General features: G+C 42.3%; 2 non-coding genes across 2 annotated transcripts; one reads left to right on the top strand and one right to left on the bottom strand.

The window, feature by feature from the left end:
* Positions 1-45,094: 45,094 nt before the first annotated feature.
* trnas-aga (transfer RNA serine (anticodon AGA)) lies at positions 45,095-45,176 on the bottom strand. The gene has a single exon. It is a non-coding gene; the product is annotated as a tRNA-Ser (tRNA).
* A 22,466-nt stretch (positions 45,177-67,642) lies between these two features.
* Positions 67,643-67,716, top strand: trnat-ugu (transfer RNA threonine (anticodon UGU)). The gene has a single exon. It is a non-coding gene; the product is annotated as a tRNA-Thr (tRNA).
* Positions 67,717-72,089: the final 4,373 nt, after the last annotated feature.

The raw sequence follows: 72,089 nt of genomic DNA, 5'->3' as shown, positions 1-72,089 counted from the left end.
TGTTTGAGGGCAAATCAACAACTGACATGTGGGGGGCTTTCAAACATCAGTTGATAAGAATTCAGGACCGGCATGTTCCTGCTAGGATGAAGGATAAGCATGGTACGTTTCAGGAACCTTGGATAGCGAAGGATATTGCGAGATTAGTCAAAGAGAAAATGGAAGTATTCGTAAGGGCTAGAAGGCTGAGAACAGATGAAGCCCGTGGAGAATATAAAGAAAGTAAGAAGAAACTTAAGCAAGAATTCAGGAGGGCTAAAAGGGGTCATGAAAATTCACTGGCAACCAGGATTAAGGAGAATCCCAAGGCCTTTTATACATATTTAAAAAGCAAGAGGGTAGCCAGGGAAAGGGTAGGTCCACTCAGGGACAGAGGTGGGATTCTGTGTGTGGAGCCAGAAGAAATGGGAGAGATACTAAATGAATACTTCTCATCAGTATTCACCAAAGGAAAGGACTTAGCGATCGATTTGTCTAGGGAAGAGTGTATAGATAGCGTGGATCATGTTGAGATCAAAAAGAGGAGGTGTTAGGCATCTTGAAGAATATTAAGGTGGATAAGTCCCCTGGGCCAGATGGGATTTACCCCAGAGTAATGCGGGAAGCAAGGGAGGAGATTGCTTGGGCCTTGACAGAAATCTTTGTATCCTCACTGGCTACGGGTGAGGTCCCAGAGGACTGGAGAATGGCCAATGTTCCATTGTTTAAGAAGGGTAGCAGGGATAATGAAGGAAATTACAGGCCGATGACCCTTATGTCAGTGATAGGGAAATTATTGGAGAAGATTCTTCGTGACAGGATTTACTACCATTTGGAAGCAAATGAGCGTATTAGTGAGAGGCAGCATGGTTTTGTGAATGGGAGGTCGTGTCTCACTAACGTGATCGAGTTTTTCGAGGAAGTGACGATGATCGACGATGGAAGGGTAGTGGATGTTATATGCATGGATTTCAGTAAGGCCTTTGACAAGGTCCCTCATGGCAGACTGGTACAGAAGGTAAAGTCGCACGGGATCAGATGTGAGCTGGCAATATGGATACAGAATTGGCTTGGTCACAGAAGACAGAGGGTAACAGTGGAAGGGTGCTTTTCTGAATGGAGAGCTGTGACTAGTGGAGTTCGGCAGGGATCAGTGCTGGGACCTTTTTTGTTTGTAGTATACATAAATGATTTGGAGGAAAGAGTATCTGGGCGAATTAGTAAGTTTGCAGACGACACTAAGGTTGGAGGAGTTTCAGATAGTGAAGAGGATTGTCAAAGGATACAACGGGATATAGATCGGTTGGAGACTTGGTCGGAGAAATGGAAGATGGAGTTTAATCCGAACAAATGCGAGGTAATGCACTTTGGAAGGTCTAATACAGGCAGGAATTGTCCAGTAAATGGCAGAACCCTTAAGTGCATTGACGGGCAGAGGGATCTGGGTGTACAGGTCCACATGTCACTGAAAATGGCAACACAGGTGGATAAGGTAGTCAGAAAGGCATATGGCATGCTTGCCTTCATTGGCAGGGGTATTGAGTATAAAAGCTGGGAAGTCATGCTGCAGCTGTATAAAACGTTAGTTAGGCCACACTTGGAATATTGCGTGCAATTCTGGTCGCCACATTACCAGAAGGATATGGAGGCGTTGGAGAGGGTGCAGAGGAGGTTTACCAGGATGCTGCCTGGTCTGGAGGTTATTAGTTATGATGAGAGGTTGGAGAAACTCGGATTGTTCTCACTAGAGCAACGGAGATTGAGGGGCGACTTGATAGAATTTAGAAAATTATGAATGGCATGGACAGAGTAGATAGTCAGATGCTTTTTCCCAGGGTGGAAGAGTCAATTACTAGGGGACATAGATTTAAGGTGAGAGGAGAGAAAACTATAGAGATGTGTGGGGCAAGTTTTTTACGCAGAGGCTAGTGAGTGTCTGGAATTCGCTGCCAGAGGAGGTGGTGGAAACAGGTACGATAGTGGTGTTTAAGAGGCAGCTTGACAAATACATGAATAGGATGGCAAAAGACGGATAAGGACCCTGGAAGTGCAAAATGTTTCAGTTGACGGGCAATATGATCGGTGGAGGGTTTGAGGGCCGAAGGGCCTGTTCCTGTGCTGTACTTTTCTTTGTTCTTTGTTCTTTGTGAAGAGGGCCAATTAAACCAGTTTACTCTCGGCACAGAGGCCGAGATCAAGGCGCTTTAATGCAGTGCGCACAAGTTCAATTCAACCTGTTACATTCACTGTGGATAGACCTAGCTCCATCCTGTTAACTTCTGTGTGGACAGCGTCCAGTTGAAACTGGTGACATTCCGTGTGGACAGATATAGTTCCAGCCAGTGACATCCAATGAGCACAGATCCAGTCCATTATTATTATTAGTAATAGTAGTAGTACTAGTAGTAATAGTAGTAGTATCATTATTATTATAATACTTCTTCTTCATAATAATAATAATGATTATTATATTATTATTATATATTTTAATGGGATGCGGGCTTCGCTGGAAAGGCCAGTATTTGTTGCCCTCCCTTAATTTCCCTTGAAATGAGCGTCTTACTAGGCCACTCCCGAGGGCTGTTTAGAGTCAACCACATTACTGTGGATCTGGAGTCTCACATAGGCCAAACTAAGTGAGGGCAGCGGATAATTTTCATGGGATATGGGCGTCAGTGGTTAGGCCAGCATTTGTTGTCCACCCCTAATTACCCTTGTGAAGATGGTTGTGAGCTGCATTCTTGAATGACTACAGTCCACCTGATGCCGTTACACCTAAACTGATATGTGAAGGGAGTTCCAGGAATTTGACCCAGTGGCAGTGAAGGAATGACGACATAGTTCCAAGTCAAAATGGTTTAAACTTGCAGGAGCACTTGCAGGTGATTGTGCTCCCAAGCGCCTGTGGCCCTTGTCCTTCTATTTGACAGATGTTGCAGGTTTAGAGTGAGCTGGCCAAGGCCGGTAAGGTTAACTGATTGGGCAAAGCCTTTGGCAGATGGGCCATAGTGTGAAAAGTGTGAGGTTGTCCACTTTTTGGAGAGAAGAGTAAAACATGATGCAGAAAATGAAATGCTGTGGAAGCTTTTCGTCTTTCAATAATCAGGTACCAGATTGAATGCGGGGTCATGGCTTCCCTGATCAGGTTATATCTCACAATCTCATGAGTGGGCCCCAGGCTGCCACTATCTGTTTTTAAAAGTGCCCAGTCTACCTCAGGTCACGCCGGAAGGGTAAGCTGTCTCGTAGATTAGAACAGCAGGTGAAGCTCGCCGTTTCACGCTGAAGCTAGCCGTTTCGCGCAGTACTTTTTTTGTTGATGCTTTTCTTCTTGTACTCATCAGAACAATTCACAAGAAAATAGCAATGTCAGGGGATATAATATTTTAATATTGTATGCGAAGGAAGTCCTAATTAATTGGTAAGTGGGCTCTGATTGGTAGAGGCGTTGCCATGGAAAATGCACCAATCGATGGTGACTGACAGTTAACTGCCAAACGTTGTTTGAAATTTAAACCAGGCAGCTTGACTCTGATTGGTTAGGACATTGCCCTGGGAAATGAATGAGCGAACAGCTGTTACTTGTTTTCTTTAGCTGAAACAGGCGAAATTTCTGTACAGGTTCTTTCTGTGCAAAGAACTATGCAGCAGTAACAGTAGTGTTGTTTACCACTAACAGGATGCTGCCATCAAGCCAAAAAGACGTTATGCCTACCACACAAATGAGAAAGGTGGTATATGAATTTCAGTGGCTGTGTGATGCTAGTTATGTAGGTCATAAGTCCAAACAAAAGAGGGATCTCATCAAATAGCACGTCCCTTAGGCTGTCCTCAAAGTAATGATAGCACTCAACAAATCCATGCTTGCAAAACGCAGAACGTAGTTTACAACGTTAGACTGATTCTACAATTTTAAAACACTTGCGAAACAATCCTGAATGTGCTGAGAATTACACTCTCAATCAATTTAAGATTATCAGTCGGACTCACAATGTGGCTCACTTGCAGCTTCCTTTCTGGCCTGAGAAAAAGAAAGCTCCCTGAGTTTCCAACTGCCCCTTCTCCGCCCTAACTACTTACCTTCCTTTGAGCTTCCCACTTTCTATCCTTCCCGGATTTACAAGGTTGACTAAAAAAAAGGTTTGTACCTATGAACTAACTCATATTCATTCACGATCTCTGCCCCTTGCCTTGTCTCTTTAACCCTCTGTTGCTCTACATGAGTTCTCACTACCGAAGGACTTGAGTCTTTAAATTCTTCCAAGAGAAGTAATTCTTTAAGAGCTGCATATATTGTTTCTCCCTTTGATGCCGGTATCTAAAGGTCAAAATTACTTTGTTTTACTCTCTCAAACTCAGTATAAGTTTGCCCAGGCTATTTCCTTATATTCCTAAATTTCTCCCTGTATGCCTCAGGAATCAACTCAACTGCACTCAAAATAACCTTTTTTATTGCACCATGATCCACTGACACTTCTTCTGACAGTGAAGCATAAACCTCATGAGATCGCCCTACCAACCTGGACTGTGAAAACAATGTCTGGGTTTCTTGTATTAATTCTATCTGCTTAGCTATCCTCTAAATTAAAATGAAGAACGTCCCAACATCGCTTTCTTCAAGCTTTGGAAAAGCTTGACCAAATTTAAACATCTCCCCACTAGGTTTTGGATTATAAATGGTTATTTCATTCTCAGAACCTCCCTCCGCCTCTGAGATCTCTTTTTTAACTTCCAGCTTTTTAATCCGATTTTCTCTCACCCTCTGCTTCCCTTTTACCTCCCTTGTTCCTGTCCCCAGTGCTAATTCCCTTTTCTGTTATGTTTCTCCCTCCTGCCTTTCTGCTTACTTCCTTTGAAATGCAATTTCACTTTCCTTTTCGCGTTCCTCTGCCTCTAACATTTCCCATTCCAGTTTTTTTTCATTTGCATTGCTTGTTCATGTTGAAGATTCTTCATTGGTAACTGAAGTCTCACTACCTCCAGCTGTGAATCGGAAGTTTTAGGTATTCCTTCCAATTTCAAATGACACGCTACCACTTCAATATGTCTTCTTTCTTTGTCCCCACAGTTAACCTCAACTTCAGCTTATCTGTCAATTCTGCTAACTTACCCTTAGATACATTTTGTAAACAAATCACGATTATATATCTTACTCTAGAAAAAGCCTTAGGTATGGATAACACCACTTTTGCAGTCTGGCCACTTTAAAACCTCTCACGCCAACTCTTGAATTCAATGTGCTTCTCATGTCCGTAAACATATGATCTACCAACTCCAAACCAATCAAGGAATTTCAAAATTCCTGCAAAGAGCCTCCAGTTTGTTATGGCATGGCAGATGGTGTGTGCCATGCGGTCTAAATACACAAGGGAAGCTTGGCTACGCTATCACAATAGTTTTGCAATTTGTATTCGTTATGAGATGTGTGCATTGAAGTCAGAGCTAATGAGTCCAATAAGACATTTAGAAATTATGAAAATTAAATTAAAATGATTATTAAAATAATAAAAGATTTCAAGAACATACATCAGGTTGCAGTTATTTTCGAGCTAAACAAATCCAAAAATTCTCAATTAACCTATCTCCCAACTACCTACCACCTTTAAGGCGACAGTCCAAAATAGATTATAGATTTAAAAAGCAAGCCAGCACGTTACCACAACACCCACACGACAATGGAGTTCCAAATGGCTTTTCTCCAGCTTTAGTTACGGGGCACAGCAGGCTTTTGCAAAAAAATGGCTGGAGGCTTCGCAAAGGCTGGTTCATGCACGCCTGTTAGGTCTTACATTTCCCTGCTCCAACCCCAACATAGCCTTTCATTCCTCTTTTTATATATTTCCCTCTCTTTAATCTGTAACTTCCAATGTTCCATATGCCTTTACAAACTTACTTTTCCCATAAAATAAATATCTTTCTTGATGCTAATAAAACCACTTTATTTTTGGGAAAAATAAACACACTGCTTGGTCTTGCTTATCGCGCCACTTATAAAAATACCACCATCTCTTTGAAATCTAAACAAATCATTTACTTATCTAAAAATGAAAATTTCCTTCGCACGTTATATGCTAAGGCCTCATCCATATTTACTCATTAGCAATTCAAATAAATCACACACAGACAGAATCACCCAGGCTCACATCTATATGTCTACTTTACAGTAAATCACAATAACATTATGAAAAATTATTATAGTTTTTAACAAGATGGATGCTTTGTGGAAAATATTTTGGCAATATGTTGGTATTCTGTATAGATGGATGTGTATCTGTGTGTGAGTGTCTGTAATTAGTTAAGCTGGGGGTAGGTTCATAGAGGCAGCTAGCATATATGAGTTGAGGGATATAAGTGTAAAGGTGCGAGTTGAATATATTTGGAATGAGCGGCTATAGTGAAGTTAGATTTACAAGTAAATAGGGTGGGTTTTTAAAATTCGCATTTGGAGATCGGTAGGGACTTGACCTTGCAGGTGTTAAATTTCAAAACAGAGTTTCAGGGACTTTTACAACTTACAATTGTTTCATCAGATAAAAAGGTGAAGATTGTTACATTTTATTTGGCCCCAAATTGGAGGCAATAGGAAAACATCAATGATTTTTATATTTTGGAAAACTTCAATTCAAGGAGGTGCTGAGGAAAATAGAGTCTAAGATGAGAGTGGAAAAGGATATTTAAGGGAAGATATTCAGCTGAAATAAAAACAGAAAACGCTGGATCTGTTATTTTTTTCCTGTTTTTATTTCAGCTGTCCAGCATCCACAGTATTTTGCTAGTATCAAGATGCCGAGCTCAGTTGTGGTGGTTGTGCGGGGGAGATGTCCTGAGACCAGCTCTATTCTGAGACAATGTATGAAATCTGAAACAGCCTTCCAGCCAAACAAGAAAAAGGTTGTCTTTTATCCAGAAAGCAGTTTGTGATCCGAACTTTCTTGGATTTCCACAGCAGAGCGTATGTGTTTGAAGAGTCATGAGGTAAATCCATTCAAATTATCAGCAGCTTTGACTTGAGGGAATATTATTGGATATTTATAGTTAAAAATCTGTAAGATTGTTGTTGCCAAGCAGTTTACTTGTGTATCCTGACCATTTGGGGTTCTGGGGGCATGGAGGTGGCAATGTTTTGTGCAACTGTTTCAACAATGTAACTTTAATCTTAAGTGGTCACTGTTTTCCTTCCTGTTAATAAATCTTTTGACGTTTTAAAATCGTAAAGGTCTTATGGAACTCTATGCTTCTAGGATCAGTAGCTTTTTTTCTTGTTTTCAAAATACAAATGAAAAGGTTATGCACAGGAAGACAGGTTTACATTTAGGATTTGGCTTGCTCAGCAAATAACATCGGCTGTGGTTGTAACAAATTTGGGGGCTCTTTGCCTGGTTTAAAATTATTTGCTTGAATTGCAATTTGTAAACCTAAAAAGATACGAGTTAGAGGAGAGTACTAAAGTCAGGGGTTTGTGTTGATGCACTGTAAAGTGGTTGGATTGCAAAATGCAGCTGCTAAGACTTTTCTGGGAGTGCAAAATGTAACTTTGGAGTATTTGAAATCTCTGATTATAGCTCAGCTGGAAGAGTTATCAGATGAAGCCCAGGTGGAAATAAAAGCTGATTTTTATAAGGCTCATATGGTTGAAGTGCTTACTCAGCATTTAAAGTTAGAGGAGGAGACACTTGAGAATAGTGCTTCATAGCTGGAATTATTAGGTCTTCAGTTGCAGATGAAGAAGTTTGAACTTGAACAAGAAATGGAACTGAAGGGACTTGAATCAGAAGTTAAATGAGAAATGAGAAAACCTGAATTCGAAAACAGTGAGGAAGAGGAAGATAAGGACAGATTAAAATAAATAGAAATAAAAACGCTTGCATGGAGAGGGAGGAAGAAGAGCAAGATGAGGAAAAGGCAAAAGTTTCAAGAGGTCATTTAGGACAGAGATGAGAGGAATTGTTTTCTCAGAGAGGGTTGTGCGACTTTGGAATTCTCTGCCTCATAAGGTATTGAAGGCGGCTTCATTGAATACTATTAAGGCAGAGATAGATAGACCCTTGTTAGGCAAGGGACTCAAAGGTTTTCGGGGTTAGGTGGAAATGTGGATTTTGAAACACCAGAAAACGTTATTGAATGATGGAGCAGGCTCGAGGGGCTGAATGATCGACCCCTGTTACTATTTCTTATGTCCCTATGTTCTTAATAAATAGAAATGCGAAAGCTCGAACTTCAACTATAGAGACAGAAGGTAGCAATTGAGGAAAGAGAGAAGTAGAGAGATACAGAATTTCAGAGAGAGAAAGAAGTCAGGCAGTATGAATTGTCTAAAGTAAAACTTAGAGTAAAGGAGGAAAAGGGAGTTGGTGATTCAGGTGGTGATTTTGATTTCTTTGAGGAATTTGATTTAACAAAACATCTTAAGTTAGTGCCTAATTTTACGGAGGATGGAATTGAAAGATATTGCACCTTATTTGAAAAGGTAGCGATGAAATAGAATTGGCCAAGAGATACTTCGACTATAATGCTATTAAGAGTTTTCCCAGGTACAGCAACGAATCTGTAAACGAGCTTATCAGAGGAACCAATTTCAGGCTACGAGGAAGCTAAAAGGGCAGTACTAAGTGGTTATGAATTTGTCCTTGAAGCTTATCAGTTGAAGGTTAGGGCTGTAAGAAATAGACCTAATCAACCATTTGTAGAGTTTTCAAGAAAAATAAATAAATTCTTCGAGAAACAAGTTTTAGGTCTTTGAAGTAAGACAAGACTTATGAAAATTTAAGAAACATTATGATTATGGAATAATTCAGAAATACTATTCCAGCAACCATCAAGATATATTTAAATGAAAAACCATCAAAAACTCCAGGGAAACTGCCGTTTTATCCGATAATTTTGATATTTCACATAAATAGTTGAGTGTTGGAAAAGGATCATACGGGGCCCAGCAAGAAAATCAGAGGTAAAGAAAACCTACTGATTATTAAAGTATTAGTAACAAGGAACAAGTTGAACAATACCAGTCTTCTAAAAATGAACACATGCAAGGCAGGCTAATATCCCGAGTACAGGTGAAAACGGAACAGTCGGTATTCGCCAGAGAGGTGGGGATGTTTTCACAACCTGCCGAAGGAAGTCCTGAAGGGCAAGTTACAGAGACACTTAAATAGTTCATATGCGAAGGGAAAGTGTATCCATGCTTTCCGAGCAGGGCACGAAGGACTGTTAAGAACCTAAGAGATACAGGGGCTATGCACACGTTAATGCTATGCGATAGTGCCATCTGCTGTCCAGAAGAGTTACTGCAGGAGAATATGTTAGTTCGTGGAATTCATGGCGGTTCAAGCCAGTTTAGTTATACAAAATCTAAATTTAAAAAGTGATTTGAAAACAGGAGAGGTGATTGTTGGAGTGGTGTAGAAATTTCCCAGTGCAGGGGTTCTATTTATTCTAGGGATTGATATAGCTGGACCACAAATATTGATTACAGCTTTGGTTCAAACAATGGGCAAAGGAGCTAAACTCCCAAGGTGACGTGACAGTGACGGCCCTTGACAGCAAGGCAGAATTGGACCAAATGTGGGATCAAGGGGCCTTGGTAAAACTGAAGTCATTTCAGGGGGAAAAGTCTCGGTTGGTTAAAGCTATACCTAGCAGAAAGGAAAATTCTTGTGGATGTAGGAGGTCAGTCATCTCAACTCCAAGGCATCACTGCAGGAGATCCTTAGGGTAGTATTCTCGGCCCAACCATCTTCAGCTGCTTCATCAATTACCTTCCTTCATCATAAGGTGCGGAAGTTTGTTGATGATTGCACAATGTTTAGCAACATTTGTGACTCCTCAGATTCTGAAGCAGTCCATGTCCAATTGCTGCAAGACCCGGACAATGTCCAGGGTTGGGTTGAGAAGTGGCAATTAATATTCGCGCCACACAAAAGTCAGGTATTGACCATCTGCAAAAAGAGAGAACCCACCACTGTCCCCTGATGTTCAATGACATTACCATCGCTGAATCCCCCACGATCAACTTCCCGGGTGACTGTGGCTGCAAGAGAAGTTCAGAGGCTAGGAATGCTGCGACGAGTAAGTCACCTCTTGACTCCCCAAAGCCTGCCCACCATCTACAAGGCACAAGTAAGGAGTGTGATAGAATACTCCCCACTTTACTGGCTAAGTGCAGCTTCCATAATTCTCAAGGAGCTTGACACCATCCAGGAAAAAACAGCCCTTTTGATTGGCACCACATCCACAAACTCTCACTCCCCCCACCACCGACGCACAGTATAAGAAGTGTGTACCATCTACAGGATGCGCTGCAGTAATTCACCGTGTATCCTTCGATAGCACCTTCCAAAACCACGACCACACCCATCTAGAAGCTCATCGGTGGCAGATAGATGGGAATACTGCCAACTGGAAGTTCCCCTCCAAGTCACTCGCCATCCTGACTTGGCCGTTCCTTCACTGTCGCTGGGCCAATATCCTCGAAGTCCCTTCCGATTAGCCTAGACCACATGGACATCAGTGTGGCAATTGGGCAGCTCACCATCAGCAACAGGGAATAGGGATGGGCAATAAATGCTGGCCAGAGAAGCCCACGTCCCATGAATGATTTAAAAAATGTGAATCTGGATCATTCTGAATCTGAATTATTCTGAAACAGAATCTGGATCATTCTGAATTAGAACCTGAATCAATCTCAATCTGAATTTGAATCATTCTGAACTTGAATAAAGCTGAATCTGATTCTGAAACAATCCGAATTAGAATATGATCCGACCTTAATATGAATCGGCAACAATCTGATTCTATTTTTTTCTGAATGGGAATCTGCATCATTCTGAATATGAATGTGAATAGTTCTCAATGTGAAACGTAAACAACTTGAATATTAATCTAAATCATTCTGAATGTGAATCTGAATCAATCAGAATGTGAACCTCACACGTTCTGAATGTTCACTTGATTCAATTACGATCCTTAACTAGATGGTGCTAAATTTGAATCTGAATATTTCTCAATGTGATTCTGAATCAAGGTGAATCCGAATCTGAATCATTCTCTTTGTCAATGAGAATATTTCGGATTTTGAATCTGAATTATTCCGAATGTGAATCTGAATTGCTCTGAATGTGAATCGGAAAAAATCAGAATCTGAAGCGGAATTATTCTGAACGTGAATCAGAATCATTCTGATTCCTAATCAGTATCATTCTGAATGAGGAAATGAATCATTATGAATTGAATTCGGAATTATTTTGAGTCCGAAACGTTCTGCATGTGAATCTGTATACTGTTCAATGTGATTTTGGATCAATATGAATGTGAACCTGGATCATTCAGAGGGTGAATCTGAATTATTATGAACGTGAATTTGAGTCATTCTGAATGTTAACTTGACTCGATTTGAAAAAGAAGCTCAACAATTCTGATTGGGAGCCCAAATCAACCTCAACCTTCAAAAGATTATTTCTGGCTGTGAACCAGAATCATTCTGAGCGTGAATCTGAATCATTATGAATGTGAATCTGAATTGCTCCGAATGTGAATGGAAACAATATGAATCTTAATTGGAGTCATTATAAATGTGAATCTGAATCTTTCTCAATCAGAATCTGCATCAATTTGAATCCGAAAATGAATCATTCTGAATTTGAATCGAAATCGTTCTGAGTCTGAATCTTTCTGCATTTGAATCTGAATAATTCCAAACGTGAACCTCAATCAATATGAATGTGAACATTAAACATTCAGAGCGTGAACCTGAATCATTATGAATGTGAATCTGAATCATTATGAATTCAAATCAGAATTATTCTGAATGTGAATTCGAGTCAATCGGAATTTCAATATGAATCGTTCTGAACATAATTATAAAACACTTTGAATGAGAATCTGATTCAATCTGAACCAGAAGCTCCAAAATTCTGAACTTGAGTCGGAATAAATCTGAACCACCAAGTGATCATTTCAGAACATGAACCAGAATCATTTTGAATGTGAATTTGAATTATTACAAAGGTGAATCTGAATCATTCTCATTCCAAATCTGAATCATTCAAAATATAATCAACCTGAATAGGAAACAGAATCATAAGAACATGGGAACATAAGAAACAGGGACACAGGTAGGCCATTCGGCCCCTCAAGCCTGCCCCGTCATTCTATAAGAACATGGCTGACCTGTCCCGGGCCTCAACTCTTCTTTCGTACCAGCTCCTCATAGCCCTCAACTCCCTGACATTTCAAAAAAAAAACTATCTATCTCTTCCTTAAATGCTTGCAGTGATCTAACCCCCACAATCCTCTGGGATAGAGAATTCGAGTCATTCCCTACCCTCTGAGAGAAGAAATTCCTTCTCATCTCATTTTTAAATGAGTGCCACTTATTCTGCAACTATGTCCCCTAGTTCTAGGTTCCCGCTAGTGGAAACATCTTCTCAACATCTACCCTGTGAAGCCCCCTCAGAATCTTGCACTTTTCAATAAGATCACCCCTCATTCTTCTAAACTCTGATGAATAAATTCCAAATCTGTTTAGCCGTTCTTGATAAGTCAAGCCCACCATCCCAGCAATCGGCATAGTGAACCTCTTTAAAAAGCCTCCAATGCCATAATGTCATTTCTTAAATTCGGGGCCCAAAACTGTATAGAGAACTCCAGGTGTGGCCTCATCAACACCCAGTACAGTTGTAAGAAGACTTTGCTATTTTTGAACAACCCCCTAGCAATACAGCCCACAATTCAATTTGCCTTCTTAATTACTTGCTGCACCGGCATGCTAACTTTTTTGTGTCCCAAGAGCACAAGAGCACCCAGATCCCTCTGTGCTTCACTTTTCTAGAGTTCCTCTCCATTTAAATAAAGGTCTGCCTTTTGATTTTTCCTGCCATGCATGAACTCACACTTTCCTACATTAAACACCAACGTCTAATTTTTTGCCCAGTCACTCAACCTATCTATATCCCCCTGAAGATTCCTTATGTCCTCATCACAACATGCCCTCTATTGTTGTTTCATCAGCAAATTTGGAAACATTACACTCTTCCCACTCCTCCAAGTCATTAATATAGATAGCAAATAATAAAGGACTTGGGAATTATCCTTGTGGCATGCCACTAGTTACATCTTGCCAACCAAGACCCATTCATCCCGACGCGTTGTCTTCTGTGTATTACCCAATCCTGAACCCATGCTAGTATATTACCCCCCAACACCTTGAGATCCTATATTGTGCAATAACCTTTTTACACGGTACCTTATCAAATGCATTTTAACGAGAATCTGAATCAATCTGAATCCGATCATGAATAACTCTAAATGCTAGTATTAGTCATTCTGAATGTGAATCTAATTCATTTTGAATGTGAATTAGAACCTGAAACAAAATGAATCCTAATGAGTCAATCTCAACATGAATTGGAATCATTCTAACTTTCAATCTGAGTTATCCAGAATGTGAATCAGTATCATTGCGAATGTGATTATGTATCTTTCTAGATGTGAACCTGATTAAATGTGAATGTGAATCTGAATTAATCTGAATGCGAAGGTGGGTCATTCTGAATATAAATCCAGATCCTTTTGATGGGAAACGGATTCAGGACATGAATCAATCCGAATCTAATCATGAAAAAATCTCAATGTGAATCAATAACATTCAGAAGATCAATCTGAATCAATCTGAATCCGAATGTGAATTAATCTGAATGTGAATCGGTATTATTCTGTAGGTTGATGTCAATTAATCAGAATCCAATACTGAATCATTCTGAATGTGAATCTTAACCGTTCAAAATGCGAATCCGAATCATTCAGAATCAGAAACGGAATCAATCTGAATCTGAAACATTCTAAATGTAATTCTGAAGCATTTTGAATATTAGTCTAAATCATTGTGAATGTGAATTCTAACTTGATTCAACCGGAATCCTAATATGAGTCCATCTCAATCTGAACCTGAATCATTCAGACATTGAATCAGAATCATTCAGAATGTGAATCTGAATCAAAATCTGAATCACTCTCTATGACAATCTGAATCATCCTGAATGTGAATCTGAATCATTGTGAATAGGAGTCTGAATCATTGTGAATTTGGCTCTCAATCTGATTATGAATCAACCGGAATATGAAGCGGAATAATTTCTAATGAGAACCTGAATCAATCTGAATCTGAATCTGATTCATTCTGAAAGTGGACCTGAATTATTCTGAATGTGAATCTGTAATAATTTGAATGTGAAGCTGACTCATTCTGAATATGAACCTAAATGCTTCTGATGAGAATCTGAATCGCTGGGACATGAATCAAACCGAATCTGAATATGAAACAATCTCAATGTGAATCTATAACATTCCGAAGCTGAACCTGAATCAATCTGAATCCGAATCTGAATTCATCTGAATGTGAATCGGAATCATTCTGTAGGTTAATATTAATTAATCAGAATCCGACTCTGAATCATTCTGAATGTGAATCTGAAACATACAAAATGTTTATCTGAGTCATTTTGAATCAGAATCTGGATCAATGTGAATCTTCCTGAATGTTATTCTGAATTATTCTGAATATGAATCTAAGTCATTGTGCATGTGAATTCGAACCTGATTCAACCTGAATCATAATATGAGACAATCTCAGTCTGAGTCTGAATCATAATGTGAATCAAAATCATTCTGAATGTGAAACTGAAGCATTCTGAATCTTCATGCGAGTCACTCAAAATCCGTAACTCAATTGTACAAATTTTAAGTCTGAATCATTCTGAACGTGAACCTGAATGATTCAGAATGTGAATTAATCTGAATCCAAATCTGAATCAGATCACATGGGAATCTGAATCATTCTGCATGTGAATCTTTATCATTCTGAATGTGAAAGTATGTCCTGCTGGATGTGAATTTGATCTCATTCTGAATGTGAATATGAATGTGATTCTGGTTCATTCTGAATGTGAATCTGGTTTAATATTAATCTGCATCTGAGTCACCCTGAATACGATACTAAATAATTCTGAATGTGAACCGGAAACCGAATCAACCTGAATCCTAACATGAATCGCACACATCCTGAATGTTCACATGAATAAATCACAATCCGTAACTCAATGGTGCTAATTTTAATTCTCTCTCGATGTGAATCTGAAACATTCAGAATGTGAATTTGACCAAACCTGAATCAATCTCCATGGGATCCTGAATCAACCAGCATGTTAATCAGTATCATTCTGAATGTGAATATGATTCATTCTGAATGTGAATGTGCAACATTCTGAATGCGAAAGTGTATCATTCTGAATGTGAATCTGAATCAATCTGATTGTGAATCTGAAACATTCTGAATATGAATCTAAATCCTCCTAAATGGGAATCTAAATAACTATGTACCTGAAAATATATCAGTCTGTATCTGAATATGAAACAATCTCAATGCAAATCTAAAACACGCCGAAGGTAATCCTGAATCAATCTGAATCATTCTGGACCTGAATAGGAAATATTATGGATGCGAACCCAAATCATTCTGAATGTTAATTTGAATCACCTTGAATCCGAATATGGATCAATCTGCATGTGAATATGAACCATTCTGTAGGTTAACCTGAATCGATCAGATTTCGATTCTGAATTTTTCTGAATGTGATTATGAACCATTCAAAATGCGAATCGAAATAATTCTGAATCCGAATCCGAATCAATCTGAATCTCACTCTGAAGCATTCAATAATCGAATCTGAGTCATTCTGAATGTGAAGCTGAGTCAATCTGAATCAAAATCTGAATCAATCCCTCTGAGAACTTGAATCATCCTGAATGTGAGTCTGAATCGTTACAATTAGGAATCTAAATCATTGTGAATCCGGATCTGAATCTGAATATGAATCAATATGAAAATGAAATGGAATCGTTTAAAATGAGAAACTGAATCCGAATTTGTATAATTCTGAATGTAAATCTGAATCATTTTGAATATGCCTTTAAATCATTGTGAATGTGAATCCAAACCTGCTTCAAACCAAACCTTATATTAGTGAATCTCAAGGTGAATCTGAATAATTCAGAATTTGAATTTGAATCATTCTGGAGGCAAAACTGACACGTTCTTAATGTTCACATGATTCAATCGCAATCAGCAACTTAATGTTGCTAATTTTAAATCTGAATAATTCAGAATTTGAAACTGAATGATTCATAATGTGAATCTGAGTCAATCTGAAACAAAATCTGAATCAATCCCCATGAGTTTCTGAATCATTCTGAATGTGAGTGTGTATCATTCTGAATGTGAATCTGAATAATTCTGAATGTGAGTCTGAGTCTATCTGATTCTGAATCACTCTGAATGTGAATCAGTATCATTCTAAATATGAATGTGACAGGTTTTGAATTTTCACATGACTCAATCACAATCTATATCTCAATGATGCCTATATTGAATCTAAATCAATCTCTATGGTAACCTGAAACATTCTCATTGCGAATATGAATCAGCTTGAATGTGTATCAGAACCATTATGAATATTTATCTAAATCATTCTGAATGGGAATCTGAATCATTGTGTATCCGAATTTGAAGCAATCCGAATCTAAATGTGAAACAATCTATAAATTAATCTGAAACATTCCAAACGTGAATCTGAATCAAACTGAAGCGTGATCTCAATCATTTTTAATATAAATTGGAATCATTCCGAATGTGAACGTCAATAATTCTGAATCTGAATCTGAATCAGTCTGAACACGATTCTGAATGAGTCTGAATCTGCATAGGAATGAGCCTGGTAGTGAATCTGAATCCGAAACTTAATCAGTCTGAATGTGAATCTGAATCAGCAGGAATGTGTGCCTGGATCATTCACAATCTGAATCTGAATCTGGATCATTCTGAAATTGAATCTGAGTAATTCTGAATTAGAATTCGAATCAATCTTAATATAAGTTTGTATCATTCTGAAAGTCAATCTGAAACATTCTGAGTGTGAATTTGAACGAACCTGAATCCGATTCTGAATCAATTTTAATCCAACGATGAATCAATCTGAATGTGAATCGGTGACAGTTTGCATCTAAATTAGTCTGAATGTGAATCTGAATCAGTCCAAATGTGAATCTGTACGATTCCGAATATGAACGTGAATCAGGCTCATTGTGAAACTTAATCAACCTGAATATCAATCTGAATCTTTTGCAGTGTGAATGTGAATACAAATCTGACATATGCTGATTGTACGCATGATTCAATCACAACCCAAAGCTCAATGGCACGAATTTTGAATCTGAATCATGCTGAGTGTGAATCTGAATCAAGATGAATCCAAATCTGAATCATTCTCTTTGTAAATCTGAATCTTTTGGATTCTGAATCTGAATGATTCTGAATTTGAATCTGGAGTTTCCTGAATGTGAATCAGAATAAATCATAATCTGAATCGGAGTCATTCTGAGAGTCAATCTGAGTCATTCTGAATTTGAATCTTCATTAATCTGAATCCGGATATGAATCACTCTGAATTTGAATTGGACTCTTTCTGAGTCTGAATCGTTCTACGTGTGAATCTGAATATTTCTCAATGTGAATCTGAATCAATATGAATGTGAATCTTAATTATTCAGATCCTGAATCTGAATTATTATGAATATGAATTTCAGTCATTCAGAATGTGAATCTGACCCAAACCTGAATCAATCTCTACGAGAACCCGAATCAATCTGCAAGTTAATCATTATCATTCTGAATGTGAATCTGAATCAATCTGAATGTGGGTCTGAATCATTCTGAATGTGAACTTGAATTAACCTGAATCTGAATCTGAGCTTTTCTGAATATGAATCTAAATCCTTCTGAATGGGAACCTGAATCATTGCGTATCCAAACATGATGAGCCTGAATCTGAAAAGAAAACAATCTCAAAGTGAATTTGGAACATTCTGAGGGTGAATCTGAATCAATCTGAATCCAAATATGAATCCATCTGAATGTGAATCGGAATTATTTTGTACTTTAATCTCAATAAATCACGATCCAATTCTAATCATTCTGAATTTCCATATGCACCGTTCAAAATGGGAATCGGAATAATTCTGAATCCACAGCTCAATTAATCAGAATCCGATTCAGAATCAATCTTAATGTGAATCTAAAACATTTTCAATGTGAATAAGTATGGTTCAGAATCAGAATCTGAATGAATATCACACCGAATATCACTCAATCAGAATATGAAACTGAATCATTTTGAATGAGAATCTGAGTCAATCTGACTGTGAACCTGAATTGTTGTGAATGTGAATTTGAACGATTCTGAATGTGAATCTGCATCTATCTTAACCTGAATCATTCTGAATGTGAATCAGCATCATTCTGCATAAGAACCTGTCCTGAATTTCACATGATTCAATCACAATCTCTAACTCAATGTTGCTAATATTGAACCAAAATCAATCTTTATGATAATCTGAATCATTATGAATGTGAAACGCAATGAATCGTAATGTGAACATGCGTCATTACGAATGTGAATCTGAATCAATTTGCATGTGAATCAGAACCATTATGAATACTAATCTAAATCATTCTGAATGGGAATCTGATTCATTGTGTATCCGCATATGAAACAATCTGAATATCAAATAATCCCAAAGTCAATCTGAAACATTTCAAATGTGAATATGAAGCAATCTGAAGCATAATCACAAACAATTTGAATGTGAATTAGAATAATTTCGAATGTGAATGTCAATCATTCTGAATATCAATCCGAATCATTCTGAACTCGAATCTGAATGAAACTCAATCCGAATATGTTTGAACCTGGAAGTGAATCTGAATCATTCTGAATTCGAATCTGAATCAATAGGAATGTGAATCTGAATCATCCAAAATGTGAATCTGCTCATTCTGAATCTGAATCTCAATCATTCTGAACTAGAATCTGAAACAATCTGAATCTGAATTTGAATCAGCATGAAAGTGATTATGAAGCATTCTGAATGTGAATGTGAATAGCTCTGAATCCCAGTCTGAATCAATCCGAATATGAATCAACCTGAATGTGAATCGGCAACAATTGAATCTAAATTATTCTGAACGTGAATATGAATCTTTCTGAATGTGAATCTGTAGCATTCTGAATATGATTGTGAAACATTCTCAATGTGAAACGTAATCAACCTGAATATCGACCTTAATCATTCTGAATGTGAACCAGAATCAACCTGAATGCGAATTTGACACATTCTTAATGTTCATTTCATTCAGTCACAATCTCTAACTCAATGGTTCTCATTTTGAACCTGAATCATTTTGATTGTGAATATGAACCATTAAGAATGTGAATCTGAATTATTCTGAATGTAGATTTGATTCAATCTGAATCTGAATAGGAATCATTCAGAACGTAATTATAAATCATTATCTAAGAAAAGATATATTAGCATTGGAGGCAGTCCAGAGGAGGTTCACTAGGTTGATCCCGGGCATGGAGGGATTTTCTTATGAGGGTAGATTGACTAGGTTGAGGCTGTACTCATTGGAGTTTAGATAAAGAAGTGTTTTCCTGATTGAAACTTATAAGATTCTTAGGAGGTTTGGCAGAGTGGATTCTGAGAGGTTGTTTCTACTTGTGGAAGAGTCTAGGACTAGAGGACATAATCTCAGAGTAAGGGGTCGCTCACTTATGCCAGAGATGAGGATTAATTTCTTCCCTCAGGGAGCTAATGAACTTATAGAATTCTTTATCGCAAAGGGCTATAGAGGCTGGGTTGTCAAGTATATTTAAGGCTGATATAGACAGATTTTTAATCAGTAAGGGGATAAAGGGTTACGGGAAAAAGGAAGGAAAGTGGAATTGAGGATTATCAGATCAGCCATGATCGCATTGAATGGCGGAGAAGGCTCGATAGGCTGGATGGTCTACTTTTGCCCCTATGTCTTATGGTCTTATGGAGAATCTGTCCACCTCTACCTTAAAAATATTCAAAAACACTGCTTCCACCACCTTTTCCAGAAGGGATTTCCAAAGACCCACGACCCACTGTGTGAAAAGAAAATCGACTCATATCTGCTTCAAATGGGTGACCTCTTATTTTAAACAGTGACTCACACAAGAGCTAACATCTTCTTCACATCCACATCTCTCTCTCTCTATCTCTATCTCTCTTTCTCTCTCTCTCTCTCTCTATCTCTGTCTCTCTCTCTCTCTCCCTCTGTTTCCCTGTCTTACATCCCAAAACTCTCTGGTCAAGAAAATTATTTGCTTGTTCTGGGAAATATCGCCCCAGTTTTTTAAGTGTGATGACTTCCAAAGTAAACTCCAAATGCTTGAAATGCATTTACTTTTGGGGCAGTTTTTACAAGCTTCTTAACCACATCTCCCCACTGTCTACAGTCAAATATTTCATTGCTAAAGATAAAGGTTATATTCTAAAACATATGAACTGTAGCATTAGGCACGCGTAACACAAGGTTACTGCTAGACCAAAGTGTCAGGTACATGGTCAATGTTAGATTGGGATATCAGGTAGAAAGTCATTTTTGAACTCAAGCATCAGTTAGAAAGTGGCTGCTGGACCGGACTGTCAGGTTCAAGGTCAATGGTAGCTCGGGTTATGAATTACAGGGTCACTGTTGGACTGAAGTGTCGGGTACAAGACCATTAGAACGCCAGATGTCAATCACATGGTCACCGATTGACGATGGCATCCGTTGTAAGCTCATTGCTGGACTCATTTATCATTTAGAAAGATCGCCGTGTTAGACAGGGTACCATTTCCATGGACATCAATATTCTATGGTTGTCAATCACACGGTGATTGTTACCCCAGGGTATCACTTACAGTGTCAGCGTTAAAGTTAAACTAGGTTATCAGTTCAATAATCACTGCTGGTCCATGGTCCAGTTATACGGTAGCTATTGGAGCTGACAACAGTTTAAAATTACCAATCCCCTAGTTTTCGTTTTTTATCGTTAGATAATCAACGCCCTTTCGTGCTATCTGACTATGACTGCTCCTGACCATCCTTTCACACGTCTGCTAACTTCATTCCCTGAGAAATGAATTTAAATCCTCAATTTGCAAGTTTCATTTTATCTCAGAAATAATCAGAAATCTGGCATTGAAATTGTCTATTTCTGATCAGTGCCGTAAGCCTGCAGGATTACTTACGTCTGTTCATTTCACAAAAGTGGTTGAATTTACGTGCTTGTTTTTAGATGAATTAACTTGGCAGGAATGCCACGTTCATTTTATGGTATTGTTCCCATACAAAGTCATGAAATGGGAGCGTTAAGGCATCTTGTTTGTTCAGCGACTGTGACTAATGTAGCTCAGTGTATTGTTTAATTGAATCACTGGAGACTCTCCTCCACCTATATCCAGGCATTATTTTCACTGTGTATAGCAATGTTTGACAGAGTGTTGTCTCCAGTGCAAACAGCGATCTCACAGAAAATGAGATCATGTTTTGGCATATTTCAACTGAACTTCGGATTCTGTGGGTAATTTATGATTTACAAAGGATTTACTATCCGCTCCTCGCTTCTATTGGTGTTCCTGGTGAGGCAATATTTTCGAAATTTATTTATAACACATTTTTCACTGCTTGCTGTCCTAGTGCTTTAGGTGCGGTGATTAATTGTATCCTGTGTAATTATTGTGTCCTGCGGCTTGTAATGGTCTTTGTTTCTGTCATTTAACATTTCATCAGTTGCTGATACCCTGTTCACAGTTGAACGTTTCTACATTTTATTAGATACTTCAACTGATTTTTTTGAGAAATAATTTGGCTGGTTGACTATTTTACACAATTAATATTATTGATAGATTACAGTTATTTAACAGCTGCAATCTGTTTTCTGAACTGAAGCCTAATATCGGATCAGAAATATGTTTTGTGCGTATTGGTGTTACGTTCTGATGGAGATTGTAAATGACGCTGTTCTGTAGAAACCAGAGCAGAATATAGATCACGAATAATTATAGGATTACTGGCAAAGTCCAATAATGACCCAGCTTCAGGCAACTCTTTTCCCTTCCGCCATTTCCCGCTTTGTCTTAGAGTCACCAAATCCAGATTGTCAGGCGAGGATTTAAACTGTTACAATTGTTCAAGAAAAATAAGTGTTCTGTTGTATTTGTACGGATTAATTCCATTGTTCAGTGACAGTTCCAGAGATTTCTATGATCCACATTAACTATCCAGTAGTTCCTCTTAGTAGAAACAATTCCAGCTGATTAGAAATGTAGGACTGTGAATAGTGGAATCTTTGGATAATTCCAGTCTCCTAATCGCTCCATCAGTTGTTCATCTGTTCAGTTCCCACAAACAGGGGAAAGGCTGAAGAATAACATTGCTCCAGAAGTGTTCACACAGTTACTGTTGCCCCACTGTGCTGTCTTATATTTACTGTTCATATCATAACTCTAATGAAAGTATGAGTCTCTTTGTTAAATCGGATTTTGCATTGTACGTACAAGGTTCTCCTTTAAACAACTGGTCTGCAGTTTGCTGTGCATAGTTTGTGAAGGTTCGGGTGTCAACAAATAATTCAAACTATTGATTATATTTTCAGAAATATAATTGAAGTCACCATTTTTGGCTATGGCCACAACATCCATACTCTAGTCACAAATTCTATTCACCTCCCTGACCCCTGACTCTATTCCTTCCCCAGATACATCAGTTCCCGTCCCTACTTACAGACTCCATTTTCACCCCAGCCTTTTACTTCATTCCTGTTTCTGTTCACAGACATCAATTCCCTCCCTGCCTCTGCCTTAGTTTATTCATAATTGTAGACCATAATTCCTCTCCCACTGAATTGTAATTCTAAATGTGTCTTGGAGAAATAGTGATTGGTACAACGTTCTATTTATTGTCTATCCAGAGGTGAGCTGAAAAGCTGATGCTGGATCTTCTTGCTGAGCTGCTGTAGTCCTTCTGCTTAAGGTGCTCCCACCTGTTGTGAGGGAATCCCAGAACTCTGACTGAACATTGATGAAGGGAGGGCTTATCTGTCCAAGTCGGGATTGTGCGTTAGAAATGGTGGATCTCACCATTTGTGGTGGGTGGTTGTGGTTGCTGGAGTTAACGACATTGCAGCTCTTCGCCTTATCGCTGTAAAGGTCACAGTGTGGGCAGGTATTGTCAAAGTAACCCCGGGGTTTTGGGAAGCTGTTTCTGTAGTCATGCTTCCTGCATCCACAGAGGAGGGGTGGTGAATATTGAGTCCAATAATGGACGGTCACTGATAAAGCATTTCTTCTGTACAGGAATGTGATTCTGCTTATTGTGTGATGTTGTGATACACACCTAGGTGATTACTGAGCTTTGCATCATATTTAAGACTTGAGACTTCCAGGTGTTTGATGGGTTTGGGGGTTGGGGGCTGGGTGGGGAGCGGGAGAATCAGCTCTTGAGTGTACTTTGACTCCCACCGAAATAATTTCTGCATGCGAACAATGATGTGTTTTTCCATCGGGATGTTTCAGGTAGATCCCAAGCTGAGTATTGGTGATCAGGGTGTTTGTGAGTAGATGCGAGTATATAGCACTACTTAAAGTTCCTCAATCAATTTACTGATAGCTTGTTGAGTTTTTCCGGTTGATAGGATGAGTTGAGGTAATCTCTCTCTCTGCCTGGTAGATTGTCTGTTTCACCATCAGGGTAACTGGGGATCGGGGGGAGGGGCTGCTCCCAGTTCCAAATTCCAAACCATGTAGATGTTAACCCTCCCCCTCACTGCTGCATTCCTCCATCTCCCAATCCGTTCAGTCACCTTCTCAGCTCCATCTTTGGTATCCTTTGCGTTACGTTTCTTTCTCATCCTTGGCAGTCTCCCTGGTACGGCCATCACCTCAGGCTCTGTATTGTCCAGTAACCCGCACTTGGAGCGGAATTTTCCAGCCCTTCACGTCAGCGGTATCTCCAGGTCCCGCCGATGTGAATGGCGATGTCAATGGCTCGGCGGCCCCGCCGCGGGAGGTGGGATAGTTGGGGGGAGCCATTTCCAAGTTCCAGCCAAAGTGTCAATGGAAAATGATTGGTTTAAACAGTCAATGCCAGATCCGGTTCGATCACAGAAAGCACTTTCGGTTCGGATTCACCTCAGGCAAAACTGTTCGTTCTTCCACGGTCATTCTGAAATCCAAAATCAATCCCGACTTGTTCCAATGTTACAAATAATGTTTAAACATCTCCCTCCACCTTCACTCTAAAAGTCAGCGTGAGGAACTCTTCAAGAACTTTGCCCACAGGTTGAGGCTGTTTAGCTGCCGCTCCCACTGCCCCTTCTCTTAATGCATCAGGCAAAAGTTCCCTAAATTCGTCCCTTACTTTGTCCTGAATTCACACCTTCCTGGACTTTCTACCTCACATCCTCTCAGCTTATCCATGAAACCCCTCACCTGCTCAGTTCACTTAACTCCCACCAAACTGCAGAAGACCGAACTTCTTCACGATGTTCCTCAGTTGCTGATATAGTTAATAGTACCATCCGCTTAGTCACTGTTCTTCTGCTGTTCCAATCTGTAGCCATCACCCCTCTCTTTGTTAAAAAAAAACCTCTGACGCCTCAGTCCCTGTAAGCAGATACTCAGTCTCTAACTTTTCTTTCCTGTGCAAAGGCCTTGCAGCTGCTGCCACCTCCAATGTCTCTGCGCCACTTTACTTATAGAGTCAGAGAGTCATAGTGGTCCACAGCACTGAAAAAGACCCTTCTGCCCATCGAGTCTACGCTGGTCAAACAAGTACCTAACTTTTCTAATCCAACTTTCCGGCACTAGGCCAATTACTTTGTATGCGATGACATCGCAAATGCACATCCAAATACTTCTTAAATGTTGTGAGGGTTTCTGCCTCTACCACCCTTTCACGCACTTAGTACCAGACTCCCACCACCCTCTGGGTGAAAAACTTCTTCCTCACATCCCCTCTAAACCTTCTGCCCCTTACCTTCAATCCACGCCCCCTTGTTATTGAACCCTCCACCAAGGGGAAAAGCTCCTTCCTGTCTAAACTGCCAATTTTATACACCTCAATCTCCTCTGCTCCCGGGAAAATAACCCCAGTCAATGCAACCTCTCCTCATAACTTAAACTCCCCAGCCCAGGCAACATTCTGGTAAATCTCCTCTGCACTCTCTCTAGTGCAATCACATCCTTCCTATAATGCAGATTCCAGAACTGCACGCAATACTCTAGCTGTGGCCGAACCAGCGTTTCATACAGTTCCAGCATAACCTCCCTGTTCTTATATTCTATGCCTCAGATAATAAAAGCAAGCATCCCATATGCCTTTTAAGCACGTTATCTACCTGTGCCTCCACCTTGAGGGACAGGTGGACAGAAACACCAAGATCCCTCTGATCTTCGGTACTTCCCAGCGTCTAACTACTCTTCGTGTATTCCCGTGCCTTGTTTGTCCTGCTCAAGTGCATCATCTCACACTTATCCGGATTAAATTCCATTTGCAACTGATCAGCCGATCTGACCAGCCCGTCTATACCCTCCTGTAATCTAAAGCTATCTCCCTCACTGTTTACCACGCAATTCAATTTTCGTGTTATCTGTGAACTTACTGATCAACCCTCCTACATTCAAGTCTAAATCGTTTATATATACCACAAACAGCAATGGACACAACACCTATCCCTGTGGAACCCCACTGGACACAGGCATCCAATCACAAAAACACCCTGCGACCATCAAACTCTGCTTCCTGCCACTCAGCAAATTCTGGATCCAATTTGCCTTGGGTCCCCTGGGCTCTTAACTTCGTTATCAGTCTTTCATGCAGGAATTGTTCAAAGGCCTTTCTGAAGTCCAAGTAGATATCTCAAATGCATTGCAGTCATCAACACACCTGGTCACCTCTTCAAAAAATTCAATCACATTGGTCAGACATGACCTCCCCTAAACAAAACCATGCTGACTGTCCTAGATTAATCCCTGTCTCTCCAGGTGTAGATTGACTCTGCCCCTCAGAATTGCTTCCAATAGTTTCCCCATCACTGAGGTTTGGCTTACTGGCCTGTAGATCCCTGGTTTATCGCTTCCTCCATTCTTGAATAAAGGTACAACATTGGCTGTCCTCTAGTCCTGTGGCACCTCTCCTGTGGCCAGAGAGGTATTGGAATTTATTGCCAGCGCCCCTGCTATCTCCTCCCTTGCCTCACTCAATAGCCTGGGATACATGTCATCCGGGCCTGGAGATTTATCTACTTTTAAGCCTGCCAGACAACATAGAACCTCCTCCCTTTCTATGTTAATTTCTTTAATTATATCATAGTCCCTCTGCCTGATTTCCATACCAACGTCGTCCCTCTCACTTGTGAACACCGACACAAAGTATTCAGTTAGAACCCTACCTACGTCTTCCGGCTCTACACACAAATTACCACTATGGTCCGTAATGGGCGCTAATCTTTCCCTAGTTATCCTCTTACTCTTAATGCACTTGTAAAATAACTTTGGATTTACCTTTATTTTACCGGCCAATGTTTATTTATGCCCCTTTTTGCTCTCCTAATTTCCTTTTTAAGTCCTCCCCTCCACATTCCATACTCCTCTAGGGCTTCTTTTGTTTCGAGCCCTCGGTATCTGCCATAAGCCTCCCTTTTTCGCTTTATCTAATCCTGTATATCCCTCGACATCCAGGGTTCCCTGGATTTGTTGGTCCCACTCTTTATATTTACTGGAATACGTTGGCCCTGTACTCTTCCTATTTCCTTCTTGAATGAGTCCCACTGCTCTGACGCAGATTTACCTAAAAGTGGCTTCATCCAGTCCACTCTGGCCAAATCATTCCTGATCTTATTAATATCGGCCTTCCCCCAATTTAGATTTCTGCTTTCTGGCCTATCCTTGTCCTTTTCCATAACAACCTTGAATCTAACGGAGTTATGATCACTATCTGCAAAACGCTTCCCCACTGATACCTCTACCACTTGTCCAGCTTCATTCCCTAAAACTAAGTCCAGGACGGCCCCCTCCCTTGTTGAGCTTTCTATGCCCTGGCTTAAGAAGCTCTTCTGGATGCATTTTAAGAATTCCGCGCTCTCTCGCCCTATCTCACTCTGAGTAACCCAGTTAATGGTGGTGAATTTGAAATCCCCCATTATTCCCAGTCTATTATTTTTACAGTTCTCTGAAATTTGCCAACATATCTGCTCTTCTATTTCTCTCTAGCTGATTGGCGGCCTAAAGTACACTCCCAGCAATGTGATTACGCAATTTTTATTTTTCCGTTCTACCCACATGGTTTCATTTGAGGGTCCTTCTGAGATGCCATCCTTCCTTACTGTTGTAATTGATTCCTTGATAAATTTTGCGATGCCCCCTCCACTTTTACTTCCTTCTCTGTCTCGACTGAAGACCCAATATCCTGGAATATTGGGCTGCCAATCCTGCCCCTCTCTCAACCATGTCTCTGTGACAGCAATGACATCATACTTCCATGTGTTAATTTGTGCCCTCAACTCATCTGCCTTATTTGTCAGGCTCCTTGCATTAAAATAAAAACCATCCAACTTTGCCAAACTCCCTGATGCCTTAACTCGTTTAAAATTTCTATGTCTTCCAGACTCCCTTGCTCTCTCTTCTAATTTTGGATGTGCAACTCCCCCTGCTGAACCACCTCTCAGGATCCCTTCCCCATGCCAAGTCAATTTAAACCCTCCCAAACTGCACTAGCAAACATGCCCACAAGGAAGTTGATCCCATTCCGTTTCAGTTGCAACCCGTCTGCCGTGTACAGATCCCACCGCCCCCAGAAACGGCCCCAATGTCCCAGCAATCTAAAGCCTTCCCTCCTGCACCATCTCTCCAGCCACGCATTCATCTGGACTAGCCTCCTATTTCTATACTGCCTAGCGTGTGACACTGGAAGTAATCGAGAGCTTACTACCTTTGAAGTCCTGTTTTTGAATCTGTTTCCTAGCTCCCTAAATTCTGTTTGCGGGACCTCATCCCTCTTTCTACCTATGTCGTTGGTGCAAATATGCACCACAATCTCTGCCTGTTTTCCCTCCTCCTTAAGAATGCCCTGCAGCCATTCAGTGACATCCGTGACTTTGGCACCAGGGAGGCAACATACATTCTGGAGAGACGTCTCCAGCCACAGAAACGCCAATCTGTTCCCTTTATTATCGAGTCTCGTACCACTATTGCTCTTCCCCTCTTTTACCTCCCCGCTCCGCTCCGTGCAGCTGAGCCACTCACAGGGCCATGAGCGTGGCTGCACTCCCCCAAGGAACCGTCACTCATGCCGTTTTCCAACACAGAGATACGGCTCTCGAGCGAGACGCACCATGGGTGTTTCCTGACTACATGCCCAACACATTTCTTAGACTTGGACCATAAGAAATAGCAGCAGAAATTAGGCCAATCGGCCCATCGAGTCTGCTCCGCCATTCAATCATGGCTGATAAGTTTCTCAACCCCATTCTCCCACCTTCTCCCCGTAACCTTTGATCACCTTACCAATCAAGAACCTATCTATCTCGGTCTTAAATACACTCAATGACCTGGCCTCCACAGCCTCCTGTGGCAATGAATTCCAAAGATTCACCACTCTCTGGCTAAAGAAGTTTCTCCTCATCTCTGTTCTAAAAGCTCTTCCCTTTACTCTGAGGCTGTGCCCTCGGGTCCTAGTCTCTGCTACGAATGGAAACATCTTCCCCACGTCCACTCTATCCAGGCCTTTCAGTATTCTGCACGTTTCAATCAGATCCCCCCTCATCCTTCTGAACTTCATCGAGTAAAGACCAAGAGTCCTCAAATGTTCCTCATATGTTAAAACTTTCATTCCTGGGATCATTCTCGTGAACCTCCTCTGGACCCTCTCCAGGGCCATCACATTATTCCTGAGATACAGGGCTCAAAATTGCTCACAATATTCTAAATGGGGTCTGACCAGAGCTTTATAAAGCCTCAGCAGCACATCCCTGCTTTTATATTCTAGTCCTCTCGAAATAAATACCAACATTGCATTGGCCTTCCTAACTGCCGACTCAGCCTGCAAGTTAATTCTGGGCAAGGACTCCCAAGTCCCTTTGCACACCAGATTTCTGAATTCTCTCCCCATTTAGAAAATAGTCCATGCCTCTATTCTTCCTACCAAAGTGCATGACCTCACACTTCCCCACGTTGTATTCCATCTGCCACTTCTTTGCCACTTCTGTCAATTCTTCTGCAGCCTCCCCGCCTCCTTAATACTACTTGTCCCTCCAGCTATTTTTGTATCATCTGCAAACCTAGCCAGGGTGCCCTCAGTTCCTTCATCTAGATCATTAATGTATAAAGTGAAAAGTTGTGGTCCCAACACTGACCCCTGCAAACTCCAATAGTCACCGGCCACCATCCTGATAAGGACGCCTTTATCCCCACTCTCTGTCTCCTGCCAGACAGCCAATCTTCTATCCTTGCTAATACCTTGCCTCTAACACCATGGGCTCTTATCTTACTGAGCAGCCTCCTGTGCGGCACCTTGTCAAAGGCCTTCTGGAAGTCCAAGAAGATAACATCCATTCGCTCTCCTTTGTCTTACTTACTCGTTACCTCCTCAAAGAATTCTAACAGATTTGTCAGGCATGACCTCCCCTTGATTAAACCATGCTGACTTTGCCCAATTTTACCATGCACTTCCAAGTATTCTGTAATCTCATCCTTAATAATGGACTCTAAAATCTTACCAACGACCGAGATCAGGCTAATCGGCCTGTAATTTCCTGTATTTTGCCTCACTCCCTTCTTAAACAGTGGGGTTACATTAGCGATTTTCCAGTCCTCTGGGACCCTCCCTGACTCCAGTGATTCCTGAAAGATCACCACTAACGCCTGCACTATCTCTTCAGCTATCTCCTTCAGAACGCTGGGGTATAATCCATCTGGTCCAGGTGATTTACCCACCTTCAGACCTTACAGTTTTCCTAGCAGCTTCTCCTTGGTAATGGCCACCATACTCACCTCTGCCCCCGACTCTCTTGAACTTTGGGGATTTCACTCGTGTCTTCCAATGTGAAGACTGACACAAAGTACCTATTCAGTTCCTCCGCCATTTCTTTGTTCGCCACTACTACTTCTCCAGCTTCATTTTCCAGCGGCCCAATGTCCACTTTTGCCTTTTGCTTACCATTTATATTTCTGAAAAGAAACTGCCATCCTGCCATCTTTTTTATGTTACTGGCTAGTTTACCCTCATATTTAATCTTCTCCCTCCTTAATTCTTTTTTATTTGTCCTCTGTTAGACTTTGTAGGCTTCCCAATCCCCTGCTTTCCCACTGCTCTTCACCGCATTGTATCCTTTCCCTTTAGCTTTTATGCTGTCCCTGACTTCCCTTGTCAGCCATGGTTGCCTCATCTTCCCTTTAGTATGCTTCTTCTTCCGAGGGATGAATTTTTGCTGTGTCTCCCAAATTACTCCCAGAAACTCCTGCTATTGCTGTTCCACTGTCTTTCCTGCTAGGCTCATCTCCCAGTCAATTCTGGCCAGCTCCTCCCTCATGCCTCTGTAGTTGTCTTTATTCAACTGTAACACCGTTACATCTGATTCCAGCTTTTTCCTCTCAAATTGCAGGGTAAATTCTATCATATTATGGTCACTTCCGCCTAAGGGTTCCTTCACCTTAAGCTCCCTTATCAAATTTGCCTCATTACACATCACTAAATCTAGAATTGCCTGTTCCCTAGTGGGCTCCACCACAAGCTGCTCCAAAAAGCCATCTCGTAGACATTCCACAAAATCCTTTTCTTGGGATCCACTACCAAGCTGATTTTCCAATCTACCTGCACAGTGAAATCCCCCAGGATCACTGTAAACTTGCCTTTCTTACACACCTTTTCTATCTCCTGGTGTATCTTGTACCCCACATCCTGACTACTGTTCGGAGGCCTGTACATAACTCCCATTATGTTGTTTTTACCTTTGTGGTTCCTCAACTCTACCCACACAGATTCTACATCATCTGACCCTACATCATTTTTTTGCTATCGATTTAATTTCATTTCTTACTAACAAAGCAACCCCACCCACTCTGCCAACCTGCCTATCTTATCGATAGAATGTGTATCCTTGGATATTTAGCTCCCAGTCCTGATCCCCTTGCAGCCATGTCTCCGTGATGCCCACCACATCATACCTGCCAATTTCAATCTGCGCCACAAGCTCATTTACCTTAGTTCGTATACTGCGTGCATTCAGATACAACACCTTCAGTCCTGGATTTCCCGTCCCCTTTCTCATCGTCGTCCCTTTATCTGATGTGCTTGAAGTTAGATCCCTAGCCCTTTCCAAACACTCTGTCCTATTTTGTGTTCTGGGGAGTTTAATAACCTCTCGTGGGCTGTCCTTTCTTTTCGGTTTTTACATAATTTTCCATGAAATTTAATCCACCCCCCCCCCCCCGCCCCCCCTCCACCCCCGGCCACACACACGCTAACCTGCTGCTTTGTTTCCCATTCGTCATACTTCTTGGAGTTTTACCCTTCCCTCTCCCCCCCCCCCACCCCCCTCCCCCCGCTTTGTCCTGACTGATGGTCACCCATTCCCTCTGTGTCTGCACTTCCGTAACCTGTGGGGTGACCACCTCTAAAAACGTGCGATCTACTAAACTCTCAGCCACGCGCATGCATCTCAGTGCCTCCAGCTGCCGCACAAGCTCAAAAACTCAGAGCTCAAGCAGCTGCAGCTGGTGGCACGTCCTGCACACGTGGTCGATCAGAGAGCAAGAAGCGTTTAGGACCTCCCACATGTTGCAGGCGGTACATAGCACGGGACTGAGCTGCCCTCATATTCCTCTAATTGAAAAAAACGCCTACTTTAAGTTAAATGCAGTAAAAAAGTTAAATTATTTATGTACTTTAAATGAAAACTAGAACCCTTACCTCTCCGTAGCTTAATCTATTTTAACTTGGAGAAAAAGGGGGTAGGAAAACACTTACCTGCTACTCACCAATCAGCTCTCACCTTTGTGCTGACATCACTTTTTGAAGCGATTGCTTCACCGCAATGCTGACTGCAGGACCCTCTTCCCAGACTGCTTCACCGCGATGCTGACTGCAGGACGCTCTTCCCAGATTGCTTACACTCGATACTGACTGCAGGACGCTCTTCCCAGACTGCTTCAACTCGATACTGACTGCAGGATGCCCTTCCCAGCACTTTTTAGGAGAACTATGCTTCAATCTTTCTAAACATTTTTCCTCCTTGTTCCAATTCATACACCTTTTTTAACAAAGGCACATGCTCCATGTTGAACACCACTTGGAGGAAGCATTGAGTTTAGCAATGGTGCAGAATGTTCGCTGGGTGAGGGACCTAAATGTTCATCACCAAGAGTGCCTCGGTATCACCGATCTGGCCAAGTTATAAAGGACATAGCTGCGAGGCTGGGTCTGCAGCAGGTGGTGAGGGAACCAACAAGAGGGAAAAACATACTTGACCTCAGCATCACCAACCTGCCAGCTGCAGGTGCATCTGTCCATGACAGTATTATTAGGAGAGCCACTGCACAGGCGTTGTTGATGCGAAGTCCTGGCTTCACATTGAAGGTACCCTCCATCGTGTTGGGTGACACTACCACCGTGCTAAATTGGACAAGTTTCGAACAGATCTAGCAACTAAAGACTGGGCATCCATGAGGCGCTGTGGCCAACAGAAAAAGCAGAATTGCACTCGAATATAATCTATAACCTCATGGCCCGCCATACTGCCCACTCTACCATTAACATCCAGGCAGCAGATCAACCCCGGTTCAATAAAGAGTGCAGGAGGGCAGGCCAGGAGCAGCACCAGGCATACCTGAAAATCACGTATCAATCTGGTGAAGCTATCCGACAGGTTTAGTTGCGTGCCAAATAGCATAAGCAGCAAGTGAAAGGGAGAGCTAAGTGATCCCACAATCAATGGATCAGATCTATGCTCCATAGTCCTGTCTCATCCAGTTGTGAATTGTGGCGGACTATTAAACAACTCACTGGAGGAGGATAGTCCACAAATATCCCCATCCTCTTCGATGGAGGAGCCCAGTGCATCAGTGCAAAAGATAAGGCTGAAACATTTGCTACATTCTTCAGCCAGGAGTGAGGAGTGGATTGTCCAACTCGGCCTCCTCCGAGGTTGTCCTGCATCACAGGTGCCAGTCTTCAGCCAATTCTATTCACTCCACGTCATATAAAGAAACAGCTGAAGGCGCTCGGATACTGCAAAAGCTATGGGCGCTGGAAATATTCCAGCAATAGTACTGAAGACTTATGCTCAAGGACTTGCCATGCACCTCGCCAAATTGCTCCAGTACAACTCCAACACTGGCATCCACCCGGCTATGTGGAAAATTGCCCAGGTATGTTCTGTGCACAAAAGGCAGGACAAATCCAATCTGGCCAATTACTTCCCAATCAAGTACTCTCGGTCGTCAGTAAATGAAGGAGTCACCAACAGTGTTATCAAGCGGTGCTTGCTTAGCAATAACCTGTGCACTGACGCCCAATTTGGGTTCCGCCAGGGCCACTCAGCTCCTGACATCATTCCGGCCTTGGGTCATATATGGACAAAGGAGCTGAACTCCCGAGGTGAGGTGAGAGTCACTGCCCTTGACATCAAGGCAGCATTCAACAGAGTGTGGAATCAAGGAGCTCTTGCAACACTGGAGTCAATGGGAATAAGGGGGGAAACTCTCCGCTGGTTGGAGTCATATCTAACACAATGGAAAATGGTTGTGTTTTTTGGAGGTCAGTCATCTCAGCTCCAGGTCATCACTAAGGAGTTCCTCAGGGTAGTGCCCTCGGCCCAACCATCTTCAGCTGCTTCATCAATGACCTTCCTTCCATCATAAGGTCAGAAGTGGGAATGCTGGCTGATGATTGCACAATGTTCAGCACCATTCACAACTCCTCAGATGCTAAAGCAGACTATGTCCAAATGCAGCAAGGCCTGAACAATATCCAGGCTTGGGCTGACAAGTGGCAAGTAACATTCGAACCACACATGTGTCAGGCAATGACCATCTCCGACAAGAGAGAATATAACCATCGCCCCATGACATTCAATGGCATTACCATCACTGAATCTCCCACTGTCAATGTCCTGGGGATTACCATTGACCTGAAACTGAACTGGACCAGCCATATAAATACTGTGGCTACAAGAGCAAGTCAGATGCTTGGAATAGTGCAACGAGAAACCCACCTCCTGGCTCCCCAAAGCCTGTCCACCATCTGCAAGGCACAAGTCATGAGTATGATGGAATACTCCCCACTTGCCTGGATGAGTGCAGCTCCCACAACATTCAAGAAGCTTGACACCATCCAGTACAAAGCAGCCCACTTGACTGAGACCACAAACATTCACTCCTCCAGCAATGATGCACATTAGCAGCAGTGTGTACCATCTACAAGGTGCACTGCAGCAATTCACCAATTCTCCTGAGGCAGCACCTTCCAAACGCATGACCATTAACATCTCGGGGACAAGCGCAGATCATAGATGCGAACACTAACACCCGGAAGTTCCCCTCCAAGTCACTCACTATCCTTTCTTGGAAAGATATCGCTGTTCCTTCACTATCGCTGGGTCATGATCCTGGAACTCCCTTCCTGAGAGCAATGTGGGTGTCCTTACAACACATGGACCGCAGCAGTTCAAGAAGGCAGCGCACCACCACCACCTCAAGGGCAGCTATTAATGGACAATAAATGCTGGCCCAGCCAGCGATGTCCAAATCCCATGAATGAATAATATTTTTTTACAAATCATGTGGAACTGTGCTAATGTCAAACTGTCTCTCTTTCCTCCTCTCAACATGTCTGCAGCCTTTGACATGGCGACCACAATGAAAGCTTAAAACTTTCATGCCCTAAACATGTCACCCTCGCCACAACCTTCTCTTCCTTTAAGAAAATTCTTAAAATCCATTTTTTTTTGTTATTCCACCTATTCCAGCATCCTTTGACCTGTTATCCATTTCCTTCTTGCATGATTTCTCTTTCTGTTGAAGCTGGTGTCTGAAGCCAGTAGCTGTGAAATTGATACTGACTGTATCATTAACCCGGATTTCCCAAGGCCAACATTAATAAATATTGAAATGTCCGCCGCTGTTTTGCATCGGAACCAATCAGAAATCACAACCTTCTTTTCCTTTAAGAAAATTCTTTCAACACTTATTTTTGTTATTCGTCGTAGTCCTATCTTCTTTGTCCTGGTCTGCAGTCCCCTCCTGTATGATTTCCCTCTATCTGAAGGTGGTGTCAGGTGTCCGTTGCTGTGAAATTGATACTGACAGCACCATTAACCCGGATCTCCCGGTGTGAACAGTAATGAACATTGAAATGTCCGCCGCTGTTTTGCATCGGAATCAATCAGAAGTCTTGATCCAGGCGCTGGCGTGGTAATTAACCGAGATGCTTAAGTTCCTGAATGGCGAATTCATGCTGCCCGGGCTCTCTGACAATGACTCTCACACTGACCTCAGTTTTAGACTCTTGGTCCTGTTGTGTGACACTTACCCAGACACTTACCCTAGTATTTACCTGCTGTTAATTACGAACATGCGTCAGTGAATAACAGTCGAGCACAGCCCATGGACACCCAAACCTACTCACAGACCTCCCACATTCAATCCACAACCAACCACCCACAGTGCCCCCACCTGCTTACTCCCAATCCCTGCTGTCCGACTGCCATCATCTCGACCCACCTGCACACCAGCCATCGTCCGTCCACTCACTCCCCGACCCGACTGAAACTCATACTGTTTTCCCACCCATCCCCAACCCAACTATTCACCACCCCACCGTTTACACACCTCACACCCATCTCATCTCCTCCACCCCCCTTCGCGACTCACACGCATTAAAACGCATAAGCCCTTTGAACACTTACCTGAACACAACAGCTGCTGTGGCATCTCTGCTGCTCCTCTTCACCATTGTTCTCACTGAATGGCTGCGCCCAGGATTCACTACTACAGCCGGGACAAGAGAAACCGGGTGCAAGGATGGGAAAAAGGCAGGGCTGTAATTATCTTCACAATCAGTGCTGATCACCCCAGTATCACCATTGATTGGGAGATCGGGACCATTATGTTTATGAATTACCTCACGTGTTACTTTACACACATTCCACTGTCCTGTGTTAATGTTCTACCCTTCAGTTCAGTTTCCCTGAGAGGGTAACACAGACGTATTTCATTCTACCTGATCCAACGTTTCAAGAAGCAAGAAACTGATAAACATTGTAAATTTTCGTAATTTGGATGTTCGGGTACACACACCAGAGAAAGCTAACATGCAATACAGCAAGTCAACAGGATAATAAATGGTACTATTCCGTTCCCTCTATTCGAGTGAGGAACTATTGATAGAATCATACATGTGATTGGTGATAAAACATCTGGATTAATGTGTACAGTTTCGGTCTACTTGCCTAAGGAACATTATTTGACGAAATAATCAATCAATCAAATTAGATGCGCACCTTCTTAAATTTAGAGGGTGGGTTGGAGGCCCCATCAAATCATAGGGAATTATTAAGGGCCTCACAAGGTAGATGCTGGGAGAATGTTTCCCCGAGACGGGGAGCCCAGAACTTGAGTCCACAACCTGAGAATAAAGGGTGGGCCATTTTGGATTGAGATGAGGAGAATCTTCTTCACTCAGACAGTGGTGAAACTTTAGAATTATCAAATCTAGCGGGCTTTTGTACGAAATATATTCAAGAAAGTGATCAATTGATTTTTGGGGTCTAAGACAGTCAAGGAAAATAGGAATAGTGTTGGAAAGTAGAGGTCGAAGAATGGCTATGGTCTTATTGAACAGAGAGTAGGCCAGAGGGAATATATGGCTTTCTCTTGCTCGTAGTTCTTGCATTTTTATGTAACACATTCAAGTCCTGTAAACTGGCTTATTCAGTTCCTGATCCAAAAGACACGTCCCATCCATTGGTAAATTCCCTCCTGCTCTCTCAGCCTGATGTTTGGGGTGCCACTCACTCTGCTCTGTTCCTTTCCATCGCTCAATATCCAGCTCCGATTGAGTCCCCATTTTATTTTCTTCAATTCAGCGGACCATTTCCTATCCTGTTCTTTTGACCTGTTGAAAGTTTGGTTGTCCCTGGCGTAAAGTCTAAAAGGTTTTGTGCTTTTGGCAACAACAACCTTTCTCAGGAAAGCACTTCGGGATCTTTTGATTTGAAGGGTAATTTATGAATACAAATCTGTATTTGTTTGTTTCCACAACCTTCATATTCCACTCAAATGACTTGTCAGAAACATGAACCATTTCCCTTTGGTCCAAATCACAGCCCATCATGAATAGGGATTTCCAAGGTCCATGTGTGCAATTTGCAGCATGTTCATGTGGTGAATGATTTTCAATCTGAATTCAATGAATAATGTCAGGAAATGGCGCCGGGACCTGCTGCTGGATTTGGTTTCCTGCTACAACAGGATGGTGTTTAACTCGAAACCCTCCCTCCAGCGGCAAGTCCAGACACTGGTAATGTAATTAGATTCTGACCCTGGGTAACGCTGTACAAATTTTACCCTATCAGTCTGCAACTGTTGCTCTCAGTTAAACAATAAATTCCCGTCTTTCTCTTCCTTGCAGCAAACTTACTGACAATCGTGACCCTGTCTCGGGGAAGGTGCGGTCTCTCAAAATGTGTTACCCGTTACCTGGTATCCATGGCAACCACGGATCTACTGGTCGTTATCATTGACCTCATATTTAGGCAGATTCCTATTCGTTATTGGGATCAGTTTCAGTTCTTGTGGAGGATTAAAGTCTGTAATATACATGCAGTCCTGCTTTATGCAGCCACAGATTGTTCTGTCTGGTTCACAGTCTCTTTCACTTTTGATCGATTCCTGGCCATTTGTTTCCAGAAGTTGAAAACAAAATATTGCACGGACCGTGCAGCGGCTGTGGTTCTCGGAACAGTGGGTCTGCTGTTCTGTGTGAAGAACACTTTCTGGTATTTTATGTATGAAGGTAGATATTGGATTTCCAATAATCCTTGGCTTTGCACATTAGTGCAGGATGCTGAACTTTCATCGATGTGGGCAGCAATCGAATTCTTTCATTATCTTTTAACCCCCTTTGTTCCAATTGTTTTTATTTTGGTGTTGAATGCTTTAATTGTCAGATATATTTTAGTGTCGAGCAGAGCCCGCAGGAGACTCCGGGCTCACTGCAGTGGGGAGAATCCCAGTGACCCAGAGATGGAGAAACGTAAGAAATCCATCATTTTACTGTTTGCTATATCAGGGAATTTTATCCTGTTGTGGGCGATCTTTCTGATAAATTCTATTTGTAACAGGCTGTATCTATTAGGATTTTTTCCTGTATATCTTCCTACATTTGTACAGGAACTGGGATTTATGTTTCAGCTCCTGAGTTGTTGCACCAACACGGCTATTTATGCAGTGACCCAGACTAAATTCAGAGAGGAGCTGAAGAATGTGGTGAAATATCCATTTTCTGTAATTGTTAAATTTATTAAACAGTGAGAAGAATTTCTATCATCAATACATGTTAATCTGGTGTTTTTATCAACGCTTTCAGTTCGGTGATGCGCACAGGATGAGACCGGTTCCCATCTTTCACCACTAGGTTTTAGTGACTAACTGAACTGGTGAGGTTGGGAAGTAAGTGTACCTCAGTCCTCTTTGCTGCTGCTAGTTTTTGGGCCATTCTAGCTCTCTGGTGCGCCTTGGCTCTAGGATATGAAGCTCCCACCCACCAGGCTCGAGTCTCATGTCATTACAGAAAGGGAGCGCGGAGGAAAAGCTCATCCTGGCAGGTTACAGCCCAAGGGCGGAGGGGCTTCCGTCTCCACCATTAAGGGGGATCTTGTCTAAAAATCTCAGATGCAGATGTGAGGGGAGCTTTGAAAGGTACAACGGCCAGAGATTTCTGCCTTTCAAAATCTCTTCATGCATTTCTTGGAATGGTTTCAAATCCAACCTGGGGAGCGATGGGGAGTTGGGGAGGGTGTGAGGGAGGCGGGCTGGTGATGATGCCATTTTTATAATTTAAGGATTCTCCTGTCAGACGGATAATGGACCAGCGAAATTCATCTCATGAAATCTCTCTCTGAGCTCAGCCGTAAAAAATAACTTCAGGGGATGTGTGGGAGCGGAGCCAGTTTTCTTGGAACAGAAATGAAACAAAAATTCCTGGAATATTCAGCAGGTTCGGCAACATTTGTGAAGCGAGAGACAGAGTTAAGTTTCAAGAGCTTTCATCAGTGTCCTGGCACCTTCAGATGATCCAAAGGCCTTCAGCCGCCTTCAGCAGGATCTGAAGCTTGTCATTTCACAGTTTTTAGGTGTGGAGTGAGAGGGGCTGGCGGGAAAGGAAAGGAAGTTCATATTGAAATATAAAACGTTAAAAATGGCGTGATCGGTTTGGATCTTTTAAAAAATTCTTTCATGGGATGTGGGTATCGCTGGCTCGGCGGGCACTGGTTCCCCATCCCTGATTACCCTTGAGAAGTTGGTTGGTGAGGCATCTTTTTGAACAGCTGCAGTCAACCTGCAGCGGTTTGGTCCAACTCTCTGAGTGGCTTGAGAAGCCATTTCCAAGGGCAATTAAAAAACACCCGCATTGCTGGCACAGATTTCATATAAGTGAACAAGATGCTTTTACAGAAAACCAACAGTCTACAACTCAAAATGCATTAAACAAGAGAATTTATCTCCAACCAGCTGCTGTGGTGAGATTTGTTGTCAGATTATGATTGTTTGTCTTAATGGAGCAACGTTGGCACTTTACCAGGGTTTCCCAGTCACCTGTCAGCGGGAATAGCTTTGGGGGACTGGGCAGAGAAACTTGCCAGGGATACCAGGAATCCACAAGGACACATATCAGGGAAGGATTGACAGGGCACGTCGCTTATTTTCCTTGAAAAAGAAGGTTCAAGGGGACCAAATAAAGATCCTTAAAGTTTTGGAAGTTTCTGATCGAGTGAATGCAGAAATATTGTTTTGTAATGTGGGGCAGGGTGTGATTCTAGATCAGAAATATAAGACAGTCAGCAAGAAACCCAATCGGAAATTCAGATAAACATCTTCTTCACCCAGAAAGTGGTGGGACTCTGGAACCCGATTTCACTGGGAGTGGTTGAAGTGAATAGTACAGATACATTTAAGTGGAAACTAAGCAAGCATTTGAGGGAGAAGGAAATAGATAGTTACAATTGTAGATATAAATTAAGAAAGATTGGAGGAGGCTGAAGTGGATCATAAACCCCGGAGCGGACTGGTTGGAACAAATTCCCATTTCTGTTTCCTCCATCCTGTGAGAATAATACCAGATTCTGTAGCCTTTCACCATGATTGAAACAGCTTATCCCTGACACTGTTCATGTGAATACTGCCCGTAACCTCTCTAAAGACTTGACATCATTCCCAAAGCGTGAACACAATATTTCAGCTGAGGTTCAATAAATGGTTTATAAAGGTCCAGCATAATCAGTTTGCTTTTGCACTGCAAGCCTCCATTAATGAAACCAAGGACCACATGAGCTCTTTTTAAAGAAAGCAGATAGATCGACTTGTCCTGCTACCTTCGAAGATTTGTGTACATAGAGTCTCACGTCACTCGATGCCTGTATTCAGTTCCCCACCTTCCAATCTTTCACAACCCGTGTTTTTTTCCTTCATCTCCTCGTTCCAATTCTGAGCTTGTCCCCGTCTCCCATTTCCAGCTCTGATGAGAATCTGTAATCTTTCCTCGATTCTTCTGGCAGAGCCATTTTGGCAATTCACACAAGAGCAATAAATATTCATTCCCTGACCGAGGTTCCGAGAGCACCAAATCCTAACCACTTGACCACCCAAGGGACACTGTCCACAAGCCTTTCAGACTGGCTCGTCCACTCCAATTTTGCCATTTCCTCATCTACTTCCGGTCACCCTGCAATTTTTATCGCCTCTCCTCATTCTTCCTACCAAAATAAAGCACCGCAGGCGTCAGCTGCCCCGAGCGCATCCCAATGGATTTTCGAAGAAGACAAACTAATTGAAATTTCGATCGCAGTGGGATTTGAACCCGCTTCATAAGACACTAAAACCCACGATTCATAAAGCACTACAACCGAATTTCAGGGCCTTGGGCCGCTCGGACGCACACCTACTGAAAAAAGCAGAAGTACCGTAACCATTGCCTTGAGTGGTGTCAGCTCTAAATTTGAACATAACATATAGGAGTCGGAATGGAACCATTTTGCCCCTGGAGCTCCTCATAATATCACAGAATGAGAGCTAATGTTACACCACAAATAGAGGGCATTCGGCCCGGGTCATTGGAACATAGGATTTAGCAGCAGGAGGAGGCCATTCTGCCCTTTGTGACTGCTCCACCATTCAATAAGCTCATGTCTGATCAGGTTGTGGTCTCAACTCCACCTTTTTGTTTGCCCCCAACCCCCATAACCCCTTCTGGATCAAAAGCCTGTCTAATTCTGCCTTGAATAAATTCAGTGACCCAGCCTCCACTGCTTTCTGGGAAATAATTCCACAGACTAACGGCCCTCGGCGGGAGAAAAAATCTCCTCATCTCCGTCTGAAAAGGGAGATCTCTTACGCTTCTGGAAAGTAACTCACCTGGTCCCACACCCCCACCTTTTCCCAGGAGGACTGCATTTTCTTCCCGATTGTCCTTTGAAATCCGCGATTGAATCTGCCTCCCCCACACTCTTGGGTAGTGCATTCCAGATCCTAAACACTCGCTGAGTAACAGAGAAACCCCTTTAAAATCGTACACTTTATGTGATGTTGCCTCTCCTCATTCTTCTGACCAACATGAATCACTTCACTCTCCCTTACAGTAAATTTCAGGTACGTTTTAACAGTTTACACAGGAATTCCTGTGCATTTAGACAGTTCACACAGCGGTAAGAAATAAGGTTTTCTCTGACTGGGAATTGATACCAGGCTGCGGCGGTGAAAGCACCAAACCCTCTGCACGAAACTCTCCGACTTCCAGTGAAGCCGAGGGCAGTGCTCGTTCAGAAACCAGCGGCTGTGACATTAACAAAGTGGGATGGAAAGGGACTCAATTTGAGCGGTGACACGGCCGGAGGAATGGAGAACTGGGGATCACCCATGAAAGCAGCAAAGCTTTAAAAAAATGCCGGTGCCCAAGCCCACGACCCTGAGATTAAGAGTCTCATGCTCTAACGACTGAGCTGGCCGGGAACGCACGCTGCTTGCTTCCTTTGCAAAAATTCAGGGAGATCAAGATTGTTTTCCACCTGGTGCCTCAGCTTGTTCTGAATTTCAAAGTGTAGAAGGCAATCGACCGGCAAAAGTCCCAAGATTGTAATGCATTCCTCTCAATCATCAATAACATCATTCACATATTCCACTTAGCTGCACCTCCCTCCAAACATTGCAAACTCCACTTGCATCGTTCATCCTCATATTTTTCTCTTGGACATTTTAACATGAAGCTGCACAACTAATGTGAGTTAAGTTTGAGATGATGAATATGTGTTCGCCCCTCAGGGAACTGAACCACATTAACACACACGGAGGAACACACACAGACATATACACCGAGGCCAAAGGAGAGACAAATACCCAGAAAACAAGGTTGTCACCAACTCGGCCAATTATTGTTCTATTTCAGGGGCCAAATGTAGTGAATGTTTGTCGATGAAGAGAAGTAAGAAACACGGCGGTTTTTGGTGGTTATATTTTTCATTTGACTCATAATTTATTCTGCAGACAGTTTATGTCAATCAGGAATGAGAAGAAGGGGAGTTGGCAGGAATGGAACCATGTGAAAAAACGCCTTAACCACTCGGCCAGAACAACTGTGTAAAGGCTGACTGTTGTTTAAAATAATAGAATGAATACAGGGAGTTCCAGTGCAAGAAGGTCTTCCAGTCCGTGCCATTGTCCGACCTTTTCCCAGTCACCCTGGGATTTCCACTGTCTCTCCTCATTCTTCCAACTGAAATACAACACTGCACAGCTCAGCTGCTCCTTCACCACACGGACACACGGAGATTTTTTGGGAAGCGTCTCAAATAACCAGCCACCAGAAAGTTTAGCAGCGGTGCGAGTGAAGCTCAAGTCAGCAGCGAAATCGAATCCTGCATCAGCGGCTCAGCTCGCTCGGCCTCACTACCACATTCAGATTAGACACAAACATTATCTTCACCAACATTGACACTGAATTAGAATATAAAAAAATATCATCAGGAATTGGCCATTCGACCATCTTCAGCTACTGAATAAGATCATGTGAAAACTTCAATCATCATCCACTTTGTAACATCCGGACGTTCAGTTACGGAACAGTCTCCACTCAAAGAAATATCCTGTTGCATCTTTTAAAACTGCTTTTTTTCTCACTGTACCATCTTAATATGAAGCTACAGGACTAACATGAATAAAACGAGAGACTGAACCACATTGACACACACACAGAAATTCACAAATATGCACGTTGTTAACATTTGAAATTGTGAATATTCTTGCCATGTCCTTCAATAAGCAGAAAGTGGAACTGTGATCAGCTTATAGCTCAGAAGATGTACAGCAAGAATGTATATAAAAGGCTGATATTCACAGTGCCTGTTGAGACTCGGTGAGCTGCATCTGACGATTGAAACCATTTAAAAGTCATTCAACGAATCCGGTTCCAAATTCTGTGCTAGAAATGATAAGGAAACTCGCTGAATTTGCTTATTGTCTTAAATTGAAAGCATCACATGGAATATAAGAAAGTTCATCTTAACTGTGGTGTTAGGAAACATAACATGACAGAAAGTTACAACAAGGAAAGAGGCCATTCGGCCCTGTGTGCTGCTTCCAAACAACAGTGTGATTGGTTAATCTGAATACTCAAAGATATCAGTCATTTCGGAAGAATGGGCAAAAAGGAAAACGAGGTGGGGTCGCGCTGTTAATAAGGAAAAAGATCGGTACATCGGTGAGAGAGAGTCTTAGATTGAAGGGTCAAGATGTAGAATCAGTTTGGGTGGAGCTAAGAAACAGCAAACATTGGTGGGAGTTGTTTATAGGCCACCAAACTGTAGTGGTAATGTTGGGCAAGGCAAAAATCAGGAAATTACAACTGCATATGACATGGGTAATACAGGAATAATATCCTGCCTCGCACCACCAGCTCTATAGTCAGTGCTTTTTAACCTATCACAGCCTTCTCTTTAATTTTCGCCCCCTCACTCCGACTCTGGATTTATTTCCGAGTTTTGCCCTTGTGACATTTCCAGCTCTGATGTGAAACGTCCACTCTCACTCCAGCAATTCTGGCAGAGCTAAAATGTGTTATCGTCAAACAGCAAATCAATCACATTGATTTGATCAGCTCGCCCAGGAGGAATAAGTTTCAAATCCCTAACCAGGAATCGAACGCAGGTTGTGCTGATAAAATTGCCGCATTTTAACGGCTAGCCCAGCAGTTAGACACATATTGGTTGCGTATGGCATTTTCCCATTCCACATATCGTTGACAAGGTGCAAGTTTCTTTGGCCAAATGGTTTGTGTCGGGTGAACACAAGTGACGTCTTCAGCCAATGAGAAGAACCATTGCTGTTGGCCGGAACGTGAAATCGATACTTTCCTCCTTTACATCAGCTCTTAAAGGCTCACCCTTTGACTCAACTTTTAGTCATCTGACCGAATATGAGGCTCGGTGTCACACTTTGTTATACAATGCTCCTGGGGAACGCCTTGTGATGTTTCATTAGGTAAAAAGAGCTTTATAAATATAAGTTGTTGTTCTAGCCCATGGATAGAAAGAGACAAACTCTTCTTCCCTCTTTCATCCTGATATCTTTCGCTGTAATATTGAAATGTGAAGCTGCACAACGAATGTGAATACATTTGTGTTCGGGGAACCAAACCACATTGACCCACACAGAGGAACAAACAGAGATATACACCGAGAGTGACAGAGGCCTAAGGAGAGAGAAATGCCAGAATGAAATCATGTCACCAAATTGGCGCAGTTTTTTTTTCAATTTCCCACTGGAGATTTGCAGAAGGCTGACAAATGAATGGAAATAAGAGATCACGGAGATGTTTGGAGCGCTTTTCCTCGATTCAAACGATAATTAATTACATCTGCACGCGGTTAAAATAAGAAGTAATGAGAAACGTAGTCGGCAGGATTCGAACCTGCGCGGGGAAACCCCAATGGATTTCTAATCCATCGCCTTAACCACTCGGCCACGACTACAGCTGCTGCACCTATATCACTATTATTTATATGAAATCATAAAAGTTACAGCAGAGAAAACGGTCTTTCTGCCTGTCCTGTCATTGCCATGAGCCGATCTTTTCCCCAGAACCCTGCAATTTATACAGTTTCCCCTCGTTCTTCCAACCAAACTGGGAATGAAAGAAAGAGAACGATCCAACCTGGCCAATTACCGCACCATCAGTCTACTCTCCGTCGTCAGTAAAGTAATGGAAGGGGTCATCAACGGTGCTATCAAGCGGCACTGACTGAGCAACAACCTGCTCACCGATGCCCAGTTTGGGTTCCGCAAGGGCTACTCAGCTCCTGACCTCATTACACCCTTGGTTCAGACATAGGCAAAAGAGCAGAACTCCCGAGATGAGGTGAGAGTGACTGTCCTTGACATCAAGGCGGCATCAAAGAGCCCTAGCAAAACTGGTGTCAATGGGAATCAGAAGGATACTCACCGCTTGTTGGAGTCATACCTAGCACAAAGCGAGATGATGGTGGTTGTTGGAGGTCAGCCATCTTAGCTCCAGGACATCACTGCAGGACTTCCTCAGGGTAGTATCCTCGACCCAACCACCTTCAGCTGTTTGACCAGTGACCTTCCTTCCATCATAAGTTCAGAAGTGGGGATGTTCACTGATGATTTGCACAATGTTCAGCACCATACCCATATGTGGGGAAAATGTTTCCATTAGGAGGAGAGACTAGGACCCGAGGGCACAGCCTCAGAGTAAAGGGAAGACCTTTTATAACAGAGATGAGGATAAACATCTTTAACCAGAGAGTGGTGAATCTATGGAATTCATTGCCACAGAAGGTTGTGGAGGCCAGGTGACTGAGTGTATTTAAGACCGAGAGAGATAGGTTCTTGATTGGTAAGGGGATCAAAGGTTACGGGGAGAAGGCGGGAGAATGGGGTTGAGAAACTTATCAGCCATGATTGAATGGCGGAGCAGACTCGATGGGCCGATTGGCCTAATTTCTGCTCCTATGTTTTATGGTCTTATGATCTTATACCCGACCCTTCAGATACTGAAGCAGTTCATGTCCAAATGCAGCAAGGCCTGGATAATATCCAGGCTTGGCCTGACAATTAGCAAGCAACATTCACAGCACACAAGTGTCAGGTAATGGCCAGCTCCAACAAGAGAGGATCCAACCATCGCCGCTTGATGTTCAATGGCATTACCATCACAAATCCTTCACTATCAATGCCCTGGGGGTTAACATTGACCAAGAACTGAACTGGACTAGCCGTACAAACACTGTGGCTACAAGAGCAGGTCAGAGGCTAGGAGTCGTGCAACGAGTAACTCACCTCCTGACTCACAGAAGCCTGTCCACTATCTGCAAGGCACAAGTTTGGAGTCTGATGGAATACTCGCTACTTGCCTGGATGAGTGCAGCTCCCACAACACTGAAGAAAATGGACACCATCTAGGGCAAAGCAGTCTGCTGGACTGGCACCACATCCACATTCACTCTCTTCACCACCGACATGCAGTAGCATCAGTGTGTACCATCTACAAGATGCACTGCAGGAATTCACCAAGGCTCCTTAGACAGCAGCATCCAAACTCACGACCACTGCCAGCTAGAAGGACAAAGGCAAAAGATAGATGGGAACACCACCACCTGGAAGTTCCCTTTCAGTCACTCACCATCCTGACTTGGAAATTTATCGCCGTTCCTTCACTGTCACTGGTTCAAGATCCTGCGTGAAATGTATTTAGACCGTCTCAACCCAGTTCCTAGTGGATGCTAGTTGACAACACAAAGGTTGCCCCATAATCAGAACTAAAATGACAATCTTGCCAAGAAAGGACAAGAGAATGCTGCTCTGTTAAGTGCAACAAATAAACTTTGGTTCAGTTGGGCTACTGTTCCAACATGAGGCTAAGATGCATTGTAGGGTGGAGTACGATAAGTTTTATTTTACATTTAATTTGTTCTGGCCTTCCTAACAGCACTGTGGGTGTACCTACACCACATGGACTGCAGCGGTTCAGGAAGGCAGACAATCTTCCCAAGGGCAAATAGGGATGGGCATTAAATGCTGGCCCAGACAGCGAAGCCCACATCCCATGAATGATTTTTTAAAAACATTCAGGTTAGCTTGCAAATTATATTGCCTTGTTCTCCTAACCAAATTAAAGCACTGCAAAGGTCAGTGTCTGGAGCAAGTCTGACGTATTTGCTCAGGTGAGGAACCAGCTGAAACTTCCAATATTGGTTTCCTTAACACCGAGTTTCCAAATGGGAATTGGACAATGGCTTGAAAGTGAAATAAAAACAGGGTTAAGGAGAAAGAGAAGGAAACTGTCATTAATTATAAAGCTCTTTGTACAAAACTGATATAGACAAGATGTGTGGAAGGTCCTCTTACTGAGCTGTGCCATTTGATGATGACATTGTTGATCAGTCTGTCTCCAGCATTCCTAATGAGAACAGCCTAATTCCATTTCTTCAAAACAAAGACCCAAAGTGCTGCTGCATGACGTCACCGTTTAACATTCCAGACAGCTCCATTGGGATCTTTACAGTGCAGAGTTTGTAGAGGCGAGTGGGGGTCATATTCGCTTCACGTGTGATGGAGCTGCGGTTTGAAACCTGGCAAGAACATTATCCAGGCTTGTTTATTTTAGTGTGAGCGAAATTTAGATAATTAACGTTTGTTGTAAATATGAACACAAGGGTTGGAATCCTGCTGACTAAAGTTTTCACCATTTTTGAATTTAACCAGTTTAATTATCAGTTAAATAGAAGGAAACCCATCCAAATACTCCTGTATTTTCTGATTCCCATTCATTTGTCAGCATTCAGGAAATTTGCTTTCGGAAATGGAACAAACATTGAGCCAAGTTGGTGACATCCTTGCTTTCTGGGAGTGTTTCTCCTTAGGCCTCTGTCACTCTCGGTGTATATCTCTGTGTCTGTGATTGTCAATGTGGTTCAGTTCCCTGAGGTGGTGAAAACGATTTTAACGTTGCAAACTTGACTCACATTAGTTGTGCGAATTCATGTTAAAATGTAGCAGAGACAATCATCAGCGTGAAAGATAAAACTGGAGAGTGACCCTTTCTATATATATCCAAAAACAACAACAACTTAAATTATAAAGCGCATTTAACCTAATGAAACCTTCACAAGGCGTTCCCCAGGAGCATTATATAACAAAGTGTGACACCGAGCCTCATATTCGGTCAGATGACTAAAATCTCGGTCAAAGTGGGAGGCTTTAAGAACTGTCTTAAAGGAGGAAAGTATCTATTTCATGTTCCAGCTAACAGCAATGGTTCTTCTCATTGGTGAAGATGTCACTTGTGTTCATCTGACACAGGCCATTTGGTCAGAGAAAGTTGTCTCTGGCGAAAGAGATCGGGAATGAAAAAAAAGTCAAAAGTAGCCTCCATAATCCACCTGTCCAGCTTTATTGGTAGTTACTCTGATGTCCAGTGACTGGGAATCGGCGCTTTCATTTGACCAACAGCGAAAAGGGTGGAGGGTTTTAGAAATTTAAAGTTGCACATGAGCAGCTTGTGGGACGATTTCACTTTACTGTCAATTTCATGTTCCAGCTCACATCAACTGTTATTTTCCTTGGCTGAAGAAGTCCTTTGTGTTGAACCTAAACAGGCAGTTTTGTGGTGAAAGAGATCTGAACTGAAAAACAATAGCTAAAAGCAGCGTAGATAAGCCGAATCGAAAAATGCTGGTGCACCTTCCCTGGTTATCTAGTGGTTAGGATTCAGCGCTCTCACCGCCGCGGCTCGGGTTCGATTCCCAGTCAGGGGTTGTCGATTTATTGAGTTTGTTCGAACGAGTGTTGATTATTCATTAATTGGGAAAGTTTAAAAGCTCCACCAGAATCAGATGAGTGAGAGTTTAAGTTTCGCCTCAGAGCTGGAAATCATCTCACTTGGTTCAAGTGGAGTGAGGGTATTAAACTGATCATAGGAATGTTGGTGTGAGGCAAAATATGGATGGGAAACGTGCAAATTTTGCTGCCTACAGTTTGCACTGGCACAAATATCATTCCTGATGTATCAACCAATCAATACTGCTCTTTGAAAGCAGCACGCCCGGCCGAATGGCCACTTTCTGTGCTGTGACTTTCTATAATTTTATTTTTCCCAATAGCACGAGTCATTCTGCCATTTTGTCACCCACTCGAGTGAGATGTACTTTCTTACCTTGTATTCGGCTCTTTTGAAACCAAAACACGGAGCAAATTCAGTGAGTTTTCTTGTCATTTCCAGCACGAGATTTGTCGAGAGACTACTTAAACGATACATTAATGGTGCCAATCCTTCACTAGAGCTCACTGCGTCCAAAGAGTACTGTTATAATCAGCCTGTTATGTACCTTCTTGCAGTATATCTGCTGAACAATATCAGCTTATCACAGCTCTGCTTTCTTCACATTGAAACCCACTGTGAAAATCAATTAAAAAGCTGAACAACTGGGAGGAGAGTGACTGTGGATAATCGGGACTGTGCACATTCCTGTATCTGGGAGAACCAGGAAGATGAGATCCAGGTGTCTCTTTACTCACGAGTTTTACCCATTCCCACGAACTGACTGTGTCTGCATCAAGCAGCTAATTGACCTGGGAACTGGACAGATAGAGGGAGCTGGAGGCGAGGCAGGGACAGAAGCAGAAAGAGATGCAACATGAAAGTACTTTGAAATTGATGTGTGTCAGTTGTTTTCAGAGATGAATTTCTGCCTTGTAAGTTTGACAGGAGCCGCAGTGATTAGTTGGTGTTTTTTGAAGCAGGAAAATGTAAAAGTAAAAAGATAAAAGCAAATTACTGCGAATGATGGAAACCTGAAACACAAACAGAAAATGTTGGAAAAACCTCAGCAGCTGAAGGGAGAAACAGGGTCAATGTTTCCAGTCCGTACGACTCTGTGTCAGAATTTGAAACAGCGACCAAATTGGGGTTCTAACCCACGACCCTGAACCACATGTTCTACCGGCTGAGCTAGCCGGGCACGTTCGCAGCTATCGCATATACCAACTTACATGGATGGTTTTGTTGCTTTCCACCCGATACCTCAGCTTGGTCGGAATTTTAAAGTGTGGAACGTAATCAGCCTACGAATGCCCCAAGGTTGCAATTCATTCCCCTCAATCATCAATAACATCATTCACATCTTCCACTTCTTAGCTGCACCTCTTTGCAAATACTGTGATTGATTTTCCTCAGGATTTTCTTCTGTATTTTATACTTACCTGCTTTGTGTCCTCATTTTGAAATTAGATTCGCTTCAATATCCAACAAAATTGAATTGCAAACCTGACGGACAAACAATGGAAAACAAGTCACTCGGTAACACAAATCCCATGATGCTCGTTTTCAGATTCACAACAGTCAGCTTTTCAATAAAATGAAGGTATTTTACAGTGAAATGATTAGAAAGTTGGTGTGATTTTTCTTTGTGACTCACTCACTCGGGAATTCTGTAAATGCTGCCCGGAGGTTTAGTGACATGAATATAATCTACCTGCGTTTTCCTGAGCCTGTGCTCGGTGTATTGGGAGGTTTGGCCCGGGTTGGAGTATCTTGTGTCCCAGGGATTGGCAGTAACCCGCTGATTGAAGCTGCAGTCGGCGCTTTCTGCTGGCAGCGGGTGATTGGAGAGTGTAGGGCCGGAATATTGCTGCTTTTTTGCTTTTCGCTGTCTCATTCACTGTGGAAATGAGGAAGAGGGAAGAGTTGATGGGTTTGTTTGAATCCAATAACTTCACAGATTTCCAGTGTGTTGGATATCGTTTCATGGTATGCCTAATTGTTTTCCCATTACATTTGAAATTAATATTCGAAAAAAAGCCGCTTGCCTGGGAGCTCACTGGATAACAGTGGAGCCGGCAACATTTCTGGAGTCTTGACATTCAGTTCAAGGACCCAATGACAATCAGGAACTGTGTGACAATGAAGGTTGATGGGGAGAAATTAGTGACAGCGACGTCCCGGGGTAGTCTCAAACCACCAACTTTTCGGTTAATACCCGAATGCGCTGACCAATTGCGCCACAGAGACCGATAAAAACTTCAGCCGGGTGTCAGCGAGTTAAAGCTTCAGATTGCTGCGAACGGAATGACAATTGTTCTCTATCAGTTTTACTCTTCCAAAATAAAGGTTGGGACATTCATTGTGGATACATGGAAACAGTCTGACCCCACCCACTGCAGACACATCCCTGTCACCGGGAACCAGCTCTCCTACAACCGGAGCCGTCTCCCTTCGAGCCTTTCGGCTTCTTGTCTGTTGCCCAGTATTCTGATTGTCCCAAAGCCGATATTAGGCTTGAATTACTGATGTGCAGTAACGATAATCTTTTCAAAGTCTCAGATCAGTTAATTTCACTGATAACATCAGAGTCAGTGTTCCGGCGTCTTAAAGAAGGGAAAGGTGCCTTGACTGTCTCTGGTCAGTCGGACAGTTCACCCTTCATTCTCCTCGGATTCCGGTTCCCAAAGTCTTTCTGAAGATTCACAAAGCTGGAGACTGGTTTTTCTGTTTTGGTTCTTTCTCCATTTTCCCACCTGCCAACTGACAATATTTTCCGAAATCTCATCTCAATCCTTCGCCGTTCATCATGTCCAAAGATGAGGAAATTCAGTTTGGTGGAGAGATTATAGAGACCGGGATTGTTCTCTTTAAAATAAAGACGGTTAAACGGAGATTTCATGGAGCTGTTCAAAATGATGGGGGTGGGGGCGGTGGGGACGGGCGCTCTCCACTGACGGAGGTCAGTAACCAGAGGACTGGGATTTAAGATAATTAAAGATGGACAGACTTGCATTTTAATAGCGATTTTCCCGACCGGTGGATGTCTCAAAACACTTTCCAGCCAATTAAGTACTTTTTTGAAATAAGAACAGAAAATGTTGGAAAACTCAGCAGGTTTCACTCTCCACAGATGCTGTCAGATCTGCTGAGTTTTTCCTGCATTTTCTGTTTTCCATTCCAGATTTCCGCAGTTTTGCTTTTATTAAAGTGCAGTCATTGTTGTAATGCAGGAAACACGGCAGCCAATCACCGCCCAGGAAACAGCCAAAACCAGGGAAGTCAAAATGAGCAGATAATGTGTTTTTTGTTGAGGGATAAACACTGACCAGGTCACATGGCTGTACCCCACAGATTTTGGTAATGGCTTTGCCCAGTTTTGAACCAGAGACCGTTTCACGTGTTAGATAAGCATGAAAATCACTGCACCACAGAAACAGGAAACAACACAAAGGCCCAATGGGCTTCACTAAAATGTTAAACGGTGACGTCATGCAGCAGCACTTTGGATCTTTGTTTTGAAGAAATGGAATTCGGCTGTTCTCATTAGGATTGCTGGAGACAGACTGATCAACAATGTCATCATCAAATGGCACAGCGCAGTAAGAAGTCTTTCGGACAATCATATCTGTGTCCATTTTCTACAGAGAGATTTCCAGTTAATCTCAATTTCGTTGCCTCTTTCCATAACCTTTTTTTTTACTCGCTTGCAAGTCATTGTCCAATTCCCTTTTGAAAACTCTGAGTTAAGAAAAACAATATTGACATAGGTGCAGGAGCTTCTGCAGTGCCTCTGAACAGTTTGTGAAAATTAACAAAGTTTCCCTGACCCAATTTCCCCAGCGTTCTCTAATTTCCATTCGTCTACAAGGATTCACAAAAGTTACAGCTAGAAATGGAAGGAAAACAGTGCGAGATTGGTGTCATTCTTGCTTTCTGGGTGTTTGTCTCTCCTTAGAGACTTGCCTCTGTCACTCTCGTGTGTGTTCCTGTGTGTGTGTCAATGTGGTTCAGTTCCCCATTTTTACCATCCAAACATTATTCACGTTAATTGTGCGGCTTCATATTAAGATGGTAAAGAGAACAAAAGGACCGGATTTAAAATGTACAAGAGAGGTTTTCTTTCTTTTCTTTCACTGGAGACTTTTCAGCTTCTAAGGGTCGGGGCTGTACAAAGTGGAGGATGATGGAAATTGTCACTGAGCAACATTTAAACAGGCAGACACCGAGTCCTTGTTGTCGAGTGGCTAAGGCAATGGACACATCGAGAGAATGAGTTTCTAAAAACAAATAGTCCAAAGTGAAATCACTCGGACATTAGGAACTGTTTCTATTGCTGTCGGGTGCTGCAAGGAACAGGAAAATAAAAGTTCCATCACAAATGTTACAGGAACGGATAGGTTATAATCACCAGGAAAGGCTGAACAGCCTGAAAGTCTTTTCTCCGGAAAAGAGAAGGCTGAGAGATGACCTGATAGAAATGGGATGGTTTGTCCCTGCTTCTTCAGCGATTCGAGTTGAAATTTATTTCTTCAGCTGCAGGTTTACATCTTCTGAATCTGCAACAAACAAACAATGAAATCTTTAGGGATATAGAAAGAATTATTCTGCATTGAGATGGAATTCGTAAAGTCGGATTTTGTCATCTGCTAAATGAATTACTTTTATCAAACTCTCTCTGTCATTAGATTACAACATTGACTGCACTTCAGCAAGATTTCATTGGCTGTAAAACGCCTCCCGTTATCCAGAGTTGGTGAAAAGCACTATTTAAATGTAAGTCTTTCTTTCTCTTCTTTCTTTCTGACTTCAATATGAGTTAACAATCATGTGGAATGGTGATGTGTATCTGTTCCCAGTGTCTACTCCACTCTCTGTCTCTATCTGTCTCCCTTTGCCTCTGTATATCTGCCTCGCTCTCTTTCACTCTCTCAGTCTCTGTCTGTGTCTCTATCTCTGTTCACTCTTGTGCTCTTTGTTCCTTCTATTCTCTCGCTGTCTGTGCGCAACCAAGATTCACTGGATTGATTCCTGAGATGAGACGATTGTCCTAGGAGGAGAGATTAAGTGGGATGAGTCTGTTCTCTCTGGAGTTTAGAATAATGAGAGGTGATCTCATTGAACAGTCTGACATTCTGAGCCAGCTTGACAGTGAACATGCGGAGAGGCTGTTTCCCCCTGGCTGGAGTGTCTAGAACTGGGCTCACATTCTCCAGATAATGTGTCAGCCGTTTAGGACTGAGGTGAGGAGACATTTCTTCATTCAAATATTTGTGAACCTTTGGAATTCTGTAGCCAAGAGGTCTGTGGATCCTCAGCCGATGAGTATATTGAAGGCTGAGATGTTAAGATTTTTGCTCTTTAAGGGAATGAAAGGGCATCGGGATTGGGTGGGCAATTGGTGTTGAGATTGTGGATCTGCCATGATCTTATGAACTGGTGGAGGAGGCTCGAAGGGGCTTATGGCCAATTCCTGTTCCTTTTTTGATCATTTCAATGTTCTATCTCAGTGGAAATACCATCAAGGCGAAGGGAAACAGCAGGTTGAGCGTGGTAGCCTGGCCGAATGGCCTCAGATGCTGGATTCAGATTTCAGTCTCTGTGTAACCACTGCCAAAGTTATATTTGGTTCACCTGTGAGTCACTTTGGCTGCTCTCTTCTGACGAAAAAGTGCCAGCACAAAGTGAATGCGGGAGTGTATTGGGCTTAATTTTAACTGGAAGAAGGAGGAGAAGCAAAACAAATATTTATTGATTTTATGAGAATGCATTCCTGGTTTTAACTATCTGTCTACAGTGTGAATTATCGGTTACATTGAACCAAATCCATCCAGAAACTCGGGAGCTATTTCCGTTAATTGATGAAAGGATTCACGAAATTTCCAGTCGGAAATGGAACAAAAACGGAGCCAGGCTGATGCCATTCTTGCTTTCTGGGTGTTTGCCTCTCCTTAGAGATATGTATATGTCTGTGTGTTTTCCTCTGTGTGTGTCAATGTGGCTCAATTCCCCGAGAGATTGAAAACAGTTTTACCATCAAAAATTTTATTCACGTTAGTTGTACAGCTTCATATCAAAATGTTGTAGAGAAAAATATCAGGATGGAAGATGCAAGACGGGTTTGCAATGTTTGGCATGAGGTGCAGCCATGAAGTAGAGGATTCAGCGAGAAGCTTTCTTTTCATTTAACACGAGATTTGGAACTAGATCTGGGAGATAATTGTATCGGTGCAAACAGTAAAATCTCCTCCATAAACCTACAAGATTCCGAGGAGGCTTGACAGATTAATGTAAAGAAGACGTTTCCAGTAGTGGGGAATCTTGATTCAGTAGGCTCATTTTTGGGATGAAGAGGCTGACTTATCAAAAACGGCGAAACAGGTTAAGCCTTTATTCATTAGAGTTTATAAGAATGAGGTGTGACCTTATTGAAACGGACAAGATTCTGAGGAAGCTTGACAGGGCAGATGTAGAGAAGATGCTTCCACTAGTGGGGGAATCTCGAACTAGGGAACATAGTAACGGAATAAGGGGACACTCATTTAAAAGTGAGATGCGAAGGAATTCTCTCTCTCAGAGGGCAGTAAATGTCTGGAATTCTCTACCCTAGAGAGTTGTGGCGGCTAGATCACTGAAAGTATTTAAAGAGGAGGTAGTTGGATTTGTAAAATATCGGGGAATTGAGGCCGATGAGGAGCTGGCACAAAAGAGGAGTTGAGGCCTGGGGCAGATCAGCTATTATCTTATTGAATAGCGGGGCAGGATTGAGGGGCCAAATGGTCGACTCCTGCTCCTTTTCCTTATGTTCCTATGTTCGTTTGAAACGTGTCTCTGGTGAAAGGGGCCGGAAATAAAAGGCAGAGATAACATAGGTAATCCAGGTTGTAAGATTTGTATGCAGCTTCCTTGGTGGTCTAGTGGTCAGGATTCAACTCTTTTACGGCTGCTGCCTTGGGTTCGATTCCCGGTCAAGGGGTAGTAATTTATTGACCTCGTGCAAACTGTAAAAATGATCTTGAATAATTTCCTGATTAAAAGCAAAAAATGCAAGTCATCTGATTCTCAGTGGAGTGAAAGCTCGAGTTTTGCATCAGAGTTGGAAATGTCATTCGGTCGCAACCGGTCGAGAACAAACACAGAGGTGAAGATAAGGAATGAGAGAAGGGCTGCGATCGGCTACAAAGCGCTGACGGTGGTGTACGACAAAATATAGTGGTAATAGGGGAGATTTTATTGTTGACACCGATACAAATATCTCCCAGAACTGCTTCCAAATCTCATGTTAACTGAGAAGAAAACTTGTTGCTGAATCTTTCACTTTTTAGCTGCACCTCCTTCCAAACATTGCAAACTCCTAAGATAAAAGCAAAATACTACGAATGCTGGAAGTCTGATACAAAAACAAAAATAGCTGGAAAAACTCAGCAGGTCTGACAGCATCTGTGGAGAGGAACACAGTTGACGTTTCGAGTCCGTTTGACTGACTCTTCAACAGAACTCATGAAGAATCATAAGGACTCGAAACGTTAACTCTGTCTTCCTCTCCACAGATGCTGTCAGACCTGCTGAGTTTTTCCAGCTATTTTTGTTTTTATTGCAAACTCCTCCTGCGTCTTCCATCCTGATATTTTTCTCTGTAACATTTTGATATGAAACTGCACAACTAATGTGAATAACGTTTGTGATAGTAAAAATGTGCTCACCCCCTCGGGGAACTGAAGCACATTGACACACATAGAGGGATACACACCGACATATACACCGAGACTGACAGAGGGCAAGGGTTTGTATCCAAGGAGAGACAAACACCCAGAAAGCAAGCATGACACCATCTGGCTCCGTTTTTGTTCCACTAGGACTAAAAGTTTTGTGAAAGTTTTTGTGAATGAACGGAAATAGGAAAACCCCATTGGATGCTTTAGTGCTTGGACGGATTTGATTGAATCTAACCGAGAATTAACTCTGCAGACACAGAGTTAAAACCAGGAATAATGAGCAGCGGGGAAACTCCAATGGATTTTCACTCCATCGCCTTAACCAGTCGGCCACTGCAACTGGCCTTATGGACAGGATAATGTTGTTGCTATATAAGATGGCTGCAGCACAGAAGGCGGGCTTTCGGCCCATCTTCTCCGTGCTGGCTGTCTGGAAGATCAAGTCAGCAACTTCCATTGCCGGCATTCTCACAAAAGCAATTAATATTTGCATTGCCTCTTCTTCTTCTCCCGGTTAAAATGAAACCCAATACACGCTCGCATTCACTTTGAGCCGGCACTTTGTCGTCAGAAGAGAGCATTCAAAGTGATCTGCAGGTGAACCACCTAACACTTTGGCAGCGGTTCCACAGAGACTGGAACCTGAATCCAGCGCCTGAGGCCGTTCGGCCAGGCTACCTCTCTCAACCTGCTGTTTCCCGTCGTTTTGATGGTTTTCCCACTGAAACAGAACATTAAAAACATCAAAAAAGGAACAGGAATTGACTATAAGCCCCCTCGAGCCTCCGCTACCACTTTATTAGATCATGTCAGATCCCCAATCTCAACACCAATTTCCCATCTGATCCCGATTGTCCTTCATTCCCTTAAAGCCCAAAACTATATCCACCTCAGCCTTCAATATACTCGTCGACTGAGGATCCAGAGACATGTGGGCTACAGAATTCTAAATATTCACAAGCCTTTGAGTGAAGAAATGTCTCCTCACCTCAGTCCTAAATGGCTGACACATTATCCGGAGAATGTGAGCCCAGTTCTAGACTCTCCATCCAGGAGGAAACAGCCTCCCAGCATGTTCACTGTCAAGCTGTCTCAAAATGTCAGACTGTTCAATGAGATCACCTCTCATTATTCTAAATTCCAGAGAGAACAGAATCATCCCACATAATCTCTCCTCCTAGGACAGCCGTCTCATCTCAGGATCAATCCAGTGAATCTTGGTTGCACACAGACAGCGAGTGATTGGAGGGAACAAAGAGCACAAGAGTCAACAGAGATAGAGACACAGACAGAGAGACTGAGAGAGTGAAAGAGACCGAGACAGATATACAGAGGCAAAGAGAAGCAGACAGAGGGAGAGAGAGCGGTAGACACAGAAAGGAACAGATACACTTCACCATTCCATATGATTGTTATCTTTAAGTTGACAGACAGAAAGAGAGAAATAAATATTTACATTAAAACAGAGCCTTTCACCAATTCAGGAAACCGGGAGGCTCTTTAGAGCCAATGAAATCTTTTTGAAACGTACTCACTGTGGTAATCTAATGACAGAGAAAGTTTGATAAAAATGCTGATGCAATAGATGACAAAATACGATCTTAAGATTTCCATCTCAATGTAGAATCTTTCTTTCTATATCTCTAAACATTTCATTGTTTGTTTGATGCAGATTCAGAGGATGTAAACCTGCAGCTGTGTGAATAAATTTCACCTCGAATCCCTGAAGAAACAGGGGCAAAACATTCCATTTCTATCAGGTCATCTCTCAGCCTTCTCTTTCCCAGAGAAAAGAGTTTCAGGCTGTTCAGCCTTTCCTGGTGATTATAAGCTATCCGTTGTTGCAACATTTGTTATTGAGCTTTTACTTTCGTGTTCTTTGCGACACCTGACAGCAGTAGAAACAGTTCCTATTGTCCGAGTGATTTCAGTTTGGGCTATTTGAATTTAAAAATTTATTCTCTCGATGTGTCCATTGCCTTACCCACTCAACCACAAGGACTTGGTGTCTGTCTGTTTAAATGTTGCTCAGTGACAATTTCCATCATCCTCCACTTTGTAGCTGTAACTTTTGTGAATGCTTGCAGACGAATGAAAATTAGAGAACGCTGGAAGTTATGGCTGTTTTTTATTCAACTCATTCGGCAATTAATTGTGCAGGCACACAGTAAAATTCAGGGATGATAAGAAGCGTAGCTATTAGGATTCCAGCCGACCTGTGGAGATCCCAATTCATTCAAAACCCGTCACCTTAACAACTCAGTCCAAGTCCCAGATTTGCATGAAAGTTGTTTGTATAAAATCATAGACGGCTACATCAGACGGCCATTCACTTGCCGAGTCTCTGGAAGAGCAGCTCAGCGACTCTCATTCCACGCCCCGTGTTTTTCCTCCAGCAACTCATATTCATGTCGTCTCTCCTCGTTCCTCCTAACAAAGTTAAAAACTGCACAGTCCGCTGGATTTAATGTGAGTTGGTATCTGTTGGTTCAAATGGGACTGCTGCAGATCCGAAAAGGCGGATAACTTAAATATTTGCTAGTGGTGGGATCCGAACCTACACCTCAGTAGAGACTGGAGTCTTCATCCAGCGACTTAAACCGCTCAGCCACGTTACCACAGTAAGCAGCAACACTCATAATTTCCTTCACTGGTATTGCCAACGAAATAGAACAGCAGCAAAGTAGCAGGGGTAGGTCGTTTCGAAACTCGAACCAGCTTTGGCAGTTAATCAGATCATCCTGCATTTTGTTACATACAGAAATCATCTCCACTGTTAAATTCTTTTTTCAATGTCTCATTGCTTCGATGTTGCAAATTATATTTCTTTTTTCCTGTGTGACTGTGCGTGTTTGCTGAATGAAATGTTGGTAACAGGTAATGAATTTGTATCTATTGACTGAGAAAATTGAGGAGATGATTGGTCAGGATAAACATTTTTTGATAATTCGATTTGACATCAACTATTTCAAAAATTTTGAAAACTGTAAAAAGTTTCAGAATCCAACTCTTCATGTAATTGGGTCATGGAAGGTTTGTTAATTTTCACACATTGTGCATAGACACTGCAGAAGCTCCTGCGCCTCTTTCAATATTGTTTTTCTTAACTCAGAGTTTTCATAAGGGAATTGGACAATGACATGAAAGGGAGAAACATAATCAGGGTTATGGAAAGAGACAAAGAAGTTGAGATTAACTAAAATTCTCTTTGTACAAAACTGACATAAATATAATTGTCCGAAAGAACTCTTGTAGAGCTGTATCATGACATGATGACATTGTTGATCAGTCTGTCTCCAGCATTCCTAATGAGAACAGCTGAATTCCATTTCTTCAAAACAAAGACCCAATGTGCTGCTGCATGACGTCACAGCTGTACATTTTAGTGAAGCCCATTGGGCCTCTGTGCTGTTTCCTGTTTCTGTGGTGCAGTGATTTTCATGCTTGTCTAACACGTGAAACGTTCTCTGGTTCAAAACTGGGCAGAGTCATTATCATAATCGGTAGGTTCACGTTGCAGCCACGTGGCCTGGTCAGTGTTTATCCCTCAAACAACCGCACATGGTCTGCCCATTGTGACGTGCCTGATTTTGACTGTTTCCTGAGCATTGATTGGCTGCCGTGTTCCCTAAAATACAACAATTACTGCACTTCAATAAAAGCAAAACACTGCGGAAATCTGGAAAGGGAAACAGAAAATGCAGGAAAAACTCAGCAGGTCTGACAGCATCTGCGGAGAGAGAAACCTGCTGAGTTTTTCCATCATTTTCTGTTTTTATTTCAAAAAGCACTTAATTGGCTGAAAAGTGGTTTGAGACATCCACTGGTCGGGAATAGCGCTATTAAAATGCAAGTCTGTCCTTCTTTAATTATCTTAAATCCCAGTCCTCTGGTTACTGACCCCCGTCAGTGGAAATATTCTCCCCCTATCTGCTCTATTGAACCACCTGTCCCCATTGACCCCACCCCCATCATTTTGAACATCTCCGTTTAACTGTCTTTTTTTAAATATAACAAGCCCTGTCTCTATAATCTCTCCACAAAATTGAATTTACTCATCCCTGGACATGATGCAAGGCGGGGGATTGAGATGAGATTTTGGAAAATATTGTCAGTTGGCAGGTGGGGAAATGGAGAAAGAACCAAAACAGAAAACCCAGTCTCCAGCTTTGTGAATCTTTAGAAACTCTTTGGGAACCAGAATCAGGGGAGAATGAAGGGTGAACTGTCGGACTGACCAGAGACAGTCAAGGCACCTTTCCCTTCTTTAAGACGCTGGAACATCGACTCTGATGTTATCAGTGAAATTAACTGATCTGAGACAGTGAAAGGATTTTCGTTACTGCACATCAGGAATTCAAACCTAGTATCGGCTTCGGGAAAATCAGAATACTTGGTAACAGACAAGACACCGAAAGACTGGAAGGGAGATGGCACCGGTTGTGGGAGAGCTGGTTCCCGGTGACATGGATGTGTCTGCAGTGGGCGGGATCAGACTGTTTCGATGTATCCACAATGAATGTCCCACCCTTTGTTTTGAAAGAGTAAAACCGATAGAGAACAATTGTCATTCTGGTAGCGACAATCTGAAGCTTTAATTCACTGGCACCCTGCGGTAAGGTTGTATCATTCTCTGTGGTGCAATTGGTCAGCGCATTCGGCTGTTAACCGCAAGGTTGGTGGTTCAAAGCCATCCACAGATGTAGTTTTCACGGTTTTCTCCCCATCAGCATTCATTGCCATACAGTTGCGGGCTCTCATGATCTAAATGTCAACAGCCCAGAAAGGTTGCCAGCTCAACTGCTATCCAGTGAGCCCCCAGGCAAGCGGCTTTTTTTCGATCATTTATTTCAAATATAATGAGAAAACAATTAAATCTACCATGCACCAATATCGAACCCATTAGAAACCTATGAAGTTATTGGATTCAAATAAACCCATCAATAATTCTCTTCCTCAGCTCCACAGTGAGTGAGACAGGGAAAAGCAGCAAAGCAGCAATATTGCGGCCCCACACTCTCCAATCACCCGCTGCCAGCAGAAAGCGGCGACTGCAGCTTCAATCAGCGGGTTACTGCCCATCCCTGGGACACAAGGTACTCCAACCCGGGCCAAACCTCCCAATACACCGAGTACAGGCTCAGGAAAACTCAGGTAGATTATATCCTGGTCACTAAACCTCCGAGCAGCATTTACAGAATTCCCGAGTGATTAAGTCACAAATAAAAGTCACACGAACTTTCTAAATCGTTTCACTGTAAAATTCCTTCATTTTATTGAAAAGTTAACTGTTGTGAATCTGAAAATGAGCACCATGGGATTTGTGTTACCGAGTGACATTTTCCCATTGTTTGTCCGTCAGGTTTGCAATTTAATTTGTGTTGGATATTGAAGCAATTCTGATTTCAAAATGAGGTAAAAAGCAGGTAAGTATTAAATCCAGAAACAAATCCTGAGGAAAATGGATCACAATGTTTGGGAGGAGGTTCAGTTGAGAAGCGGAAGCTGTGAATGGTGTTATTGATGAATGAGTGAAAATCCTTGGTCAATCATCGTAGCCGAGTGGTTAAATGGATGTTTCTAAAATCCATCGGAGTCTCCGCAGGTAAATTCAAACCTTACCGAATGTTCTTTTTATTATTGCTGATTTCAACCGGGTGTCCACAGAACTCCCGGATCAATGGAAGAAAAAACATCCAAAAATTCTCCTGATTTTTGGACTCTAAGGGAATGAAGGGCTATCGGGATCGGGTAGGAATTTGGTGTTGAGGCTGGAGATTCGCCATGATCTTATTAAGTGACAGAGGAGGCTTGAGGGGCCTTATGAAGTATCTCTGCTGCTTTGCTCCTGTTCTATTTGAGTAGCAACACCAGCCAAGGTGATGGGCACTAATAGCCTGAGTTCGGTAGAGTGGCTAAAGGTGGTTGAAGGTGTCACTCTTCATTGAGAGGTGAAAACGATGCTTTTAAAATCCACTGGGGTTTCCCCAGGAAAGTTTAAATTTAACCGACTGTGCTTCTTATTATTGTTGATTTCAACCAGGTGTCCACAGAACTCTCGGATCAATGGAAGAAAAAACATCCACAATTTCTCCTGATTTTTGGACTCTTAGGGAATGAAGGGCGATCGGGATCGGGTGAGAAATTGGTGTTGAGGTTGGGGATCCGCCATGATCTTATTAAGTGACGGAGGAGGCTTGTGGGGCCTTATGACGTATTGCTGCTGCTTTGATTCTGTTCTGTTTCAGGAGCAATATCAGACAAAGCAATGGGCAGTAGCATCCTGAGCTCGGTATTTCAACTGACTTGTTATCGGTGCTTGTTTAAGGATTCACTCTTTATTGAGGCGTGGTTTCTAATCCCACTGCTGCTAAATTGTCCTATTGGTCGAAAAGATGCCAGCGCACAGTTAAAGCAGGTGTTTGCAGTGTTTCAGTTTAACAGTAAGAACGAGGAGACACAATAAAAATATAAAAGGCTGTGGGGAAAATGTGGGTTTGTCGAATTAGCTAAATTTCTCTTCCATAAGCTGGCATGGACAGACTGGGCCGAATTTCCTCCTACTCTGCTGTAGCCATCTATAATCTTATACCAACAACACTAACCTAGCCATTGAACCAGTCATCGTGGCCGAGGGGTTCAGGCGATGGAGTCCAGATCCAGTTAAGGCGATGTGAAATAGCATCATGAGCTTGGTAGCGCAGCTGTAGTGGTTGTCAATGGTTTAAGGTCTCATTCTTTATTGAGGCGTTGTTTCAAATCCCACTGCTGCTAAAATTGCCCTATTGGTCGAAAAGGTGCCAGCTCACAGTTAAAGCAGGTCTGTGTGGTAAAGTGAAACCACTTTAACAGTAACACTGAGGAGAGACAATAAAAATACAACTGGCTGCGGGACATGACGGGCCGAATGTCCTCCTTCTGTTCTGTGTCCGCCTACAATTTTATACCAACAAAATTACCCTGTGCATAGGGGCCGTCATCGTAGCCGGGTGGTTAGGCGATGGAGTCCAGATCCATTGGAGTTTCCTGCTTCTCGTTATTCCTGGTTTTATTCTCTGTCTACAGAGTTGATTATCGGTTACATTGAAGAAAATCCATCGAAACAAGCGGGCGTTTCCCTATTTCTGTTCATTCACGAAACCTGCAGTGGAAATTGAGCAAAACTTGGTGTCATGCTTGCTTTCTGGGCGTTTGTCTCTCCTTAGAGACAAACCCTTGCCCTGTGTCACTCTCGGTGTATATCCCTGTGTGTGTTCCTCTGTGTGTGTCAATGTGATTCAGTTTCCCGAGGAGGTAAACACATTTTTACCATCACAAACTTTATTCACATTAGTTGTGCAGCTTCAGATGAAAATGTTACAGAGAAAAATATCAGGATGAAAGATACAAGAGGAGTTTGCAATGTTTGGAAGGAGGTGCAGCTCAGAAGTGGAAGATGTGAATGATGTTATTGATGATTGAGATGAATGTATTGCAACCTTGGGACTTGTGTAGTTCGATTACCTTCTACACAATGAAATTCAGAACAAGCTGAGGCTGCAGGTGGAAAGCAACAGTTGTCTCCATGAATGTTGGGATATGGGATACATATGTTATGTGTGCCCGGTTAGTTCAACTGGTAGATCAAAGGCTCTTAATCTCAGGTCGTGGGCTCGCCGCACGTTGAGTGCAGCTTCTTTCAAACAAATAACCACCAACATCTGTCCCTTTGAAACTGGCACATGACGGATTTTCACCACTGATTCAAAGCACTTCCATGTCACATCTCTTTCTGTCTCACCTCCAGCTCTCTCCGCCCTTCCAGGAGCTGTTTGACCACACACAGTCAGTTAGTGCGAACGTAATGCACAACGTGATCGGTTTACAGATAACAGGCTAAAGAAACACCAGGATCTTCCTGATTCCCCCAGGTACTGATTACAGGAATGTGCACAGTGCCGATTATCCACAGTCACACACTCCTTCAAGTTTTGTCTACGTTGTTCAGCTTTGAAATTTCTCGTATTTTCGCACTGGATTTCAATGTAAAGAAAACAGAGCTGTGATAAGCTTATATTGTTCAGCAGATATACTGTAAGAAGATACATGACAGGCTGATGATAACAGTGCTCTTTGGTCGCGGTGAGCTCCAGTGAAGGATTGGCACCATTAATGTGTGGTTCAATTAGTCTTGTGATTAGATGATCCATCAGGAGTGATATTTTTGTCAATGCAAACAGTAGGCACCAGAATTTGCCCTTCTCCCACCCATATTTTGCCTGGCACCACCATCCCTATGGTCAGTGCTTTGCAACCAGCCCTTCTCTTGTCCTTCTTTCACTCCGCTTCTGTCTTTGTTCCCGGCCTGTTCTAAGTGTGATGTTTCCAGCTCTGAGGCGAAACTTCAACTGATTCTGGTGGAGCTGCTAAATATTTTCAATCAAATTGATACTCATTTTGACAATTCCACAAGATCAATAAAACTGCATTCCCTGACCGGGAATCAAACCCGGGCCGCAGCGGTGAAAGTGCCGAACCTTAAGCACTAGACCACCAGGGAGACTGGCAAACTTGTTTCAGTTTGATTTATTTACGCTGCTTTTATCCATGTTTCCATTTTAAATGGAATTAATTCTTCAGTCAATTACAACAACGGTTTCTGTGAGCTGGAACATGAAATTGACAGTGAGGTGAAATATCCCCACAAGCTGCTCATGTGTAACTGTCAATTTCCTAAACCCACCAACCTGATCACTGCGGCTGTCGTGAAACTGACAAGGGAACACATGGCCGACATTCATCACTGAAAGTAACTGACACACTTCCAAACACTTTCATGTCGCATCTGTTTCTGCTTCTGTCCCTGTCTCGCCTCCAGCTCCCTCTGCCCGTCCAGCTCCCAGGTCAATTAGCTGCTTGATGCAGACACAGTCAGTTCATGAACCCAAGCTTTCCCTGGAAATCAGGGACAGAGAATGCGGGACCCAAGGATTTTAGAAAGAAGGGGTTTGCAGATGACATGGTAAAGATAATCTGGGATCTCATCTTCCTGATTCTCCCAGACACTGAAGACAGGAATGTGCAGAGTGCCGATTATCCAGAGTTGCAGACTCCTTCCAGTCTTGTGCAAGTAGTTGAGCTTTGAACCCACTCGCAAAAGTGGATTATAAAATGGCAGAATGAGTGTGAAAGAAGTGGTGTTGGGAAATATCAAATTATAGAAAGTTACAGCAAAGAAAGAGGCCATTCGGCCCTGTGTGCGACTTTCAAAGAACTCCAAGGAAGAGTCACAGGGAATTGAAACATTAATTCTATTTCTCTCTCCAGAAATATTGCCAGACATGCTGAATTTTTCAAGCATTTTCTGTTTTAACTTCAGATTTCCCGCATCCACAGTATTTTGCTTTTATCTCTGGATTTCTAGCCCAGTGACAATGCCAATACGCCATCTCCTGAATGCTCTGATTTGATATGAACATGTTTTCCCGAAGGAAGTGCTGTTAGTCGCGGACGAGTGTTGAGGGCGATGGTTCTGACATCCATCGGGGTTTCCCCAATGTTGGTTTGCTGACTGCGGTTCTCATTATTCCCGATTTTGACCAACAGAATTAGTTATCGGGTAAATAGAATCAAACAAAAACGTCCGCGCTTTCTTATTTCCATTCAACTGCAAGGATTTGCGAAATCTGCAAACGGAAATGGAGTAAAACTGAGCGAGTTTGGTGACATCCTTTCTTTCTGGGTGTTTGTCTCTCCTTAGCCCTCTGTCACTGTCAATGTATATGTCTGTGAGTGTCCCGCTGTGTGTGTCAGTGTGGTTCAGTTCCTCATTTTTAGCAGTCCCCACTTTATTCACCTTACTTGTGTGGCTTCATATTAAAATCGTACAGAGAAAATAAAAACCGGTTTAAAAGGTTCAAGAGGAATTTTCTTTCTGTATTTCTGAGTGGAGACTGTTCAGTTATTAAGTCTCCGTATGTTACAAAGCGGAGGGCGATTGAAATTTTCACTGAGCAACATTTAAACAGACACCGAGTCCTTGTGGTCGAGTGGTTAAGGCAATGGACACATCGAGAGAATGAATTTGTAAATACAAACAGTCCAAACTGAAATCTCTCGGACATTAGGAACTGTATTTCTTCTCGAAGCTGTTCCACGTGTGATATTTGCAGCTCTGGTGTGAAACTTCAACTCCCACTCCACTGATTCGGGCGGAGCTGTTGTGCGTTTCGGTTTTCAATCAATAAGTAAATGAGGCTTGTTTTAACAGTTTGTACCAGATCAATAAACCTTCATTGCCTGGCCGGGAATCGAGTCCAGGCCACGGCGGTGAAAGGGCCGAATCCTCACGTCTAAATCACGAGGAAAGTTGTCTATAACTCTTGCAACGTGCTTTATCTGGGCCACATTTGCCATTTTTCAGACACTTTCACCAGAGGTGTTTTTAAGGAGTAGCTGCAGTGAAGGATTGGCACCAATACAGTGTCGTTCAACTGGTCTGGTTCCAAATCCTGCTCATGAATTTAAGAAAAACTTTGAGTTTGCTCAGTGTCTTGACTTCAAAAGCGCGAATGTAAGAAAGTACATTCCCCCAAGCGTGTAATAAAATGTCGGAATGACTGGGAAATTATGCTGGGAAACATAAAATTGTAGACAGTTACAGCAAAGAAAGAGGCCATTCGGCCGGGCGCGCTGCTTTCAAACAGCAGTTGTGATTGATTGGTCAGGAGTGATATTTGTGTCAGTGTAAACAGTCGGCAGTGAAATCTCTCACATTACCACGGCAGACTTTCATCACTAAAAGCAACTGACACACGTCAAATTTTGCCGCTTTCATGTCGCATCTTTAACTTCCTGTTCTCCCTTTCAGGCATTTCCAGGTCTATCAAATATTATCCATGCAGAACGTTGTCCTGTTCATCGTTCCACTAAGAGACTTACTGTGAGGGGGGCTAGTGTAAGTGGCTCCATAGCTCAGTGGTTTAGAGCACTGGTCTTGTAAACCAGGGGTCGTGAGTTCAATTCTCACTGGGGCCTGCGATTAATTTTTATGAAATTTGGTAGCAAGGTAACTTTTGAGCAGAGCACTGTAAAAAGATTAAAGCTGGAAATCCAAAACAAAAAAAAACCTGGAAAAACTCAGCAGGTCCGACAGCATCTGCGGAGAGGAATAAAGTTAACGTTTCGAGTCCGTATGGCTCTTCAACAAAACCTGTACCGTAAGGTCATGTCAGTGGGCAACAAGATGGCAGATGGATTATAATGTAGGCAGGTGCGATTATGTTCACTTGGTTATGAAAATGAGAACAACAGAATGCTTTTAAAATGTGAGAAATTTGTAAGTGCTGATGTTCAAAGAAACTTGGCTGTGCTTGTACAAGCAATGTGGAAAGTTAGCATCCAGGATCAGCATGTTGGCCTTTATTGCAAGGGGATTGGGGAGCAAGAATAAAGAAGTCTTGCTACAGGGTTTTGGTGAGACGGCATCTGGAATCCCGTGTGCTGTTTTCATCTCCACATTTATAAAAGAATAGACTTGCATTGGCGACGGTGCAGGGAAGGTTCACTGAATTGCTCTCTGGAATCTATTCTCTGGAATTTAGAAGAATTAAAGCCAATCTGATTGAAACCTGTAAAATTCTGAGAGGGCTTGATAGGATAGACACAGGGATTGTTTCCGCTGGTCAGGGAGTCTAAAACACTGGGGCACAGTCTCAGGGTAAAGGGTCGATAATTTCTGGCTGAGATGAGGAGAAATTACTTCATCCAAAGGGTTGTGAACCTTTGCATTCTCTACCCAGATGGTTGTGGATGTTCCATCATTGAATACATTTAAGGCTGGGATGGACAGATGTTTGGTCTCTCGGGGGACTAAGGGATATGGGGAACGGGCAGGATAATGGAGTTGAAGCCAAGATCAGTCATGATCGAATTGAATGATGGGACAAGCTCGATGAGCCGTGTGATCTACTCCTGCTTCTATTTCTTGTGATCATATGTATAATAAAGACAGTTATGCATGTTATAATAAAAACGTATTGGAAGTTCTCAGCAGGTCTGATAGCAAATGTGAGGGGAGAAACAGAGTGAAGGTTTTGAGTCTAATTTGACACTTTTTCAAACCATAAATTGGCTGCTAGTTATGACATTTTGCACAACATCAAGACAGAATTGAACCCAGGCAGTGAAAGCACCGAGGCTGAACCACTAAGAGTGTTAGCTTCCAACTGAAGGTTTAATGGTTTAAGAAAACCTAGGGTCAAGTAGAGTCCCTCTCTTCCTGCTTCTACTCATATTACCGACATAATTCTGCTTTGTGTCCTTTGGCTGCAAGGAAATGTTGTCCAAACTTTGCCAGCGCTGCTGTTATTCGGTAAGTTCTCACACAAGTATTGTGTGTCTCCAAATATTGCGTGCAGTTCTGGAATCCGCATCATAGGAAGGGTGTGATTGCACTGGAGAGAGTGCAGAGGAGATTTACCAAGATGTTGCCTGGGCTGGAGAGTTTTAGTTATGAGGAGAGATTAGATAGGCTGGGGTTATTTTCCTTGGAGCAGAGGAAATTGAGCAGGGACATGATTGAGGTGTATAAAATTATGAGGGGCATAGATAGAGTAGACAGGAAGGAACATTTCCCCTTGGTGGAGGGATCAATAAACAGGGAGCATATATTTAAGATAAGGGGAAGGAGGTTTAGAGGGGATGTGAGGAAGAATTATTTCACCCAGAGGTTAGGGGAAATCTGGAACTCACTGCCTGAAAGGGTGGTAGAGGCAGAAACCCTCATAACATTCAAAAAGTATTTGAATGTGCACTTGCAATGCTATGGCATAGAAGGCTATGGGCCTAGTGCTGGAAAATGGGATTAGAACAGTTAGGTACTTGTTTGACGGCGCAGATTCGATGGGATGAAGGTCCTCTTTCTGTGCTGTAGACCTCTATGACTCTATGACTAAATAGATTTATGAATATTTATTTCAAATAACGCGAGAAACTGAAAGAAACATATGCATAACATCCAACCTATTAGAAAGATTGGGTTCAAAGCAACGAATAGAAATTGACTGTCAAGTTGCATATATAGAACTGGAACAGACCATCACAATGAATGAATCCATTGTCTGTTAAAATGTTGCTCAGTGAAAATTTCAATCATCCTCCACTGTTTAACATACAGGCACTGAGTCAATAAGCAGTCTCCACTCAAATAAACACAAAGGGTCAATCTCCTCTTGCAACTTTTCAACCTGTTGTTATTCTCTGTGCCATTTACCATGAAGATATATAACGAAAGTGAATAAGGTTTGTGATGGTAAAAAATGTGTCCGTCCCTCGGGGAACTGAACCACATTGAGACACACAGACACTTGCAGCGTGAGTAATAGTGGGCAAGGTTTTATCTCTAAGGAGAGAAAAAACTCTCAGAACGCAAGTATGGCACAAATTAGTTCAGTTTTGTATCATTTCTGACTGCAAATTCCGTGAATGCTTATGGATCAACAGAAATGAAGCAACACGGAAGAGAAGCAGGAAAACCACACGGGAGTGTTTGGAAGGTGCTGATTCCATTTAACCAATAGTTCATTCTGGAGGCAGCAAAACGAAGGAACAGCGAGAAGTACAGTCAGCAGGACTCTAACCCACGTGGGGTGGCCCAAATGGATTTTAAATCCATCCCTTTAACCACTCAGTCACGGCTGCAGGCCTTATACTAGCGTCAATGTTGTTCCTGTAAAATCCTGGAATGGTTACAGCAGAGAATGAGGGCATTCAGCCCCACCTATTCCCAGTCACCCTGCAATTCCTACAGCCTCCCTTGTTCTACCTACCAAGACGAACCACGTCATATGTCAAATACCCCGAGCCTATTCTAAAGGATTTGATGAAACGTCTGAAAGACAAACCAACTGAAACTTTGGCAATGGTGGGATTAAAATCCATGACTTAATAGGAACTGGTGTTTAAATCCAGTGCCTGAGACCACTCGCATACGCTCCTGCTGGCAATATGATAGTATCCATCGCCTTGATTGGTAACGGTACTGAATTAGAACGTAACAAATAGCAACAGGAATAGACCATTTTGTCTTTCCAGCCCCTCAATGTACCATAAAATCAGAGCCAAAAACAACATATAGAGACCATTCAGCTGGGTCAGAGGAACAGAGGCCATTCAGCCCTTTGACCCTACTCAACCATTCAATAAGATCAAGGCTGATCTGTTTGTGGTCTCAACTCCACTTTCCTGTCTGTCTGTCCGTACCCACCCCCACCCTCACCGCCCCCCATAACCCTTGAGTCCCTTCCCTACCAAAAATCTGTCCAAATCAGCCTTGAATAAATTCAATGACCCAGCCTCCAATGCTTTCTGGAGAAAATTCCTCAGACTAACGACCCTCTGAAAAATCAAAAAAAAAACTCTTCATTTGCTTCTGAAAAGGGAAGCCTCTTACTCTTCTGGAATTAACTCACCTGGCCCCTCTCCCCTACCTTTTCCTTGGACATGTTGCAGTATTTGGTCCAAATCCCTTTTGAATTCCGCTGCTGAATCTGCCATCCCCACATTCTCTATCTTACCCAGCCGCCGGATCCATCCCTCCCAGGTCGCCATGTGGAAATGCATGGTGACCCTGCACTGAAGAACAGGTTCCAGACATACTCAGCTACTTGACCACAGAACAACATGAAGTGACTATTGTGGAAAATTGAATGAGACAACATTTTAAATCATCAAGATATTGACACACACTCCATAGAGAAACTGGCTTTCAAACAATCAGGATAGAATTAAACACACCAGTACCTATCACAGGGAGTAAAATTAAAGTGAAGAGGGAAACAGAATCTAGATTTAGAAAATATCCACAAGGTGGATGAAGGTGAATAGTGAGCTAGAGAATCTTTAAAGTCCGTGCATGAACTTCTGTTTGAACCAGATGTATTTACCAATGTCAATAATTTAAAATTGTGTGAGATGATCTGCAGGTGGGGAGGATGAACCTCAGTCGATAGTTATCACATTTAGTGGATAAAGTTTTCACATTTACTCTTGGTGACAGCTCAAGAGTTTGTGTTGCTGATTCTGATCATTCTAGTAGCTTTAGTATGTTATCCACGGTTTGTCATAAATAAATTAGGAAAACAAGCTCGTAGCTTAGAAATAGTGAGGTTAGTCAGAAATCAATTGTGAGAAATCAATAAGGATATTCCCTTCTCAAGGTGTGCAGATCTGTAAGAAATCACTGTCAAATAACCTTATAAAATCTTCAGAAGTGTATTGAATATTGTACGAATGGCTCTCCCTCTGCCTCTCTCTCTCGCTTAGGAACAAAGATTCCTGGCTTGACAAACATAGCACAACATATCCCAATGTTACCTCATAGGGATGGACTCGGGAGTTAGGGAACGGAA

The sequence above is a fragment of the Cetorhinus maximus genome, unplaced genomic scaffold, assembly GCF_964194155.1.
Source record: "Cetorhinus maximus unplaced genomic scaffold, sCetMax3.hap1.1 HAP1_SCAFFOLD_745, whole genome shotgun sequence".
NCBI classification, from domain to species: domain Eukaryota; kingdom Metazoa; phylum Chordata; class Chondrichthyes; order Lamniformes; family Cetorhinidae; genus Cetorhinus; species Cetorhinus maximus.
This window is presented reverse-complemented; position numbering and strand designations above follow the sequence as displayed.